The sequence below is a fragment of the Phodopus roborovskii genome, unplaced genomic scaffold (genome assembly GCF_943737965.1).
Source record: "Phodopus roborovskii unplaced genomic scaffold, PHOROB, whole genome shotgun sequence".
In the NCBI taxonomy this organism is placed as follows: domain Eukaryota; kingdom Metazoa; phylum Chordata; class Mammalia; order Rodentia; family Cricetidae; genus Phodopus; species Phodopus roborovskii.
The window spans coordinates 1,550,338-1,619,097 of record NW_026125538.1 but is presented as its reverse complement, the minus strand read 5'-3'; the positions used below and the strand labels follow the sequence as shown (position 1 = coordinate 1,619,097).

Here is a 68,760-nt window from a genome sequence, read left to right as displayed (position 1 = left end):
CATACAAGTATACCTGTACATTTATTATAAAATGTTAATAATTAGTAGCTGCAAAAGCTTATATTGGTATTTATAAAGTGATTATTAAATTTCTTCAATATTGTTAAAAAAAAAAAAACAGGAAAACTAGCTGACAGTAAGTGTAAGAAAGCTGAGCATAGTGGCATATGCCTTTAATCAAAGCATTCATGAAGCAAAATCAGGCAGATTTCTGAATTTGAAACCAGCCTGGTCTACACAGCTAGTTCCAGGACAGCCAGAGCTACATTGAGAAACCCTGTTTCGGGGTGGTGGGGAGGAGTATGAGGGTGGGAGAAGATAAGTATTAGGAAAAACTGTGTGAGCTAGGGAATCTTGGAAGAACTGCATATATTTGCAATTTAGTAAACATAAAGGTATGTTACAAATAACAGAAACCAAAAGAATATTAATTAAACCATATTGTAACTATGATTTAATTATATAATACTCAAATGAATTGGTTGCTGTATTAACAATCCTCACATAAATAAAACCACCCTTAAAGACACTCTCTTGGAAGGTTCTAGAAAGAATGAGGTGTAACTTTATGACACAGAGATGTACACACAAATCTTGAGTCCACAGTTTCTACACAGTAAACATGTTCAGATGACGAGAGAACCTCTCCCACCCTCTCAGGAAGTACCCCAGCTCCTTCTCACTCCAGCTCCTCACTCTTCCCCAAGGCCTCTGTCAACACAAACTTGTTGAAAACTGTGTTGTTTGTGTTTTGAGATAGGGTCTCATTTTGTAGACCAAGCTCTTCATTGTGAGACTCGCTGTGTAGCCCAGGCTAGCCTAGACCTCTCAGCTGCTTGTGAGTTCTTTCTGTCTTTGACTCTGAGTCCTGGCATGAAAGGATGAGCTACTCCACACACTTACTTTATTTTAGGAATGCCTCCCTTCTTTCCCCTACCTGTACCTGTTCTCTTCCTCATCCAGCACCCCATCAAACCCACAGCTTCCTTCTGTGTAGCCAAGGACTCTGCCACTGAGCCATTGAGGCAAGGCTCTGTGTAGCCCTGGCTGTCCTGAAGCTCACTCTGTAGACCAGGCTGGTGTTGAACTCAGAGATCTTCCTACCTCTGCCTCCCAGTTGTTGGGGTTAAAGGTGTGTGCCGCCAGTGTCTGGCAGAACTTCTTTGTTTTTATACTGCTTATGGAGCCGATCTTTTCAGAAAACAAAACCAACTAGAAATTGGTTTCATTTGGGAAGAAGCACTAAAGGTGTAATTTTAGCTACTTCAAATTTTTTTTTGTTGGGAAGATGTTTGTCTCCAAAGCACTAACAGATGTCAGAGCTCACTAGCAGTGGGGCTGAAATGGCTCAGTCTTCAGGACACACACTGTGGAAGGGGAGAACCTACCGCAACTTGTCTTCTGATCTCCAAGTGTGCACATGGTAGCAACCCCCTCCTCCCAAGAAGTTTTAAAACACTTCACAAATAAAAATACAAAGACTTGTGGGAAAAAATAATTCAGGTGCCTCTAAGTGTTTGCCTTCATATACATCTCAGTTGAAAAATCATATATATAATAAGTATATAATGGAATATATGTAGCTCAGTGGCAGAATGCTTGTCTAGCATATTCAAGTCTCTAGGTTCAATTCTTGGTAGCATTCACACACATATATACATACACATAAATAAATACATGCATAATGTCGAGTGTGGTGACCATAGGAGTACTAACTTATTAATTATGATTTTGAGTAAAAGTTATACACTTTTTGAGTGTTCTGCAAGTCACAATATGATGGCAGTGTTGTGTCTTCGGGAAGTGGTGATTTACTGGGTTGTTTAGTCTTTGGTTACAGTGTATATTTACTGTGTCTCTCTTTTCCAGCCACATAAAGGCCAACTGTCTACTCACTGGCCTCACATCCTGTTTGAATTGTCACTTTCCCAGCTGTAGCTCCTCTCCTTTTGCTCCTTCTCTCTCTCTCTCTCTCTCTCTCTCTCTCTCTCTCTCTCTCTCTCTCTCTCTCTCTCTCTCTTTTTCTCTTCAGACAGTCACTGGGGATTGAACCCAGGTTCTCACACAGGTAGTGAGCTACATCCCCAGATCCCCCTTCCCCAATTTTCTCCTATGCCCTCTCAAACCCTGCTTCACTCTGTAGGACTGTGCCTGAGCGTGTGCCCCTAGGGTACTCAGTGAGAGCCATGGGAGCTGAACAAAGCCCCTGGCAGGCTTGGCAGGGCACTTACTTTGAACTGTTGTTTGCCAAAGGGGGGCACAGCTACTACTACCATTTGCCAATATCTGGTGCCTCCTGGTACCTGGGGTTGCTGGAGCTTCTTAAATTTTATTTCTTCTTGTTTTGTGTTTGTTTGTTTGTTGTTTTTGATACAGGGTTTCCCTGTGTAGCCTTGGCTATCCTGGAACTCATTCTGTAGCCCAGGCTTGCCTTGAACTCACAGAGATCTGTCTGCCTCTTTCTCTTGAGTGCTGGGGTTAAAGCCATGTGCCATCGCTGCCTGACCATACATTTTATTTCTAAATCTTCCTACAATGCTGTTTGATTTTGTTTTTATTTTTTGTTTTTTGATAGGTAGGACCATTCCTGGTTTTGCTTTAAGGAAGAGACCTGCAGAAAAGTTCAGGAGTGTTCAAGGTCACTTAACAATTGAGCCAGGCGCCAGGATTATGAAATTCTGCCTGGCTCCAAAGCTCCTCTGACTCCAGCTACATGCACACTAGTAGGGGGAGTAGAGTAAAATCACTCAGCAAGTGAAGGACGGTCTCACAATGGGACTAGTTTGGCATAAAGTGGGCATGGAACACAGGATACTTAGGGACTGGGAAAGAGGAGGAGAGAAGGCATGACAATGGTCAGATAATTGTCCAGGACTTTCCACCTCTACTCTCCAGAGGGAGGAATATTGCCTACAGTCCAGGTGACAGGGAGATGACATGCCCTACCTCAACCCCTCAGCCCCAGGCAGACTGCCGGTGTGGAGCCAGGGGAGCACAGAGGCAAGGGAGAGCGATTGCAAGGAAGGAAGCGCTGTCAGCTTTGCCAGGCTGTTTCTGACAAGCAGGCTGTGGGCCACGGAAGTTTCTTAAGGTCAAGGGAAATGTGATCTGGAGAACTGTAATGAAACTGGGGCACTCCCCTTACCCCAGCCGTCAGGCCAAGTGGATCCAGCAGCAGCCAGCGTGGAGTCTAGGTTGGCAGCACAGTGGGCTAGGGACGAGGAACAGAGAAAGAATGAAGATCCCAGCAGACCTCATGAGCAGTTTCTTGGCTATGTTGGTACAGTGGCCAGCACAGTGAACCCAGCTCTACAGAACTCCCAGAATCCATTTCTTTATGCGTGAACTTTTACCCACTCCTCTTGTCTCTGTGATGTTTTCCTTTCTTGTCCAACTGGTATGGTAACACAGCAATTAAGGACACCTATAATGTCAAGGTTCTGGCAATAGCCAATCAGACAAGCCTCTTTTAAATAGTGCTTTTTGAAATCTGTTTCCTCATCCATGAAGGAGGCAAGTGATCCCATCAAGTCCGTCTTTAGCAGGGATTAGACAATTTGTACAAAAGGCACAAAGCACTGGATAAATATGGTGTGGAATTTCTTTGTCTTCTTTCCTTCAAGCCTTCTGTCTCCACAGAAGTCACCTCACCAGGTCAGCGCTGGAAAAGTTCTACTGTGGGATTGGAAACAGCACTGACTATGAATTGCACACACACTCCTTCTCCATTTATTTCTTCCATTTGTCATATTTTCACAAGATAGGGCAGGGAAGAGACAGTCAAAGGCATAAACCAGGAAACCCATCCCCCTTGAGCTTGTTCATCATCGCTTTCTGGGAGTCAAGCCCCTGGCTCTCCACACCGGCAGTCTGCCTGGGGCTGAGGGGTTGAGGTAGGGCATGTCATCTCCCTGTCACCTGGACTGTAGGCAATATTTCTTCCTCTGGAGAGTAGAGATGGAAAGTCCTGGGCAATTATCTGAACATGAACAAAAATATGAAGACAAACTCCTTGGAGCTTGGCCCACCGAAGTGTCAGCCCCAGCTCCTCTCTGAGGATCTCGAAGCAGAAAAGGCCTAAGAAACTGGGGAAGAGAAGGCCTTGGTGGAGAAGGAGCAGGGCAGAGTCCAGGAGTGGGTTTAGGACTCGGCTAGAGAATAAGAAGTCTGGGAAATTAACAAGACTTGGTCCAAGTACACAGCAACCAGCAGGGATTCCCAGGGTTTCTTCCTGGGGAAGGTTACAGGCTATTGTGTAAGAGGCATTCTGATGTTACCTGTAGCATGTGAGCATCCCTGAGGTCAGGGACCGATGCTCTCAACTTTGGTGGTAGTTCTTCTGACCTTTCTTTCTTTTCTTCTTCTTCTTCTTTTTTTTTTTTTAGGTTTATTTATTGTGTATACAGTGTTCTGCCTGCATTCCAGAAGAGGGCACCAGATCTTATTATAGATGGTTGTGAGACACCATGTAGTTGTTGAGAACCGAACTCAGGACCTCTGGAAGAAGAGACAGTGCCCTTAACCTCTGAGCCATCTCTTCAGTCCTCTTCTGGCCATTCTTGCAGGCTATCTTCAGGGTCTGGCAGGTTGTGGTCACACAAGGAAAGGATGGATGTGGGCAGATGCTGAGGATTTTGAAGATTTTTGTGTACTTGGTGTATGTGATCCATCCATGGTTGAGTTGTATGCTTGACTGCTGGGCTGAATGTTTTCAGTGTTAAATTCTGATATGAAGTCACATGACTAGGTTTGATGCTGACGGGGACTTTAATTACCCAGTTGTCTGAAGCAGGAGGCAGAATCTTGCTCTGGTTGGTAGCATATCCCTTAGAAGAGTCAGTATTGAAGCTGGGGCTGCTTGGGGCAGAGTAGAAACTACTGAGGAGACTACTTTCCTATACTTTGTTCTAGCTAATCAACCAATCTCCTTACCTTGTTGGCTACTTTTGTGGCTACTGTTTTAATTCAACACTACCCAGGTACTTACATCTATGGTGATACCATTCATTAACCAGTATGCTGACTTTGTATTCCTTGCATCATTCTGTTCCTGTTTCCTTTCACTCTTTGCCCTGTCTCTTTGGGTCCCCATTTGCTTGTGAAGGGAATGGAGAAAGCCCCGAGTGAGTGAAGTCCCAAGTGAATGTATACTGTGGGCATGGTCAATGACACCAGTGCCTCAGCCACAAATTTTGCTGGATGACACTGAGAGGCATGGCAATGCCTTCCTCAGGGGTTTGAGTGAGAATGGTTGACCAAGTGTGTACAAAAGCTATCAACTGTAGCTTCTCCCTCCTGAATGTTTACACTCTGAGACTACTAGCCTAAGGAGACCTACTACTGAAACTAGTTAACCCCTCTGTGGTGATTTAAGTGAGAATAGCCCTCCCCAGTTCATATGTTTGAATACTTGCTTGCAGGTCACTGGAACTATTTGGGAAGGATTAAAAGGAATGGCCTTGTTGGAGGAAGTATGTTACTGGGAGGAGACTTTGAAGCTTCAAAAAGCCTATCTCTCTGCCTCCTTTTTGCGAGATATGAGCTCTTAGCCATTTTTGCTTCTATCATGGACTCTAACCCTCTGAAACAGTAAGCCCAGTAAAATGCTTTCTTTTATTAGCTGCCTTGGTCTTGGAGTTTTGTCATATCAACATAAAAGTAACTAACACAGAAGTTGGTACCAAGAATGTTGCTCTGACAGGCCTGACCATGCGGTTTGGACAAATGTAGAAGACTCTTGGATTTATAACTAGAAAACAGTTAAATGTATAAGCAGAACTCAATGGGCTATCCTAGTAGGAGCTCAATGGGCCAGCCAAGTAGGAGCTCAATGGGCCAGCCTAACAGGATCTTAGAAGACAGAGACACTGAAAGTATGGTCTGAGGAGGAATACTTTAGGAACTGGGATAGAGACCATTCTTGTGATATTTTGGCAAAGAATGAGCTACTTTCTGTCTTTGTCCTAAGAACTGGCCTGAGGCTAAATTGAAAAGTGATGAATGGGGCTGGAAAAATGGCTCAAAGGTTAAGAGCACTGACTGCTCTTCCAGAGGACCTGTGTTCAATAATAAATAAATCCTAAAGAAAGAAAAGTAATGGTTGAATTTCTTTGGTGGAGGAGACTTCAAGACAGCCTAATATTGACTCCGTAGTGCTGTTATTAGTAACCACTCTTATGCAGATCTACAATGAAAATGATCATGGACTAACCCTCTAAAACTGTAACCAAGCAATCTCCCAGTAAAATGTTTCCTTTTTTAAGGGTTATCTTGGTCATGGTGCCTCTTTGTAGCAATAGAACAGTGACAAACACAGAAATTGGCATCAGGGACTTGGGTGTTGCTGTGACAGGCATAACCATGCTGTTGTTTGAAGAACTGTGGAAGACTTTGGGACTCTGGACTAGAAAAGTGGTTCAATACTTTAAGTGAGTATACTGACTGGTTTTGTGTATCAGCTTCAGAGAAGCTAGAGTCATCAGAGGAAGGAGCATCAGTTGAGGAAATGCCTCCAAGAGATCCAACTGTAAGGCATTGTCTCATTTAGTAATCAATGGGGAAGGGTCTAGCCCGTGGTGGGTGGTGCCTTCCCTGAGCTGGTGGTCCTGTGTTCTATAAGAATGCAGGTTGAACAAGCCATGTGAAGCAAGCCAGTAAGCAGCATCCCTCTATGGCTTATGTATGCATCAGCTCCTGCCCTCCAGGTTCCTGCCCTGTTTGAGTTGCTGTCCTGACTTTCTTTAGAGATAAACACCAATGTTGAAGTGTAAGCCAAATAAACCCTTTCCTTTCCAACTTGCTTTTTGGCCATGGTATTTTGTTGCAGCAATTGAAATCCTAACTAAGATAGTGGGACTTAATGAGTGTGGTGGCTTGAAAGAAAATGGATCCCATAGGAGTGGCACTATAAAGTGTGGATTTGTTGCAGTAGGTGTGACCTTGTTGAAGGAAGTGTGTCACTGTTGGGGGTGGGTTTTGAGGATTCCTATGCTCAAGCTATATCCAGGGTGGCACACAGTTCACTTCCTGTTGCATGCAGATCAAGATGTAAACCTCTCAGCTACTTTTCCAGTACCATGTCTACCTGCATGCTGCCATGTTTCCCACCATGATGATAATGGACTAAATGTCTTAATTGTAAGTCAGCCCCAATTAAATGTTTTCCTTTATAAGAGGTGCTGTGATCATGGTGTCTTTTCACAGCAATAAAAACCCTAAGACAATGAGCCAACTGAGTAGGAGCATAGAAAACAGTAGTGTGGAGTATGATTTGGACTATAGAGGTTTGACTCTAGAAGTTTCAGAGGGCAAGAATATTACTAAGTGGCCTGTAAACCACTCTTGTTATATTTTGGCAAAGAATGTGTCTGCTTTTTGCCCTTGTCCTGAGAATCTACCGGAGTCTAAATTGAAGAGTTTGGATTAATGCTCTCGGCAGAGGTGATTTTAAGACAGCCAACTATCGGCTATGTCACATGGCTATTAGTGATTACTCTTATGCAAATCCATAAGGAAAAATAACAGGTGGGGCAAAAAGAAATACAAACTGCAATTTGAGGAGAAAAGAGGCACCAGGAAATGTAAAGTTGGAGCCAAAGCTTGTGCTGAAATAGACAAAACACTACCCAGACCATCCTGCAGCTTGTGTAAGAAATAAACCAGCACGGTTTCCTCAGCCTAGAAACCATCAACAATTGAAAGCGTATGCAAATGCACTTGAAGGAGGGGTCTAAGTTTCAACCCCAACAGACACAAGTAATTGGCAGCTTGGCCATGTGGTTCTGGATTTAGAGTCAAGAAAGATAAAAAGGGGTTGTGGAAAGGTGCTGAGGTCAGGCAGGAGGCAGGGAGAGCTCTGACTGGAGGCCCAGAGAGGCCATTTTATGAAGCTGTGAAGGTGAATCCTGGATTACATTGGAGACCCCAAGATGTTGAGGATACCAGAGCCCTGGGATACCTATCAAGGAAAACTGCATTCAGGATGTGGTACCAGCTCAAGAGAGAGAAGTTTGTTGCAGTCAACAAAGTTGGGAGGAGTGGGAGATTGAACAAGTTTGATCCGTGGATTTCAGTCCCACTTTGGACCAGTATTTCTTCACTATGCCCTCTTTCTCTTCTTCCTTTTGGATCAGTCATGTAAATTCTGTGCCATTGTATGTTGGAAGAATGTGACCTGCGTTTTACAAGAGTTTGCGATCAAGAAATTGCCTTAAGACCCAAAAAAGACTTTGGACTTCTGAACAGCTTTGAAACTGTTTGAAGTTGGACTGAATGCATTTGCATTACGATATAGCTACAAGGCTATGGGACCAGGTTGTGGAATAAGAATGGCCAACACGGGCTCATGTGTTTGAATGCTTAGTCCCTAGTTAGAAGAACTGTTTGAGAAGGATTAGGAGGTGTGGTCTTGTTGGAGTAGGCCTGTTACTGGGAGTGGGCTTTGAGGTTTCATAAGTCCATGGCAGACTCAGTGTCTTTCTAGGTGTAAAATTCTTAGCTGCTGGGCCAGACATGGTGGCCCATGCCTTTTATCCCATCACTTTTGAAGGCAAAGGTAGGTGGATCTCTGTGAATTCAGGTCAGCCTTCTCTAAATAGTGAGTTCCAGGCCAATCAGAGCTATGTAGAGAGATCCCGTTTCTCAGGAAAAACAACAAACAAACAAACATACAAACAAAAAAACTTCAACTAGTGCTCCAAGCAGCCTGTCTGCTTCCCACCATGATGATGATCATGGACTAACTCTCTAAAACTATAACCAAGCAATTCCCCAATGAAATGCTTTCATAAGATTTATCTTGGTCATGGTGTCTCTTCACAGCAGTAGAAGAGTAAGACAGTGACCCTGTTGTAGGAGATAAGTCACTAGGCTTTGAGGTTTCAAAAAGCCCACCCTACTCACTGATAACTCAGACTCTCTCTGCCTCCTATTTTGGATCAAGATGTGAGCTCCTAACTATTCCTGCTGCTATGCCTCTACTCTATGTCGTGGACTTTAGTCCTCTGAAACAGTAAGCCCGATTAAATGCTTTTTATTTATTTTTTTCATAAGTTGTCTTAGTCATGGTGTTTTATCGTAGCAATAAAAGTAATTTAAGACATGCTCCCCCTGTGCTGTACATAAGAAATATGCTGGGGTTCCAGGTGGTTGCAGTAGTTGGTTTGACTCCATCAGAGTACACACAGCCCACATGACCCCAGCCTTTCTGTATGTTTGTCTGTCTTTTCTTCACTCTCTCATTGTCCCTTGTTAGGGTTTTAGACCCAAGCTAGACAGGATGAGACACCCTTGGACATTCTATATGTCCTAAGTCTGTGTTTCACCTCCCCTCCATTTTTGTCTCAATTTTTCCTATCCTCTACATCACTGCCCTCTCTTCCATACTCTCCCTCTCACATGAGCATCCTCATGCATTAACAGTGTCCCTCGTGTCTATTTTATTGCTGACCTGACTCATCTGGGCTGAGCCTATGCTTCTCTGTCCTCCCTTCTCACTCATCTCATTGCTGGCCCCCATCTCTTTTAGTCCTTGTGCTGTGGCTGGTTCAAGGGGCTGGGGATACATTTGCCTTAGCTGGACTGCAGTCCTCTGAGGACGTTTGCATGCTGTCTAATTCATTAAAGACAGGCATGAATGATGTTGCCTCTTACTGGTGCAGGCAGGGAAGCAACCTGAATATCAGGAAATGAACCAGCTTCAAGCCTCTCTACTTGTATGTATACCAAGTAAGAGGATGCCTATGGAGCCAGTGAGCCTGCCTAAACAGAGTCAGCAAAAATCCTCACATTCAAATTATACTGTATTTGGCCTCTAGCCACATGATTTTAGTGACTCCTGTTAAAACATCTGACACAGGTGTCAACTCAACTGAATTTCAGAGAGAGTTGACATTAATTTTCTTTTACATGTACCTCTGGTCCATTATCTAGTGAAGAGGCAAACCCTATGGCATCAAGAATTGCTTTTTTTCCTAAGTTGCAGTATAGACAGAGTAGTTCAGAAAGTTAGTTTGCACAACTTCTTGTCATCCAGGTATTCTGCTTCTCCTGGAGGAGTTGGATGAAACAAGATGTTGTGGGATAATCTTTTCATACACTGTGAAGATGTGTCTTTGCCAAGACACCTTCAGAATGGTTTAATAAGAACTGAATGAGCAATAGCTAGGCAGGAAGAGGTTAGGCAGGACTTCCAAGCAGAGAGAAAGGAAGAAATGGGGAATCCAGGTGCCAGAGGGATGCCAGAGAAGATGGAGATGAAATGGGAGCTGCAAGATGGAAGAGAGGTAAAAAGCCACAAGACAAAATGTCAATTAATATAAATGGGTTAATTTAAGTTATAAGAGTTAGTGGGACAAGCCAAGGCTATAGGCCAAGTTTTCATAATTAATAATAAGTCTCCATGTTGTGTTTTGTGGCAGCCTAGAGAAAAGTCCATCAACAGCAATAGACAGGAATGAATCTTCAGTCACTCTGGCCAGTGCCTTCCCCAACAGCTCAATCATTCCAATACTCATTTCTCCAAGCCTCTCCTGTCCCAGGTACTGATCAAGGCCACCTCCCTTTACCAAGAGATGGCACCTGGCCTCTCCCTGGCCTTGCCTATTTTATAGGAAGTTGCAGAGCTTAAACATTACCCTCGTGTTTTACATTTAAAATGCTACCAACATGCAGCCTCAGCCCTTCCTTCACTGTGTACCTCCTGCTCCCATAGTCGTTACAGCTAGTGTTTGTGCTGCTTTGGGAGTTCCGAGAGCCTGAAATATGATGCTCAGCGCTAGAAAGCTTCTCTATCAGGATAGGAACACACAGGAAAGGGGTGAATGACAGTCTTAGGATCAGGTCCTCCCCCGCCCCCACAGTGAACAGAGCATAAAGAGCCGCTGCTTTGTGCTGGTAGCATAGCCAACACATATCAGTGAACAAGACAAACATCCCAGTCTTTACAGAGCTTACATTACACTGGGGGAAGACTGAAAACATGTATAACTTCACTCAAAGGGATAACTGCTGAGAAAAATTAGACTAGGATGACATAGGCAGAGTCTACCCAACGAGGAGACCATTGAAGTGGGTGACTTTAGGACAGAGACACAAAGAAGAGAGGACAAATTTGTGCTTGTCTGGATGTTCCAAGCAGAGGGAATGAGGTTGCAAAGCCCTTAAACACATAGACTCCTGGGGTGCCGGAGGAACAGCAAGGTAAGCAGTGTGGCTCAGTACATGGGGCAGTCAGAGAAATGGGAAACTTACAACCACAAGAGAGGCTGTGGCTTCACCCTGAGGAGTAAAGGCCTTTTTGAAGGGACATCAAATGTATGTGGATTACAACTGTAGACAAATCACATGAGTTGTGTTGATTATGAAGTTTATGTTTTGGTCTAGAAATTAGGATTTTTAAAAAATGTACTTTGGTAAGTTCTTTGAGTATGCCAGGCATGCATACAGTGTATGTCAGTCTCCACCTACCTCCCCAAAGACGTTGGGATGCTGGGCAAGGAAGGTGAGTATGTTCAGAGACCAGGGAGAGGTCCGTTTTGGTAGACCACACAGCTGTGGTGGGTAAGGATGGATTTTTGTAAGAACAAGCGGTGCTGGAGAAGGACAAGGCCACTAGATGGCAAGACAGCATCAAGGACAAGTTCACACAGGCCTCCACTGTGCTTTCTCTGGGAAGGTTTGGCCCTGGAGAGAGAGCTGTTTGTTCACTTCTTTATTGAGGTGTCAGATGTTCTGGATAGACTGTTCTGCCATGCTGGTGTAGACACACCTGTACTGTACATGCTGTGTGTGCACTCCTGTACACACACACACACACACACACACACACAAATGAACAGAATTCACATTCTGACTTTATATACTTATTTATTGAGAAGGGAGGGGGAAAGAGGGAGGAGAAAGAGCTATGAGGTGATAAGGTCACAGGACAAGTCGCAGCAGTCAGTTTCTCTCATTGCCGTATGGGTGGGTAGCAGGAACTGAACTCAGGTTGTTCAGATTGCTGACAAATGCCTTCACACACAGAGCCATCTTTTTGGTCCCAGAACCCATGTTTTAAAATAGGCCATGGACCAAATTCATATCAGCTTAGTCCAGTTCTGCCCCTGGAAGTGAAGGCTGGGGGGGCTGTAAGCTCATTAAAATTCTTAGCTTAGAGCCCTTTGCAACTTCCATCCCTAATTGTGATGCTTCCAAACCATGATCTGAACCACACTGCTTTCCTGTCACTCTACTATTCTGGGCTTTCCAGAAGGCTGCTTTCCTACTGGGTACCAATGCGATAAACCCGGCTTACTGTCTCAGGGCAAAGGGGAAAGAAGCTTCAAGTTTGCTCACAGAAATGGAAGTAGGAAAGTAGAAACCTACAGCCTATACAATTCAGGTTGAACCTTTGCCTGTTATCTGGATTTGGTTTTATTAGCCTGCACTATCCAACTTGCAAGGTCGGCTTCATTTTGCACTTGGTGGGACAGTTTTGCCACTTTTTGCTCATTGCATTCATGGCAAAAGGAGGAAAATATGAGAGAAAGAGGACAACAGTAGGAAGGGAATAGGGCAGAGCATAAGACGATGGGAGGAAGAAAGTGGCCACCCTGGCCTTCTGTGTTATTAGTCACTGCTGTTGGCCCAACTTCTTCTTCCCCTGTCCCCCGCCCCCCCCCCACCTCTCTGCTCTTTCTCTGCCTCTCTCTCTTTGCCTCTCTCTCCTCTCTCTCTTTTCTCTCTGCCTCTCTCTCCCTCTCTGCCTCTCTCTTCTCTCCTCTTTCTCCTTTCTGCCTCTCCTCTCTCTTTTCTCTCTGCCTCTCTCATCTCTCTCTACCTCTCTCTCTTCTCTCCTCTTTTTCCTCTCCTCTCCTCTCCTCTCTGCTTCTCTCTCTCTGCCTCTCTCTCCTATCTGTCTTTCTCTCCTCTCTCTGCCTCTCTCTCTCTCTCTGTGTGTTGTTAAAGTTAGGGTGGATGTTATGAAAATTCCAGCAGTGCCAAGTGGATCGCTGCCTGTGTTCCCCACAGGACAACAGCTGCTGCTTCCTCTAGCCTGCAGTGGGGTGGGGGGGAGAGCAAGGGGGTGGAGAGAGGCTGGGCTTGGATTAGTGCCTACCTTCGGAGCCAAACCTTTCTTCCGGAGTTCCACACAGCTTCTAGATACCAATGGAAAGCCCATGGGAGAGTGTTTCCCTCCAGACAGGAGCTCATCCAAGTTCTGTCAGCCTGATGTAGACCTTGGATAAATAAGGGTAATAGGCTCATTTTTATATTTGGAGAAAGTGAAACATACTACAACATTAGGGTCAGCTGGGGGACTCTCTTCAGGTCTTTGGATTCCCATGACCTTTCCCGGAACAGCTGTGGAATTGGAGGTGGCAGCCCTGACCGAAGGTTAGAATCCTTGGCTCCCACACCTTTAGACAAGCTAGGCCATAGGGGAGAGGGACCTGGTCTTAGGGTAAGGTTATCAGCTTGATCTGTGCCCTCAGCCCTTTTTAGTGAGGCACTTAGTTATAGCCAGAACTAGTTCCTTTGTCCACACTCAGGCCTACCACTGTCTGGCAGGCCTGCCTTTCTAACTTTGTCTCTGACTTTTCTCCCACTTAGTGTCTTAGCATGGGCAGACATGGTTTTCATAATCTTTTTTTTCATGCTACTTAACTTCTAACTGCCCAGTGAGACTGAACCCAGGTTCCTAGGATAACTACCTTCCTCCTCAGGAAAACTTTTTCAGATTCTCCCAATTCAGAGATAATTTTTGTGGGGGGATGAGTGGGGAGACAGAATTTAATGTAACCCAGGCTGGCTTGGAACTGGCTGTGTAGCTGAGGATGGCCCTTGAACTCCTGATCTTCCTGCTCCCATCTCCCTAGTCCTGGGATTTTAGGTGTGTACCTCTGTAGCCAGTCCTCAGGATCAAGTCTCAGACTTGAACACTCTGCCAACTGATCTACATCTCTAGCTGGCAGACACGAGGTCTTTCATTCCTATAATATTTACTGTCTTCAAGAAATATGATTTTGGGGGCCTGGGGAGATGGCTTAGCAGTTAAGAGAACTTTTGGTGGTGGTGCACACCTTTATTCCCAGTGCTTGGGAGGCAGAGGCAGGTGGATCTCTGTGAGTTCAAGGCCAGCCTGGTCTACAGAGTAAGTTCCAGGACAGCCAGGACTGTTATACAGAGAAACTTTGTCTTAGAAAACCAAGAGAGAGAGAGAGAGAGAGAGAGAGAGAGAGAGAGAGAGAGAATGCACTTGCTACTCTTCCAAAGGACCTCAGTTTAGTTTCTAGCATACTCACCAGGAAGCTTACAAATGTCTGTAACTCCATCTCCAGGGGATTCTATGCCTCTGGCCTCCATGTGCACATACCTACATGCAGATACATATACACACACATAATTTATAAAATAATAAAAATAAACCCAGAAAAAGAGTTTATTGTTATGGAGTAATCTTTTTGTACACTGTGAAGATGTGTCACTTGGATTCATTTAATAAAGAGCTCAACGGCAGGATTTTCAGTGCAGAGAGGATGCTGGGGAAGAAAAAGGGTTGAATCCTGAGTAGACACTGAAGAAGCAGGAAAGCAGGATGGATATATGTAAATGAGGTAAATGAGCCTTGGGGCAGCGCATAGACAAGAGAGATGGGTTTGTTTAAGTTATAAGAGCTGGCTAAAAACAAGCCTAAGCTATTAGTTGAGCTTTCATAATAAGTCTCCATGTCATGATTTGGGAGCTGGCAGGACAAAGAAAAATCCGCTTACAAATTATACCTAATGTAGTAGCACAAGCCTTTAATCCCAGCACTTGGGAGGCAGAGGTAGGTGGATCTCTGTGAGTTTCAGGACAGCTTGATTTACATAATTAGTTCCAGGACAGTCAGGGCTACATAACAGAGAGACAATATCTTAAAGAATCAATAATAATCATAAATAAACACAATTTTCTGTCTGGACTCTTGTTATTTTTCCATACATATTTTATTGTTTTCCTCTTAGACTGTCAATCATTAGAAGACTAGATTCATCCATTAACTGTAGTTCTATTGTACCTAGAGCAAAATGTAGCAGGATGCCATGGACATAAGCACCGTGTGTGGTGCGTGTAATCCTAGCACTCAGGAGGCTGAGGTGATGGGGCAGACCCTCCAAACCATACAGGATAGTGCCATTGCTACTGGTTCCTCACTAGGACTTGATGGTAAAATCTTGTTGATGAAGCTACCACATACTTGCATCACAGGACATGGAGAAATCAAGCTAGTACTGTTCTGCAAGGTCCAAACCTACTGGCCAGCTTTTATAGTGCTGGAAAGTGCTATGAAGCTTGAGGGGTAGGGAGACAAACCGTCAATGGTCTTACCCAGCTGCGGCTTCCACATGCAACAATAATGAGTAGCCTGGTGAGATGTGCCCATTGGTGCAACAATAACATGAATATTATGGGGGTAACCAACAGCTTTCTGATTTTATTTAAGGCCTGCTCCAGAGGCTAGAACTCATGCCTGTACTGTAAACCTGGCCAGGAACTAATGGCTGGGAAGGTCATAGATCGTAGGGAAGAACCTGCTAATTTTACTAAATGGACATATCAAACTGCCATTACTATGGGTATAACAATACACATAAACACCCATGCATATAAAGATACATATGAACATGACATTAGTGCAGCTCTCAGATCTCATCAGAGAACCTCTCCTTTGCAATGAATGATGGTTAATTACAGAATCACAACTGATAAAAGTTCAGGGGGAAAGCTCAGCCCTAAATCCTCTATGTCACACCCTCGTCCCTGTAAGGCTAAGGGGCCATCAAGGAAGAGCAGTGGATGTAAGGGCCAGCAGTCACGGAGGACTTATGCGCAGTCAATGCTGTCTTCTGCACAGGACAGGGCTGTTGCACAGCAGCTGTGGCTGCCTACACACAATCAAGTCAGCAGCCCAACGACAGAGGCTTACCAGCCCCATCCCTTACTGAGGAGCTATTGGCAGTTGATGGTTGCTGGGGACAGTCAGTTTTCATCAAGGGTGTAGCTAGTCCCTGGTAGGGTGCCCATGCCCCTAGATGTCCCTACACCCGTGTATGAGTGGCACTGGTTGGACTTAGTAGACATGGTGTTGAGATGGGAGCAAGGCAAGGGCAGTCTGGGGGGAGTTGCGGAGGGTGTGGGTGGTCAGTATAGTCTAAGTTCATGTTTAAAATCTTCAAAGAGTAAAACGTTTTTAAGAATTGGAAACTTTGTGGAGATGAGTCCCAGAGGCTTAGTTTAGAGGGGAGTCTGGGTTGGTGGCACAGGGATGTAGATTTGTCATTAGGTCTGCTTAGAGAATGAACGGGGCTCTGAATATGACAAAAGTAAATTAATGGAGAACCTAGGAGCCGTGTTTCCTTTACCTCTCTACATATGGTTTCATAGAACGATTAAAAGGCCTTTCATATGTATTGTAACATTATTCTCACAGCCGTCTGAACTAAGGAAGGTGTTATCTTACAGAAGATGAGACCAGAGACAGTAAGTGAACCCCTTCCTCTATAATGTGCCCTTAGGTTTCGGAAACTTGTGTCTAGGTGAGTAGTGGGGGGGGGGGACGAGACAGTGGTGATGTGACTTATGGAAAGAGCAATGAAAAGCTCCGCTGCAGCCTGGAGGGAGTCAGGGTGAGATGGAATGACTGAAACTGGGCACAGACTTGGTGGCTGACGACCCTAAAGCACAGCTTCAGTCAGTCAGGCTTAGGCTCCGACCTGCAGCCTGAAGGGCAGCCACTCGCCTCTGCAGGCTTTATCCTCACTTGTCTGGATTGGGCACAGTCCTCAGGGGAGGTCTTCAATGCTGAGAAGTCTGTAAGGATACCTCTGCCGGTCCCCATATGAACTAGTTATAGAATTAATGAGGCCAGAGGGGAAGGGGAAACATTGGCAGCATTCTGGGTAGAGAAGACAATGTGGGGACATTGGTGTGTGATGCAGGACAAGGTGGGAAGCTGGCAGAGTTGTAAATGCAGGTGCAGACATGGACAAGAACAAGATCATGGCAGCCTTGTGTCCTCTGAGATGCTGACTGGGTTATATATTGTAAGAAACATGAAACTATTATGAAGGGATAAACAAATTTTGAGACTTATTTCTAATGTGTAGGAGTCCAGAGAGACCAGAAGAGTGTACCAGATTCCCTGGAACTGGAGTTACAGGTGGTTGTGAGGTTACAGGTTATGTGAGTGCTGAGAACTGACTTGGGTCCTCCGGGAGAGCAGCCAGCCAGTGCTCTTAACCACTGAGCCATCTCTCCAGCCCCAGGGGAATGAATTTCTTTTTCAGAAGTTGGATGAAAGATACTGAGACTTAGTGAAGTTCAGTGTGTGGCATTCAGGGAAAAGAAGAGGCTGAGCTGGGAAAGAAATATGCAAAGGAGGGACAGATTTGGGGAGTTTTAAGTCAGACTCTGAGGGCTGCATGGCTTACGGATTCATGTGCATACTGAGTAGTCACCATGAGCCAGGCACTGGGTCAAAGCTCGTGACTGACATCTTAGTGAGTGCTGATACCACTATGAGATATAGCATCCTATCCTTGAGAACAGATGAGGCAGAAGCTTGGTAAACACACTTTACTAAACTATGGAGCCAGGACTTAAGGCTTGATGATTTTACAATCATGCCTTGTGGTTAACAGTGGGACAGAGGAGACTAGCACAGAAAACTGAGAAGGTATATACACGAATATGAGCATTAGTGCTAATATCAACTGATTCTGGAATCTCCCAGGAGACGCGATTGTGCCTTTGGGGCACAGTCCTGATAGAATTAATTGAGCTGGGAAAACCCAGTCACTTCGGGCAGCACTGTTTTCTGCCTGGGATGCTGGGCTGTATGAATGGAGAAAGGGACATGTGCTCATTGGTATCTGCATCCTGACTGGATTCTATGTGACCAGCTGCTTTCACTTCCCCACCCCCATGGGGCTCTCCTTGATATATGAACCGGAATAAACCCTGCTCCCTGAGGCGGCTCTTGTCAAAGCTTCTTACCATAGCAACAAGAAAACAAAGACAAAGACACAGAGAACTAAGTTTGAGGCAAATAGATTTAATTTTGGACTCTAGTTTGTGCGGCCAGAAAGAGCAAGTCCAGAGGAGGCTGCAAATGAAGGACTACATAGAGAACATTAACATGTCTCTCTGAAACCAGCTCCTCCTTCCCCTAAGCTCCACAGTGAGCCCAGAGCACCCAATGCTCTGCCTTCTGACTCCCTTGTCTGCTGCTGAAGGATAAGTTCTCCTAAGAGCAAGGCCAAGGAGCTGGGCTGGGTGACACATGCTTGTGTTTCCAGCACTCAAGAGACCGAGACAGGAGGATAACAAATTTGGTGACCCCTGTCACCAAAGAAAGCCCCCAGATGTGCAAATGTGGAGAAGACCTACAGGGAGAAGAGACTAAAAGGCCTGTGAGCTAGCAGGTTCCTTGGAGCTAGCTTGTTGACTTTGATGAAGATCCAGACATTTGATAAAAAGCTGAGGAACTTGTTAGCCCTTTCCTCAGCAGGACAAGCTACCACAGACCAGCCAGTACTACGAATCTGATCCAACCTGGCGGTTCACATTCTCTCAAGTCCCAGGCAATGCTAACACAGCCAACCTGGCAACCTTGAGGCTCCAAAGGCAGCATGCAAAGACTTCTAGCAGGTCCCTGAACTGACTGAGTCACAGGTGCAGGGTGTTGGCACAGTCAGCTGGGCACTGTGGGGAGTCCTTGTGGAGGTTCTTTGTTCTCAGTCTGTCATTTTGGCGGGAGGTGTCCCTGCACATGGCCTCTGGGGCTGGGAAGTGGGATTAGACAGTGGTAAACCCTTGATCAAAGGTAAACACTTTGTTCCTCAGTGACAGGATGGTTTTTTTCCTTCCCACTTCACCAAAAGCAGGACCAGTGGGCCAGAGCAGACATCAAAGAAGGCAGGGACTCAGGGGTTTCTGGCCAGGCAGTTGGAACAAAGTGTTCTGAGGGCACCAGAGAGGAGACCAGACAGCAATGTATCTTTCCTCCTACCCATCTAGCCTACTTATCACAGGGCTTCTCAAACTCAGGAGACACTCCCTCCTTCCAGAAAACTTTTAAGCCTCATCTCACCTCTAGGCTGTAAGTGGCCTCAGGCAAGATGCATCCCTGCCTCCCACTCCCCTCCCTGACTTCAATTTCTTCCTGCAGAGCTGCCAGGGACTGGCCCAGCTGCCTGCTCTCCATTCCTTCTGTACTAACTACCATAAGGGGTGCCAGGAACAGGGAGCACCCAGAAGCATCTCTTACCCAGGGACCAGCTGGACCTTTGATTCCGTGCTGCAGCCCAGAGACTGGGTAAGACTGAGACTGGTGGTGAACCACAGCAGGGGAGGGTTGGCTGGAGATGGCTGGTCTGAGAGGTGGCCTTGAGCAAGGCCTCATCTCTCTGGAGTATCAGGATTTGTAAGTTACTGGACAGTTCTTAGAGGGTAAGGGAGGCACATAGGGAAAACTGGGGGATACTGGAGGCTCGGGGAAGGGTGGACAGTCTCTTTGGGCCTAATGCACCTCTGATTACTTTAACTCTGACAGCAGAAGGCATGCCTCGAGATGTGGCCTGGCTCCTGGTCCTCCAGATTATCTTACGGCCAACCCTGGTGATAGGCATCAAGATCAAGATTGCCATCAAGAACTTCCGCACCTTACACGTTGACTACCCCATGATTAACTACCCGAAGGGTTTCCACGGGTACTGTAATGGCCTCATGGCCTATGTGAGGGGCAGAATGAAGGATTGGTACTGCCCTAAGGTCCACTATGTGGTACATGCCCCGTGGGAAGGCATCCGAAAGTTCTGCAAATACAGCGAGAGCTTCTGCGAGAACTACAATGAGTATTGCACCCTCACTCAGAACTCCTTCCCCATCACAGTCTGCACCTTGGGCTCTAAACAACCACCAACCAGCTGCAGCTACAATAGCACGCTGACCAACCAGAGGCTGTACTTGCTCTGCTCCAGCAAGCATAATGCCGAGCCAATAGGTATCATTGGCCTCTCCTAGGGACTTAGCTCATAAACCAGTCCCACCTCATACAGGCCTCTACATGCCACCCCAAAGCCTGTTCCCAAAGTCAGAACCTGGTGGCATGTCTTCCTTCCTGACTTCTGAGGCAGTGCCCCACAGTCCTTCAGCTTCTTTTCACCTTCTCATCACCCCCACCATGAGCTTCCCTCTCCCAGCGACAGTAAAACCCACCCAAGAAGCTGACAGTGTCCAGCTGGCAGGGCTTGTCTATCTGCTGGGCCAGATCCCGACTTCTGGACGGAGGCCCAGGCCCCAACTCACACCATAACAACAGACATCCAGTTTCAGCATTTCTCCCTATCCCTGCTTTTAGTGTCGGTCTCTCCCATTTCCCTTATAATTCTTGCCACTCTTCAGCAAAAGGAACCTCACTAGCATCCTTAGGTCGATTTTGTCTCCCCCCCCCCAGCCTCCTCTGTCTCCCGCCTGCACTTGCCTGTGATTTCCCCTTCATATCTCTTCTTTCCCACCTCCCCCCACCATGGAGTTTAGTGCTGTTTTCTTCCCCTGCTCTCCTGACTAACCACTCACAGCACAGCCATACTGCCTACCTTTTCCCAATCTGCCTCCCACCCTTCTCTTACCTAGGACCACCAGTAGTTCAAGTTATCTTTTTTTTTTTTTTTTTTTTTGTTCCTTCCCAGGTCCCTCAGTCCCCCTTTCCTCCCTCCCCTCTACCCACCATTTCCCAGACTCCAAGGCCTGTGCCACTCAGGTGGCAGATGATGAGGCAGGCCCAATTTCCAGTTGTGGAAAGTGTAAAAATAACCATAGGGGGGAGCTACGCAAAAGGTTCCTGAGCTCCTTTCTGTATTGACTTGTGAATCGGCAATAATTTGCAAATAAAATGTTAAAAACCATCCAACTCAGTCGTGATTTAATTCCCTTCCCTGCTTTTGGTGTCCCCTGTCTCTGACCATCCTTCAGAACTACTGTTAGCAGTTGGAAATCAGTGTGCTTGACGATGGAAGGAGGGGCAGGTGGAGGCCTTCAATCCCAGCAGTTGTCTCTGTAAGTTCAAGGCCAGCCTGACCTAGGGTTCCAGGCCTTCAAGCCAGCCAGGCTTAGCACTGAGACTCCTGTCTCACAAATCAAACCCATCAACCAAACAAGCAGACAGAAAGATTCTCTTTCCTCAGCTGGAAAATAGATTTGTGATTTGTAACATTAGGCTTTCCTTCCTGGTTTTTAATCTCTCCCCCAACAAAACTTGGATTCTAACAGATGAGCAAGTTGGGAGACACATTAAACTAAGTGAACCTGGGGTCATGGTATGTCAAATCAGGAGCTATGACTTCCTTTGGGGTGACAGAAGGAATGGAGGCCACTGATGTCCGAACACAGTAAGCAAATGTTTTTTCTTCTGCATCTGATTTAACTCTTATCTCCATAATGTATTCCCCAGACCTGTCCTCAGGAGCGGTTGCCAAGGAGACTACTACATTATGGCTGGTGTGCACGAGGCTTAGGAGGGTAAAGGTCCATGGCTGAAAACCATGGATCCTTGGGCTTTCTCTCCTCCCTGTCTCTGTCTGTGCACCAATCTGGTCCTCATACTCACAAGATAGAACTCACTAGGTGCTGCACACACGAAGTTTATTAGTCCCTACATTTCCTGGTGTTAAAAACACAGGGTCAGGAAACCAGCAGGCGAAGAAGGCTCCTCTCTACTTGCTGTTTTTGTCATAGGTGCCAGCCCCCTTGTAGCCACTCACATAGCCTGAGTTGTCTGTGGTCTCTTCCCGTCCTTCGATGCCCTTCCCCTTGCCACTCTCATCAAAGCGCTCCTTGTGGGTTCCAGTGTACTTACTGGTGTCTGTCAACCGCTCTACTCCACCCACTGTTGTTGCTTTCTGCAAGCCAAGGGGGGACGGGTGTTTGAGCCTTCTTCCCTTCCCCACACTCTCACAGCCTTCCCCACGTATGGTGTTGGAGCCTTATGGCGCATGCTCGGAGTGCAAAGCTCTGCTCATCTGGCCTGGTGCCGCTTCCTGAGGCCCAGACACAGCTGTGGGCAGGAACTCTGTCACCACTCATGACACAGGAGGGTTCTGCCGTGGGAAAGGACAGTGGATTTCTCTGTATCCGGAGGAGTTATCTTGGTCAGGCTACTGCCAGAGGGCTTCAGGCCCAAGCCCTGCCCCAGTGTACGGTGTGTACAGAGGAAACAGTTTAGGAAGAAGAGGTGAGAGGCAGGAACTCTGAGATTAAAATATGTAGGCAGAGGACTGGGGGAGCAGGCATCCAATTCCTCCAGTGCGAATGTGCCTCCAAAGCCCCAGAAGACATGAGCCTTGAGAGCGAGTCTAACTTCACCTAGTGGGATAGCTATGCTGCGGTTTAACGGTGTAGCTGGTCGCACCAGTTGCACCTGGAGCAAGTCTCTTTCCACGCCACTACTCTCTCACCTCCCGCATGACCACAGGGTTCTAAAGTCTTCCAGGACAGGCTTTCTACCCTGTCTCCTTTGCAGGCACCATGCTGACAGGATTTGGGCGGGGCCTAGAGCAGTGGAATCTGAGGAAGTGGAGCTCCCAGCTGGAGACGAAGAAGGCTGTTATTAAGGCAGGTATGGCAGCACACACCTATAATTCTAGCGTTTGGGAGACTGAAGTATGAAGATTACACAGTCAGTTCCAGGCCACTCTAAGCTAACAGAGTAATGTCCTGCTAGCTAGAAAGACAGGCAGACAGGAAAGAAGAAAGGATGGAAGGGAGGAAAGAAGGAAGGGAAAAGAGAAAGAAAGGAAAAGGGCAGACAAAAATTAAGAACGTTACTCACAGTAACTCCTGTGGTGGCAGGGTCCTTGCCTTCCATGAGTTTATAAATATCCTCCAAAGCCTCATCTAGGCTCTTCCCTTTGAACCGCTTTTGGCCCAGCTCCTTCATCGCCTCTTGAAACTGTTGGAAGTTGATGGTTCTGGCATTCTTGGCCCTGGCCAGTCAGACAGAAATCCAGTAACTGGAGAGCAAAGTCATTGCCTCCCGACATCTCCCTTTTTCTTACTCAGACGTGGCCTCTTTTTTTCCTGGCAATGAATCCTGAGAATAGGGACTAGGACAGTGCCTGGCACCTGCCAGATGTTTCTTATAAATCTCCCGTCATAAGAACTGTGCCATCTGGCCTGGCGGTAGTGGCTCACACCTTTAATCCCAGCACTCAGGAGACAGAGGCAGGCAAATCTCTGAGCTCAAGGCCAGCCAGGTCTACAGAGTGAGTTCCAGGAGAGCCAGGACTGTTGCACAGAGACACCCTGTCTCAAAAACCAACAAGCCCAAAGCACAACAAATATGCTGTGACCTTTTCACCTCACTCCCCACCTTTGGCCCCTTACTTCACTTTGCTGAACACAATGTCCACATCTGTGGAGGTCACCGCCTTGCCGTCCATAATGCCACAGTCTTTACAGAGTTTAGAGAAGTTCTTGTTGTTAATCTCATTGCCACTGCTGGACGATTCCCCAAAGACAGCAAACCGATGGAATGTTCTTTCTGCTTCTGAGGCCATGGTCAGTGCTCGGGTAGAAAGTCAGGGAGAGGACTGGGGATGGAGGGATACGCATGGTAAACCACAGCAGCACCAGGGACAGTCATCCTCTTCCCTGTTGCTCTCCACTGTCCTCCTCACTTTCCATCCCAATGCTGTGGCTACAGCAAAAGCACTGGGCATTAGCAACCCTCCCTCCTACCGCCTTCATGTACCTGGGTGCCCAGATGGTGCCTGTGCTTTTGTATACAAGTGTGTGCAGCTATGTGGGAGCCAGATGACTGGGGAGATGAGGTGGTGACAGGGAGACAAAAATGGGTGAAGGCAGCAGAAAAGAAACACTGTGATGTCACAGTGTTGAATGACATCACTTCTGGCTCTGGCTTGGTTTCTCGGCTGTCTTCCCTTCTGGTGTCAGAAGCAGAAGTTGATGCATCAGTTTCCTGCCTTTAAACAGTTGTCCAGCCACAGCATGGAAATGAGCAAGAGCTTCAGGCTGTGTAATGACCGTGGAATCATGGATGGCAAGACATGATCTTTGAACTGACCAAGCTGCCAACCTGTTGGCATTTTCAGATGATCAAACCCCCCTGATCACTTCAGTTCACTTGTCTTATGGGTTCTGGCCTCACTATGCCCTCATGTGGGTGAACTCCCTTGGCCTATAAATCTAGTTCCTGAAACTTTATCATGAGCCCCCAAGCCCCACTTAATGTAGGATTTTAGCATGTACATTATGGGGAGACCCAACCACTGAAACATTTGGGATTGAGCAAAACAGGCTGGACTGAGTTAACACTGCCCTCCTGGCTGGTCTCCTAGGTATACTGACCAGCATGCAGAATCCCTTTGGCTGTGGAAAACCCCGCAGCAGGGATTTTAAAGGGCTTCTACTGTTGACTCAAGGGAAAAAGCAGAGGACCTGCAGTAAAATTGATCTATATAAAAGCAGTGTGCAGTGTGCCAGAGAGTAAATCTCAGACTCGGAAAATCCCCCAGATAAGTTTCTGAACAGTTCCAAATGTTCCTTGATGGTCTCTTTCTGGACAAAAACCCTGTAAAAGACATGAGCTTTAGGGATCCTGTTGTACTGATTGTTCACTTTCTTGTTTTAGATAACTGGGCCCTAGTTCCTATAAAGAGTTTGTAATCTTATAAGTTCATTACTGCCCAAGGGGTGGTGGGGGTGGGGTGGCAGCAGCACACACCTTTAACCCAGCACTTGGGAAGTAGAGGCAGGTTGATCTCTGAGTCTGGGCCAGCCTGGTCTACAAATAAGTAATAAACCCATTTCTTTCCATTCCTATTCCTGCATCCTAATTCTTAATTCTTAAGTCTTTTCAAATTCCTTTTAAATGTATGGGTGTACTGCCTACATGTATGTATGTCATTGTACCATGTGTGGGTCGTGCCCGTGGAGGTCAGAAGAGGGTATCAGGAAGGCATCAGATCCTCTGGAACTAAGGTTATAGGCAGTCAAAAGCTGCCATGTGGGTTCTGGGAATCGAACTCCCAAGGCCCCCGGGGCCTTTGGAAGAACAGTTAGCCTTTTGACCACTAAGTTCTCTCCAAGTCCAAGTCTTTACTTCACATCTTGAGCATTCTCCATGCCTTTTATCTGAGGGGCTTGTGAACCGCCCCTTTTCCAAATTCAATGCTTTGCTTCTTTCTACTCTACAAACTGGCACTATCATTCTTTTCCCATTAGTGTACTGTTCCCCAAACACGGTTTTCTATTCACTCTTCCTGCCTAAGAGCAGATTGTGACAGCTGAGTACAGTGACACATGCCTGCAACCACAGAACCCTGGAGGCCAAGGCAGGAAGATGAGTTCAAGACCAGTTTTAGACATATGGCTAGTTTGAGAAATACCCAATACCCTGTTTCACAGAAGGACTATGCTATAACACAAGAATAGTCAAGACTGCTGGGTGGTAGTGGTGGTGGCGCTGGCAGTGCACACCTTTAATCCCAGCATTGGAAGGCAGAGGCAGGCAGATCTCTGTGAGTTCAAGACCAGTCTGGACTACAGAGCTGTTACACAAAGAAACCCTGTCTCAACAACAACAACAACAACAGAATAGTCAGGACTGGAGAGGCGGCTCAGTGGTTAAGAACACATAGTGCTCTTGCAGAGGACTTGGGTTTAATTCCTAATACCTATATGAGGCAGCTAACAAATGCCAGTGATTCCAGCTCCAGAACGACCTGATGATGTCTCTGGCCTTCACGGACATTGCACTGACGTGTACACACCCACACTCACACACATAAATCAAAATAAAACATCTTTTTGAGAAAGCATAATCTCTGGTTCTTACTTCCAAGTCTTCTTGTCTAGCATCCAAGGACACAACTTGGCCCCAGTCTATCTTACCAGGAGTCACCACCTGTCACCAACACTGCTCTTAGCTGGGGCCCTAACAGCATAATAGTTAGACACTCAAGAGGCTACCTAGTGGAAAGAGAAGAGTTCCTGGAGGGGAGTGAGTCTGGCGGGGAATCAAATCCTAGGTGTGTTATCAGCTGGTGGCCATGGGCAGGTCATGAATATTTCTGGGCTTCAATTTAAAGACAATAATAAAGCTTTGGGATCACACATACTACCTGTTCTTACATTTTCAGGGTAGCTGGATGGTGGTGGCTCATGCCTTTAATACCAGCACTTCATAGGCAGAGGCAGGTGGATCTCTGTGAGTTTGAGGTCAGTCTGGTCTACAAAGCTACACAGAGAAATCCTGTCTCAGGGAAAAAAAAATCTTGAGGGTAGCTCTTGCATTTCTACCCATACTTTCTTTCTCCTTTGCTTTCTACCTGGATAAAACACCCCTTTTCTCCCACTCAAATACTCTATTTCTCATCTGGGCAGTCTACCCTAGCAACAAAACCCCTTTCCTCTGAATTAGAAGCATATGTCTCTTAGCCTGTGGTCGTTAGCCTTCTGGGGTAGGGGGTTTCAGAAGTACTGCTAGGGGCCCTGAAATGTTTCACTAGACACAAAAGTGTGAACATTAAATAATATGCCTTGCAAAACCATATATGGCAGGGCAGTGGTGGCACACGTCTTTAGTCCCAGCACTCAGGAGGCAGAGGCAGGCAGATCTCTGAGTTTGAGGTCAGCCTGCTCTATAGAGCTAGTTCTAGGACAGGCTCCAAAGTAATACAGAGAAACCCTGTCTCAAAAAACCAAAAACCAAAAGAAACAAAACACAAAAAACCAAACCAAACCAAAACAAATTACTTTCAAGTATTTTTTTAATTTCTAATTTTTCTTTCTTTGTCAAGGGTTACTAAAATCATCCTGGGGAAGTGAAAATCTCTCAGTAGAGAACAGTGGGAGCTTGCTATATGACTTGTTTCCCATACATTGATCTCATAGATTATTTTCCCTAGTTTTTTTCTTTATTTATTTGCTTCCTCAATCACTGGATAACAAAACTGACTGAAACATACCACTTCTTTGAATTTCACATATCCAGTGATTCCCATACTGCATGTGCTTGAAACTATCACTTAGCTGCAAGCATGGTTTCAAACTGCTTTTGGTCCAGAGAAAGGAGGTTAGGCGTTGTCCATGTTGGGACACTTGCTCTCAAGGCTGTCTTGAACCTGTTCTGACAGTAAAGAACAATGGGCAGAACAGAACCAGCCTTCTCTGTGTCATCGGGGCTGCTTAGAGACCTCTATCCCAGTGGAAATTTCCCACCTTCTGCCTCCCCACCCCAAGCCCCTGTGTCTGCCCCTTATCAGGTTCCCCCTGAGTCATCCTGACCCAGAGACGAATTTAGATACTGGAACCTTCCAGTCTATCCCTCCCCCTCTCCAAGTACAGCTACTTTGGACACATGAAAGAAGCCTTCAGGCTGAAGCGCTCACTCAGTTCCGGTTCTCTTGATCTCTACCTGCCACCAGGACTGTTGAGTTCTTTGTTATCTCACTCATCTGTAGCTGCGATCTTAATTCCAGCATCCCCTTGCCCAGGAGAGCATTAAACCTTCGTGAAGGGGCTAGTCAGAAAGCTAGGGTGCCAGATTTCTGTGCCAGATTCTAGGGCAATACTTATGAAGGGAGTAGGAGAAAAGAACAGATGACAGCTCCAGGTTCCATTTGGGGAATATAGGAAGCTCTTTAGGTCTAGGGTGTTTTTTTGAAGGCTGGGTTTGAGCCTATCCAGGTCTCCTCCTCCTCCCTCTTGGCCTTTCCTTCTTTCCAACAGACCTGCCAAGTGGGGATGAAAGGGGCATTGATGTTCCTTGGGGAGGGGGGCTGTGGGTGGTGAGGGTAGTTCCCAGGCAGGGGGAGGACAATTTGGGGGTCTTGGGGGGTGCAGTCTGTGCTGGTGTTGCAGTTGGCAGCTCCTGTTCCATTGGACATTGTTTTCAACTGGCCTGGCGCCCAGCCCCTGAAATGGCAAGTCTGGAACTAGGCTGAAGGGGGATGGGGTAGGGTTGATCCTGGAGCAGGGGTGCAAGAACGAGGGCATGTGGGGAAATTCAATCTGGTTGTCTAACAGAACTTTCAATCCCCATAGCCACATCAACTATTCCACTCCAGCAAGCCTTCCTTTAAAGAGCACAAGGGAGGGTGTGTCTCAGATGTGAAACTTGTGGAAGCCTAGGATAGGATGGTAAACCCACCTAGGCATGAGAGGCTCAGGAGACATCTGCAACCGGGCACTGCCATTCAGTCTTTCTAAGCAGATCTCGCCCTCCTTTTCGGGGTTGGACTGGGAGGGGTTAGCGCCTCAGCCACAGGGTCTCTTGGGTCTCAGCCCAGGACATCGAGTCCTCCTCAAATCCTTACTCCACCCCTGCAGGGTTAGCTCCGCCTCCGCGCCTGTTTACACCAGAGTCAGAGCCCTTGGGGGGTCCCCAGCCCCTCCCCTACGCCCACTCCCCCCCTCTCGCGTTAGGGCCTTGACCCGGGAGTCGCAGTTGGTCATCATCTTCCCCCTCCTTCGTTCACCCTCTATTTATAGCGGCCCCCAGCATTTCCATCCCCCCCTTGCTTGTTGTCCAACTTCTCACAGAGCGGCCGGAGAGCAGGCGGTGGGACTCGGCTGAGGAGGTACCAGCACCCCATGCGCTTGGAATTCCTGCGCCCTCGACGCCCTGTCCCCAGACACGCTGGCACCACTGCCCCTACCTGCCCGGAGACCGGGTCTGAGCTGTGGCCCTCGCCCACCTTCCCGTTCCTCGTCCTAGCTCTTAGCTTCCGGGCGGGCGGAGCTGAAATCGTGGGACATGGGTACCTTGGATTGGCCTCCCCGCTCTATCCGTCGCCGCCCCTCAATCTGGGGGGCTAGGAAGAGAGCCAAAAAGTGGCCCTGGCAGAGCCAGGTCACAGTAGGGGGCGCCGTTGAGGTGGATAGGGGGGTCATTTTAGGCTTAAGGGAACCCCACGCACACCCCACTTCACGCGGCTCGGGGTTGTGGGGAGCACCCGGAGGAGAGCCTACGAGCATCTCGGCAGAGTGCCCCCTAGCCTCCCTCCCCTTCTCGCCCATCCTCCAGCGGCCCGGGCGAGGTAGCGGGCGTGTTTATGGGGGTCGGGGCGGATCTACAGGGAGATAGTCCAGGGGCGGGTCCGGGGCGGGTCTGTGGGGAACCGAAGCTAGGGCGGACCTAAGTCAAAGGCAAGTGAAGGTGGCAGCGACCGCGGCGGCTGCAGCAGGTAGGGGGAGGGGCAAGTGCCTCGCTGGGCTGGGAAGGTGCGGGCCGGGAGGGTGGGCACTGTGGTCCCGGTCCCGGGGCTGGGCTCCGGGGAAGCGGCTGGCCAAGAGAGGTTCTCCGCTGCTGCGCACAAAGGCGAAGGCGCTACAAAGTGCAGGACCTTTTTGGGGCACGCTTGAGATGGTGTCCAGAGTCCTGGGCGCTACGTGTTAGTCGTGCGAGGGTCTTGGTCCAGATGAGGACCAGCCGCCAGGGACTCACAGGGACAGGTTTCGGATTCTGGGAGCGGCCAGTCACAAGTCCTACCCATCCTTTCCCGGATGGCACATGAAGTCGGGGGAAGTCTGGAGTTTGCAGGACCGCCCTGTTTCCCCTTGGCTTTCTCTACTAGACCTCCAGTTAGACTGGGTGAAGGAGAGATATGAAGGCATGAAGCTTGTTTGTTTTTAAATGGTGGAGGAAAACGTCACTCTGTACTACCTACATATCCATTGAGAGCTGTCAAATCTGAGTGGCAGCAGACCGGGCAAGGTCACATGCTAGTGGCAGTAGGGTAGGACCCAGAGGTTCTGACACAATCCTGTCATGTCACCACTCCCTTCGCTCCATACCCTGCTCATTTGGACCTGCTTGTGTTGCCCCGCAGGCCCCTCCAGCTCGATTGATGGAAGTTTAGAGAGAACGTGTTTTCTGGACTCTGGAGATTAGGGAGGGTTAGTGACCTTAGGAGTCTGGGTCTTGGCCGTGGCGGTTTGTCCCTATTTTCCATGTCGTTCACCTTGTTCGCGTGTTTCCTCAGACCCCAGAGTCAGGACTAAGAACCCTGACCTCTAGTCTCACCGCAGCCGACCAATCGGAGCTTAGCAAATTGACCCCACCTACCCCAAGCCGCAGGCTTCATTCTTTGCAGGGCAGGTCTGTACAGGGGCTCTGCTGCTGTCTAGACCTCAGTGTTGATGTACGCCCAGTTACTTGTACTTGGAAGAGTTTTGAGTCGCCAGAGGAAGGGAGCCATTGGTTGGATTTTAGATATCTATGTCCCTCTGTTGAGTACTTCCGGTCGGTCATGGCCTTAGTCATTTTTAGCCCCTCCAGATGCTGACATTGGAGCTATAGTTGAAGGTCATAGAGCATTGTGAACTCTTACTGCTCTATCCCTTGGTGCACTTAGAGTGTACCCAATCAGGTAGCTCCAACAGGGAGTGTGGGGTGTCCCCTAAATGTAGCTTAAGAAGCGGGAGCCACATTGCTTCCCCACCCTGGTGTTTCCCCCAGGATAGGAGAAGGTATTGTGGGATATCAAGAGGAAGGGCCATCTGGAAATGTGTTAGAGGTAGAGGCGCCGAAGGGGGCTGGCAGTCTGAAGAGAATGATTCTGTCATCTTTTGCAGTCTTCCTAGTTAGTTACCCTAAAGGGATAAGGGAGCCAGAAAAACCTTCTATATCTGAGTTTTCAGCTCTGGGGTCCCTCTGCACCCTGCATTGACCTGACCTGAGAGTATAGAGAAGGAGGCTTGAGGCTGAGCAGCCTCACAGACCTACTGTTTTCTTTCCTTTCTTTTTTTTTTTTTTTTTTTTTTTTTTTTTTTTTTTTTTGAGACAGGGTTTCTCTGTGTAGCCCTGGCTGTCCTGGAACTCACACTGTAGATCAGGCTGGCCTTGAACTCACAGAGATCTGCCTGCCTCTGCCTTCTGAGTGGTGGGATTAAAGACATGCACCACCACTGCCTGGCTAGTTTATTGTTTTCTTACCCTGCCAGGCCACCATGGCAGAACTGCAGGAGGTTCAGATCACTGAGGAAAAGCCACTGTTGCCAGGACAAACGTCTGAAACTGCCAAGGTTAATGGTGACTTTTTGACTTCCCTGCCTCAATCCCATCCTCTGAAAAGTCCCCCTTGCCTCCCAGCTTCCTCAGGCCCGTGGCTCTCATTCTAATGCCCATCGCACCATTATCCATCTCCTCCCATCTCCTGTCCTAGACAGTGTAAAAGGGAGCCCAGACCTTGTCTTGTCACCACTAACCTTCATCCTCTCCTGTCTTGTTCTTGTCAATCTTTCTGTATCTGATCTCTGTTGGTCTCTCTTTGCCTACCTCTTTATGTCTCTCTCCATTTGTTACTCTTCGTGGTTGTGTGTCTCTGTGTGTGTCTCTCCAGGAGGCCGAGTTAGCTGCCCGAATCCTCCTGGACCAGGGACAGGTAACTGTGGGACAGTGCCGAGGGGAGGGAGGGTGAGGACATGCTCTTCTCTCCCCCAATATTGAGAGGGCCCCAATCTGACTCTTTACACTTTCCCCCCCATTAATTTTGGGTCTTTCATTGTTTCCTACTTTCTAATTCAATTCCATTGTCATACTTTCCTAAAACCGATTGATCCTGTTTTTAACCAACTGTTCACTTCTTCCTTTTGCCTTTCCCCCTTTTGAAAATTTTCAGTATATTTTTCTCCCTGAAGGTGACCTTTTTTCTTATAGACTCACTCTGTGGAGACACCTTATGGCTCTGTCACCTTTACCGTGTATGGCACCCCCAAACCCAAACGCCCGGCGATATTCACCTACCATGATGTAGGACTCAACTGTAAGACCTTCATTGCTTCTCCTACTTCTTTCTGGAAGGAGGCAGGGGAGGAGAAACCCCAATGTGTATGGGGTGGTCGTCACTATGATAAGGCAGGGAGCCCAGTGACACACCAGAAAGAATTTCTCCTCTAGTTTAGGTGGTACCAAAGCTAGGATGGGCTCTGGCCCAAGGATGCTTTTTACTTCTGATTTTGTTATTGGGGGGATGTGGATTCTCTTTAGATAAATCTTGCTTCCAGCCACTGTTTCAGTTCGGGGATATGCAAGAAATCATCCAGAACTTCGTGCGGGTTCATGTGGATGCCCCTGGAATGGAAGACGGGGCTCCAGTGTTCCCTTTGGGGTAAGACTTAGTTCCTTACCCCATTTTCATAAGCAGGTGTGAGGGGATGGTGGTGAAAGTGAAGGGTGCAGAGAAGGCTCTGGCACGGGATATGGAGGCATATGGGGGCAGATTGGTAACTTCAACACCTCTCTTCTAGGTACCAGTACCCGTCTCTGGACCAGCTCGCAGACATGATTCCTTGCATCCTGCAGTACTTAAAGTGAGAGGCTCCGGAGGAAAGGCAATGGGTTCAGGCAGGAGGCATACAGCAGGCGGGAGTCGATATCTAGAATATTAGTTGCTACTTCTGTAGTAAGTGATAATGGCTCACAGCAGGGACGCTTTTCTGATCTAGAAGTTAGGCAAAAAGAGGTTCAGGTGCTCTCCATTCTTGTCTTCCTGGGTCACATTTGGGAGCCAGGTGTGGAAGACAGTGGGGGATGGAGGATCAGTCTTACATGCGCCTCTGGCCTGTGGAGGAAGATGCTGATTTCTGGGTGTTCTCTCTCTCTTAGACTTACTTATTTTTATTTCATGTGTTATGAACATTTGCCTACATGTATGCATGCATGCCATATATATACCAGGTGCCCATGGGGTCCAGAAGAGGACGTTGGAATCCCTCAAACTTGAATTACAGATTTTTGTGAGCCACCATTAGGTGCTGGAAATCCAATGTGTGTCTTCCGAAAGTGTTCTTGACTGCTGAGTCATCTTGCTAGCCTGATTCCTGAGATCTTTTCTTAGCTTATGGGCACCCTGGCTCTCAGCAACTGTGGTTTACTTCCTTCCTTGTCTCCTCCATTCTTCCGTTTCACTAATATCACATCTGTTTCATATTTTGCTGTAAGGTCCATAGTTTCCATTCCTCTGTGGAACCAGGACTCAGAACAAGTTTGAACTTGTTTCTGAGAGTTGAGAATGAATAAGCTATGTGGGAAGGAAGAGATGTGTGTTTCTTTTCAAGACACTAGTTCTCAGAGAGAAAGTACAGACAGGCCTTCCATTTACATGCCGGAAGGAAAGGTCTTTGCTGTCCCCTTTGGTGGCTGTGACCCCATGAAAGATGGTGAGGAGTTTGAAGAGATTAGGTTGTGACAGATTTTGATTGCCAGAGCCTGTGACACTTACATTTCCCTTTTACAGTTTCTCTACAATAATTGGAGTTGGTGTTGGAGCTGGAGCCTACATTCTGTCACGATATGCTGTAAGAAGCAAAAACAGATAGACTGGGGAATGGAGGTACCCCACATTAGGTAGACTATTGTAGGCATGATCCACAATTCCTGTAATCCCAGTATTTTGGAAGGAAATAGGGAGCAGGGTAGGAAGTATAGGTCATATAGGAGTCTGGGGGTAGGTGAGGCTCAGTGAGGCAGAGTGGCTACTTCTGATCTCCTTTCTGTCATCCCTTAGTTGACCCACCCAGACACAGTTGAAGGCCTTGTTCTCATCAACATTGATCCCAATGCCAAGGGCTGGATGGATTGGGCAGCCCACAAGGTTTGGAGAGGCTTGAGTTCTGACATCTAGGGTGGGGACTGCCCTTGGATGGGGGCACAGTGGGGCACAGGAATGAAGCTGTGTTGCTTCACCTGGGTCCCTTCCCCCACAATATCTTGAACTTGTTTGTCTGCCCTTGCAGTTAACAGGCCTTACCTCTTCCATTCCGGAGATGATTCTTGGGCATCTTTTCAGTCAGGTAAGTGGTTGTGGAAGGTGGAAGAAGATGAGGTAACCAGCAGAGATTTGAATTCTTTGGGGTGACTTTCTTAGCTGGGATAGAATCTAGGGTGTGAAAACAGTTTTAGCCATTGTTGGCCCCCTCTTCCAACCCTACTTTATTTCTTCTGCACTTCAGGAAGAGCTTTCTGGAAATTCAGAATTAATACAAAAGTATAGAAATATCATCACACATGCACCGAACCTGGAGAACATTGAACTGTATTGGAACAGTTACAACAAGTGAGTGGGTTGTATGCACATGGAGAGAGTGCTGTGTGCAGCGTGCACGTGTGCAGGGTTCTGAATGCAGCTTTAGGACAGGAGTAAGGAGATCTCTCATTCTTCTTAATTTTATTTTATGTGCATTGGTGTGAGGGTATCAGATTCCCTGGAACAGAGTTACAGACAGATGTGAACTGCCAGAATGGGTGCTGGGAATTGAAGCTAGGCCCTCTGGAAGGGCAGCCAAAGCTGTTAACCTCTGAGCCATCTCTCCAGCCCTGGATCTCTCGTTCTTGTACCCTTCCTCACCCTTAGGGCATAAGTGATTATCGGTGGTATTTTTGACATGAGCCTGCCATCTTCTGTCTCTCCCACCCCCCCACCCCCAGCCCCTTTAACCACAGGGGATCAAACCCAGTGCCATATAGATGCTAAGCAGGTATTCTACCACCAAGCTGCAACTCCAGCCCTTGGTATTTACTTTTCATCACCAATAGTTGACTATAAAAAAGGGAGATGGCTTCCTATGGAGAAGGTAGTGTATCTAGATAGACAGCATTGCCTGTTAAAAACAACTTCTCTTTGAACCCTCTCTAGCCGCCGAGACCTGAACTTTGAGCGAGGTGGTGAGATGACCCTCAAGTAAGATGTTGGTAGATACAGCTTTGCCCTGTTCCTGGACTGTCCCTTGGTACCAGCACCCTTTAGCCTTTGTAGTGAACTTACCTGTCTCTAACTCCATTCTGTGTATCAGGTTGCCCCCCTTTGGGCCTTCCCCTTTTGGTCCTCTTGCTGAGTCAGCAGGAGAGGGAGGCTGGTTCCTCCTTGGAGTCAGACATTTCTCTAACTGCTCTCCTGGGGAGTGGTGGAGGAGGGAGTGCAGGGCTCACTGCCTTCTCCCTGACCCTCTAGGTGCCCTGTGATGCTGGTGGTCGGAGACCAAGCGCCTCATGAAGATGCTGTGGTTAGTAGTGACGTTCGGGGTAGGGAGGGAATGTTGGTGTCATAAGTGGATCTTGCCAAGGGGCAAACTCTGGGACAGGTGGAACAACTTTAGGAATTTTTATTTCTATTAAGAAGTCATTGGGTAGCTGACAAGGAAGGGGGAAAGAACAGGCTCCCTTGGAGGGGAAGTGCTGTGGGGAGGGCGAGCTCATTCATTCAGCCTCCTATTTACTCCAGGTGGAATGTAACTCAAAACTGGACCCCACACAGACCTCCTTCCTCAAGGTCAGCTGTCCTCCTCCAAGCCTTGCTTGCTTCCGGGCCCCTTATTCAGGACCCCCTATCCAGGACCATGCATACTCTAAACTCCAGTGTTTAAGCCTTGTGGGTTCATTATGGGTCACCAAAGAAAAGAACCAAGTAAGGAAGGTGGTGGGAAAGAACCCTTTCCTCTGCCTGGGTCATCTGATGTGCCCATCTGTCCTTCTTTCTGGGTGCTTTTTCCGGAACAGATGGCTGACTCTGGAGGTCAGCCACAGCTGACTCAGGTGAGTGCCCTGCCGACCATGGGAGGGGGAAGTGGGATGAATTATTAGTGTCACTTATCTGTGCCCTTTGCCACTGCTGTGGCCTTGGGCTTTCACAGTGTCTAACCATATCTCTCCTGCCTCCCCTCTCTCCTTGTAACATGCCCACAGCCAGGCAAGCTGACTGAGGCTTTCAAGTACTTCCTGCAAGGCATGGGATACAGTGAGTATTGGGACAGAGGCCACTATGAAGGGAATGGACTGTCATTATGAGGGCCGGCCTATTTTAGGTGGACTCTTAGATTCATACTTCTTACAAGTCAAGCTCACTGGCTCTCTGGCCCCAGTTACCCCTTTTGTCTTCACCTAGGTACCCCTTGAAGTTACCAGCCCTCTTCCCCAAAATCTCTGACGGCTGGGCTGTCCTTCTGTTTCCACAGTGGCCTCATCCTGCATGACTCGCCTATCTCGGTCTCGTACGGCATCTCTGACCAGTGCAGCCTCCATTGATGGCGGTCGGTCCCGCTCCCGCACCCTGTCACAGAGTAGCGAGTCTGGGACTCTCCCATCTGGACCGCCGGGGCACACCATGGAAGTCTCCTGTTGAATGACTCACATTGCCCTGGTGTGGAACCCAGCCCCACCTCCCACAGCACTAACCTGAGAGGTGTGTCAGGGCATTGGGCCAGAGTAAACAAAGAAAAGGGGCAGATCGTGCAGGGAGATGACCTTGATCTTTAATTGCTACCCTAACCTTGACCTTTAACCTGTGATTTCCTCTAGCTCCTAGGAGAGATGTCCTAATATCTCTTAGAGATCCAGGCCCCCTGAATTATCTCCTCTCCCATTTTGTTGTTGAGAAGTCATTGTGTCTTCTCTCCCTGGCCTAGGTGTCTGTAGGTGAGGAATAAGAAGCTGTTACAGCTACCTTGGGGCCTCCATCACTCCCTCTCTTTATCCCATATTTGCAAGGGTAGGAGAGTCGGGTGTGTGTGTGTGTGTGTGTGTGTGTGTGTGTGTGTAGGGGTGGGAGATGGGGAGCTCCATTCCCCAAAGCTGATAGTGGCTTTGCCTTGACTTTTCAAGCCTCTAAAGGCATTGAGCCTAAATGAATGTCTATCAGGGAGGCTCGCTGGTAGGTCAGTGATCCTTAAAATGTGACACAAGTATCCAGCATGTAAACAGACAGTTAGAATGGGAAATGGTGGGCAGCGAATATAAGAATGGTAGAAGGGTTGGAGCTGGGGCAGTAGTGTGGGGCCTGGGCCATTTGGCTGCACTAACTTTGGTAGCTGTCAGTGTGCACCTAGAGTGGAACTAGGGGAGAGAGCTTAGGTCAGACTGCTTGGGACTTGGTGTAAGGGTGGGAAGGGCTACCTCGGGCTCTGACCATACTGTCATGTGTAGAGCGTGACCTCTTGTCTCCCATGTCTGCTGTGACAATAAACTATAGAGGAAACTGAGCACTGCTATTAATCGTGATCTGAATGCTCAAACCCTTCCCCTTTCCTGTCCTCTTCTTGCTCCTCTTAAAGTGCTGTGACCTGGGAGATGGCTTGTGGAGTACAAACACTTCATAGAATGTGATCGTTGGGTCCAAGAAAACAGTATTGTTCTTTCTATTAATCATATTTTTAAGCTTGGGAAAGAGCACTGTTGAAGATGGCTCAGTGGTTAAGAGCACTGGTTACTCTTCCAGAGGACCTGGGTTCACTTTCCAGCACCTACATGGCAGCTCACAACCACCTGCAATTCTAGTTTCAAGGCATCTAACTCTCTCTTAGCCTCCAAGGACACTAGGAGTCAAGAAAGTTCCAGCAAAAAGGAACTTCCTTTGAGAATTTTATTCACTGATGGACTCTAGGGGAGCTGGTAGCTAAATTGTGCATAATTCTCCAAGAACCTGTTAAAGAAATGTGAGTAACAAACAATGGAGATTGGGATGTCTTGAAGCTGTTGTAGATTGATTCTTGGGCTCTTGAGGCAAAAGGAGGAGGGGCTACGCAGACGGCTCAGTCCTTGTTCAATCATGAAGACCTGTGTTCAGATCCCTAGCACACTTGTTAAAAGCTGGGTTTGGCTGTGCACCTGTGATCCCGGTGCTGGAAGGTGGAGACAGGAGAACAGTAGTTGCTCACTACCTGGCCTGTCTAGCCAATCACTGGGCACCAGTGTCAGTTGGGACTAGTATTGTAAGAACTTTCTTCCTGAGGGTTTGGAACTAAGCAGTGTCTAGCCCCTCCTCATGAGGGCCTAATGACAAACCAGAGTTCATCCTGGGATGACCTGGGAAAGACAGGCACACTGGAAGATGCAGCCCACGTCAGTGATGACTCCCCATTGCTGTTCAGGTGGAGGTCACTCAGTCTTCCCCAGGCTGTACTGTAGCAACCTCATGGAATGAGTGCAGAAATGGTTGGGAGAAGTCGCTGGCTTCTCAGGTGGGGTCCAGCGACCCTGCGTCCTTCTTATAATCAACAGGATCTTTTGCAAACATGACAACGGCTACTATTTGATTTAGAGGGTTATACTGGACAACACTCAATCTCAAAAAATTAGGTATAGAGTGAAGGAGGGACACACTCAAAGTCCCCTCTGGCTTTCACATGTGGGTGTACATACACATACACTTAAACGCTTAGGAGCGCGCGCACACACACACACACACACACACACACACACACACACACACACGAGAAAGCTTTATAGAAGTGTCGGAACAATGTGGATAGAAAATTATGGGGTTATTAAAGTTTGCTTTATGGAAACCTCAATTGTACCATTTCCTCAATGACATTAAGTGGCAGACTGAAGCCACTTGGCATCAAAAGCTCACATTCAGACATGAAAGTGACAGATTTATGTCCTTGATGCTGATGGTTTTTCCATTTCTTTCTTGTGCTGGGGATTGAACCAAAACGTGTACATGCTCTGTTATTGAGCTACGGTCTTAGGCCTCATCCCATTTAGATGTTGTAGGCCATTGTTGGGAGAGGGTGTTAGCGGGTTAGAGTTAGCTGTTGGATGGGTATTGGGTCAGGAAACAAAGATTGCTGAAATGCCACAATGAAGAAAAACAAAGCATGGCTATAATCACTGGGATCATTTAGCAAAACATGAGGAAAAAGCGAAAAACTAAGGCCTCAACCAGCCATTACTGGTGCAGCTACTGTTGTGTATTATGGAAGGGAGGTTAGATCTTTCTTAGTACCCGCCTACAAAGGTCATTAGAAAAATTTTTACAACTGGAGACAAATTTTATTAAATGCACTGTATTTGGATACAAACTATTGGAGTTTTTGTTCCAGAAATCTAAGGTAGGAGAAAAGATGTTTTGCGGGAACTGGGGGGGGGGGGAGGTTGTGGTGGGGGGTGGGGTGGAGTAGCATCTGCTGTCCTAGATTGACCCTATTTTTTGGCTCTACATATCCTACTTCACCCATGGAGACACAGTGCCCCCCTGTGGTCAGCAGGATCCTTCATCCCTTTACCTGGACCCTGGGTTTCCTGGTCTTACAGGCCCATTGTTCTTCACTGTGGAACATAAGGCTGTCCTGAAATCAAGGCCCTGCTAAGAACTCAGAAGCTCCGTGTGTGCACAGAACAAAGCCATAATTCCCTGCTTACTCTCTCCTCTTTAGGTTTAGGATTTCTGTTTGAATGTCATTTTATTCCCAAGGAATGAGTGTACTCCAGACTTTAGGGGCCAGTTAAGTAAGAGACTACTCAATGGGAATGAGAGAAATCAGAACAGTGAAAAAGAGCCTCACAGTTCAATAAAAAAAAAAAAAAACAAAAAAAACAGGGCAGGGCAGTAGCACACACCTTTATTTAATCCCAGTGTTCAGGAGGCAGAGGCAGGTGGATCTCTGAGTTCAAGGCCAGCCTGGTCTACAGAATGAGCTCCAGGACAAAGAAACCAATCAATTAACCAAACAAACAAACAAAAACAAAACTCCACCAAACCCCCCCCCCCCCCCAAAAAAAAAAAAAAAAAAAAAAAACAAAACCAAAAAATACCCTGGATCTCATAGAAATTTTTCAAGTAACAATTGGGAACTTCATAAGGATATTTTGGCCTGCCCAATATATACATCTGTATATGTGGTGATGGTCTCATAGGTCCTTTTCCTTACAGACACCAGAGCTTTCTTGGTTTGTATAGCACACTCTCAAATGTTTTGCAACAATAAAACATACAAACAAAAATCACCTAATGTATGTTTTTCAGAACATATCCCCATCTTTAAGCAATATATCACTATACCAACAAAGCTGGGCCGTGGTGCACGCCTTTGATCCTAACACTCAGGAGGTAGAGGCAGGCGGATCTTTGTGAGTTCAAAGCCAGCCTGGTTTACAAAGCTGCACAAAGAAACCCTGCTCCAATAAATAAATAAATGGTTATACCAACAAAATAGTGACATTACAGCAGGCAAGGTAGAAGTAAAAATATGGTCTATTGAGGTTAATAAGGATCAGGAGAAACAAATAGGCTGAAAGGGGAAATATGGGAGTGGGAGACATCACTTTAAAAAAGAGATTTAGGAATAACTGGAAAAGACTTCTGACCTGAGGCTCAGGGTTTGGTGAGGAAATATGGTACCCAGAGCCATGTAGCTTATATTTACCAGATCTCTCTGCCAGCAGACTCTAATGATGAGTCCATGGGAAATGTAGGGCACACTCTGTGTTTGACATATGACAAGGGAGAGTCACTAAGAACACAAACCAAAAACCTATTCTCTAGCTAGGATTTTGTAAGCATCCCCACAGATTGCCCCTCTCAAGTGCTAATGGCAATGCACTCTCCTCAGGTCAGCTAGGGAACTAGAGGGTGTCCACACACACACATCCCATAAATTCTGGAAGGGAGTATTTTCTGTAGTGAGGGAGGCAAGATACTCCAAAACTTCTTCAGGGAAGGACCAAGCGGCACAGGCTACCCCAGCAGAGTGATTATGGGGTTTTAGCTCATCCCTCTCTCTCTGTGGCTTTGGGGATCAAACCCAGGCCCTTATGCACACCGGGTAAGCATCTGTCAAACATGTTGATTCCTGAGGACCTGCCCTGTCCCAGTAAATTCTCTGAACTACAGTTTCTCTTGTGTTCTTCACAAACTATCTTCTTGTGACTACAACATCTCAACCAAACCAAACCTATCTACACCCCCCCCCCCAGCCTCAAAGCAAAGGAGAGGCAGGAACACCCCCAGAAAGGTCCCTTCAGAAGACAGCTTATTGGTAGAAGAAATAGAAAGCTGATCCTTTACAGGAGGTCTGTTGGAAGTCTAATTCTTGAGTTTCCTTCCTAGGTATACACAAAATATATGAGGGAGTGACTGTGAGAGATGGGGAAGGTGACAGGTGTTAACTAAAGTTCCTAGAAAGAAGTTTACACACTGAACATTCTCTGAGGGTGATGGGCTGATTAAACTTAAATGGTTGTCAAGTTGGAATGTTGCAGGTCTGGTGCTTAATCGCAGTCTATCTTCAGCTATCTTTAGCCACTTAAATAGCCATTCATGACCTGCCTTTGTGTCTGACTTGACATCTTTCTGACTACTAGATAATATCTTTTAGGATGATTTAATAGATTAGCTTTTATTAACCCTGAAAACTAAGAATGTCATCAAACAGCATCTGATGCCTTTGAAGCTTTGATCTTTGACTTTGTCCTATTATTATTAAAAAAACAAAACAAAACAATGATGAATGCTAGGCTTGGTTTTTCACACCTTTAATTCCAGTATTTGGGAGGCAGAGGCAGATGGATGGATGTCTTTTGAGTTTGAGGCCAGCCTCGTCTATACAGTGAGTTCCAGTCTAGTAAAGGTTATGTAAAGAGTCTCTGACTCAAAAATGAACAAATAAAAAACAATCCAAACCAAAACCAAAACCCGCAAAACAAAACAAAAACCAACTGACCCAAACAAAAGCAACTATGAACTTCACAAAGCTGTCACCATGGTGGAACATGGAATGTGGAGCAACCTTGACCTTTTCTGGGTCACAGCCACTCCTATGTGGCCCCAGAGAAAACTTCCTGTGTTTTTACATCATCACAGGAAGATGTGATGTGAAAATTGTCACACATTCCTGATTATCCCACTAGCCTGGATCACCTTTCTTCATGTTTTCCAGTCTCATCGTTCTGGCCATCTGCTTACGGCTGCCCCAGCCGGTCCCAGCTGCCTCCCTTCTTTCCCACCATGGTTCTTAGGCCAGTTCCAGTTCCTATTCCATGTTGTTTTCATTTGTGTTTCTGAAAGCAGTCTGTCCTTCTTCTGGTTCAGACGCTCTCCCTGGTGTTCTCCAGATGTTGCCACCTTCTAGCTTTTTGTCTGCTCTTGACAATATTCTCCAAACTCAACACACATCTGGCCCCGGGTGGTAAGAATTTGGGGAAAAAGAAGGAAATAGATATGGGGAGCAAAGAAAGTGTTGGTGGCTTTGGGGAGGAAGTCAAAGGAGAGTCCAGAGTTCCTGGGATGGACAAGGACAGAGTTCACGACTCAACAGCGGCTTGAGGTACCAAACTCTACCTCGTCTGCCTCAAATGCTGATGGCACCAGTGATCCAGAAATATGGGGAGAGGCACAGCAGGCCAGGGTGCTCCTCCTTCAGTTCCTTTCATAGTTAGACACGCTTCTGTGATAGGGACAATTCCCTAGCTTCCATACAACCACAGCTCTTTCAATTCACCCTGCCAAAGTTCTGACAAGATCATATTAATGTAAGCATAGCAGGGCATGGATGACGTACAGGACAGCTCTGTGCCCAGGTGGCTTGACCAGTCCACAGAACCCGACAAGCCATTTGTAGCCTCCAGCTTCTGTTTGGTTTTGCTCAATAAGCATTAGCAAATCAGAGCAAGAAAATAAGATTATCTTAGCACCTTCCTTGTTGGGTCCCTGTAGATCAAGGACAGAGCTCTCTGGGCCGGTCCTTTCTAGTTTCTACTAACAGCAAGCTGATTACTCAGCCCCTGGGTATTGCACGTTCCTTGCTTTGTCTGCACCCTGCCCACACACACCTTCCTGAATACCCTCCCATTCATGTTTCCCCAGTTATGCTGTACACTCTCTGAGCTGATCTGAGATTCTAACATACAGGGTGAACAAGGGTGTTGGGAAGGGAAAACAAAGAAGGAAAGACTCTTTACGGAGCTTTTCATACAGTTATAGGAAAGTGACTTTAGAGGCCCTGTTGGATAACTGATCAAACTAACTTCTGAATGCCAGTTTTCTTAGGTTATTACAGGGATAACGTCACTGCCACAGTTGTGCAAGTGAGGTGTGTGTGTACAAACAGCAGCACAGCACCTGTCACACTGCAGGTGTCCCCGCCGGAGCCAGTGCTATCGGTAACCCCAGGTTCTCCGGCGCACCTTACTTCCTGCATCTAATGCTGAGAAGCGCAACACGACAGTGCTCCAGGGGAGGGCATTTCTCCTCCCCCACTCCTGTTTCTGCCCACTGCGGCTTTCTCACCATTCCCTGTTGTGAGACCTGACTTAGATTTCTTACTTTTCCAGGAAGGGAATATGGCGGGAAGGAGACAAAGACTGAGGCAAGAACCATTCAGGAGTTTGTTCATGTTAAAGCTGTTTGGGTTATCACACTGAAAATCACAAGAAGGGGCACACTGGTGAGGGCGAGTGAGCTCCAGGGCGCATCTTTCCTCTATTTTTTCACCAAGTGTGAGATGCTCCAACTAGGCAAGGGCAGGGGAGCAGTTACCCTGTCCCTCCTCAATTCCACCAGAGCTGTCCTTAGTAGCGGTTGGTCCGGCAGGCGGAAGGGAAGTCATTAGGTGGTTACACCTCAGAGTACTCACCGGAGGTATTTATCTGGCGCTGGCTCCCCTCTACAAACACTGGGTTTTAATCCTTCAGCCTGTGGTAGCCAGAAAGAGAAGCCCAAAGGGTAGCAATGGTGTCCCCGAGGCTGCACCAGACTTAGTGTGAAATGGCAGGTTCTGAGAGTGGGGTGAGGTAGTTAGTGAAGGAAAAAGATCTAGCCCTGGTTTCTGTTATTAAATGTCCTTCTCCTTCCAAATGGTGCTCTATTTCTCAGCTCCTGAGGGTCAGGCAACAAAGGGTTGTCTATGTCTGGCGGAATGGCCCGAACCTCTAAAATGACTACGATCCCAATTCCAGCCACACCCCCTTTTCCTCATCAGAGACATAAATTACAATGTGGTTGAAGGGAAAGGGTCAAATGGGTATTCTATTACACATACTAGCAATTCTGGAGTGATGGTCTTGATACCAATTTTCTAGTTAAACAGACACTTAAAACATCCTTTCTAAGTCTTGAACAAGAAAATCTGGGATAGTCTGTGCCCAGTAAATGCTTAGTCTCACTGAAAAAAAAAAAAAATGTCTGAGGGCCAAAGTCATTTAGGGGGTGTCCTCAGGAGCAGCCATCCTAGACAGGTCCATCAGTGCAGTGAGGAATCGCTCAGGCCCACAAGGCAATAAGAGCCATGAAGGCAAAACCAGCAGCCACACAGCCATACTTGGCCAGAGGGGCCTCAGGACAGGCCAGCTCCCGTGGCAAAATTTCTAGAAAGGTGACATACAGGAATGTGCCAGCTGATATTCCCTCTAATATAGCCTGGGCTAATCCCTGCCCTGGTCCTGAGGCACCTCCAGCCACAGTCAGCCCTAGGGCTAGGCCCACAGGAGACATGAGTGCTAATAACAGTATGCAGAGTGTGGCCCACCGTGACCCAGTGCTAATCTTCAGCAGCCGCAGGCCTACACTGAACACCATAAGCCCCTTGTGAGCCAGAACAGCAACACAGAGCTGTACAGTGGCTGCCACTGTTGACTGCAGTCCCACAGCTAGACCTTCGAACACGGAGTGAAAGGACAGTGACAGCAGAAGGATGAGGGTGCGTAGGGGACCCTGTGGGCGTGAGGGCACAGGGGGGTGCTTGTGGAATTCGAAGGCATGAGTCCCTCCCCATTCCTCTTCCTGCACTGTTGACTCTCCAGCATCCCCATGACAGTACTGCAATGCCAGCGACTCCAGAAGGAAGACAAAGAAAAAGCCCAGGGAGATGATGAGCTCTCCATAGGGATACTCCACCTAGGAACAGAAAAGGGCCAGAAGTCAGGAAGGGAAGGAGACAGCACACTGGATGGGCACGGGACCAGGAGACAAAAGAGGGGATGAGGCTGCGTAGGCATGCAGAAGTGAGAAACGAGAGGGGCTGAGGGTCAAAATGCCACTTGGGTTAGAAATAAAAAGGCTCGCTGGGCGGCAGTGGCACATGCCTTTAATCCCAGCACTTGGGAGGCAGACGCAGGTGGATCTCTGTGAGTTCAAGACCAACCTGGTCTACAAGAGCTAGTTCCAGGACAGGCTCCGAAGCCACAGAGAGACCCTGTCTCCTGTCTCGAAAAACCAAAGGAATAAATACATAAATAAATAGGCTCCAAGGTAGGAAGGACAGAATAAGGCAAGAAATTTTCTGAGGACCCACAAACAAAGGGTTAGGCTGGCACCTTCCGAGGAGAGATTCCCTGGTACTCCTCACATATCAGAGGGCATGGAGACCCTGCTTGTCTTCACTCTGCAGACAGGCAGGCGCTAATAGCAGATACTTACGTAGCTGGAAGCAGCATCCTGAGAAGAGTTTCCCTTACTTCCTGTACTATTCTAGGGAGACAGAAACAGAGATTAACCAAGTCTGGGGCAGCCCTACCTAGCTCCTGTCTTGGCCTTTCAGCAATCAAATTTTCCGTGGACGCCCAACCTGACCACCTTCCACAGCAGCTGTCCCACACACCCTGTGTTCAGCGGCTGTCCCACTATCTTCCCCAGCTTCTGGTTATCATTCGGACCCCAAAGCCCTGTCACTCGATTTCTCTGCTACCCACCTGCACCATGAATTTCTGAATTTCTGATTCAATTTCCCCCAGAGCTTCAGCAGTCATATGCATCAACCCTGCTCCCAGAAAGACACCGGCAGAGACGCAGCCCAGGAGGCTGAGAACTCTGTAGTGATGGCCTAAGAAGAAAGCAAAAGTTATTCTCCATTCAGCAATGAGATAAATGGGAATGAATGAAGAGCAACAGAAGGCACCCAATGTCTTTGGGGCACATGTGAACCCAAGCCAGATGTCAGGAAAGGTCTGAGATAAGCCTTGGTATAAAGGTATAAAGGACGGAGTCGTGCTGTACCTGTAGCTGCATCTATCTGGAACCATTTGAAGTAGATGGGAGCAAGGCCACAGCCCAGTGTGAGAACCAGAAGGGCAAGCAGGCAGCCAATTTTCACTCCTAGCAGTACCTCCATCTTTGGGGTGTAGGATGAGCGGCAGCCTCAGAATGACAAATGCAGCCTGTCGCAGTTGAGGTGTCCAAAGTGGAGTGTTTCTTTGGGTGAATTCCAGGAGACTGCTGATGTCCTCTTCGTTCTGGAAGGTCGGGGCTTACAAAGCCCTGCCTGCCGCATAGCTGACTAGGGCTCAACCCCAGCCACCAGCCCTCCCACTATCTGGAGGCCCCTCCCCTGCCACACGCCTTCCTGAGCTTCCAAACCAGAAACTCCAGACTCCCTGCCAGGGTATAGCTCAGTGAAGTTTTCTCTTCAATGCTGTGACTAATCCAAGAGCTCTGAGGAATCTTAGTTCATGTCTGGGGTTGATCTAACCTCAAATGGGACAATCTATGGTAGTTACGTCCTAGATAATTCATATGTGGGGTAATTTGGTCCTACCACAGTCAGGACATTTAATCTAACCCTTCCACACTCTACCCTATCCCAAGTCTTGCAGGTAGCTATGCTGATACTTGAACTGAGCCCTTTCAGAGAGGATTTGGGGCCACTTGAGGGTAGAGGGGGTGGGGCTGAGCAAAGGGCTGCTATTCTTCTGTGGGAATTAGCAAGTGAAGGGATTCCCCTTTCCTCTAATTCCAGGAAAATAGCTCCAGGCATGGAAATTTCCAGGCGGGAGTGGAGATTGCTAGTATTACAACATAGATACTGTCACTTTTCTGTTTTTTCTTTTTGAGACAGGGTCTCATTGTATAGCCCTGACTAGCCTGGAACTATATAGACCAGGAAGACATTGATAAACCCACAGAGATTCACCTGCCTGTTTCTCCAGTTCTGTGATTAAAAGCATGGGCCACTATGCCCCACCTGTCACTTCTGACTGTGCCATTTCTGCAATGAAGCCCCACCAGTGAAACTGTCACTTGTTTTTTCTCTTACACTTCTCTTTCCCTAAAGTTTAAAGAAACCCACAAAGTTCAAACAAACAAAAAAGCCCAGGCAGAGCAGCTTCTTCCCTTTGGTCAAGATAAGCTGTGCATGCCCCTTTTGCTGTTCCTATAATTAGCAACTGTTAACCTTGTCATTTTTGTCATACAGGACAATTTACAAACTTGATGTGCAGAACCTCACATTGCTCAATGGTCCACCAGATGTCCATCAGTGCCAAGAAATCTAAGAACTCTGGTTCTTATCAAAACCTGTGAAATCACCAGCTTGCCCCCTTCCTTTTATAGCTCATAATTATGGCAGAGAGAGTGGCCCTGCCTTCCTCACCCACCCTCCTGACTGTTTTGGGGTTTGTTAGCATTTCTGCTGAGGACTGGGGTTGTTCTGGAAAGGAAACAGGAAGATGGAAGCAATCTAAAGGAACAGAAGCATTCTGACCAGATCTAGATGAGGGTGGAGATAGAAGGCTTAGTTCTCAAGGGACTGACCTTGAGGAAAAGGAGGCAAACTCCAGGGAGGGCTACCTTGTAAAGAAGTCAGCTAACTACTAGTTCCCACTTATGAGGCCCACATAACCACGGGTTGAGACCTGCTGAGCCAGTTCTCACAGGGCCTGAGGTGTCTTACCCCACCACCTGAGCCATCTTTCAAGGAAGTGTCTCTGGCAGAAGCTGAGCTCTCAGCAGTCTCTTCATTATAGGTAGACCAGGACAACTGACTCCTGTATCTTTAAAGAGTCATAAAATTCACTTCTGTTCTTAAAATATTTATTATTAAAATTTCAAACAACTACATGCACAGGGGTACCAGCACTCTCTTCCTGGACACCAGGTAGCTTTGGCCTTGGCAGGTGTGATGGCAGGAAATACTGGTTACACATCCTTGTCAACTCTCGGTGGGTTCTTCAACAGGGGACAGAGGAACCGCAGATGGGTCAATCACAGGTAAAAGGTCTCCCCAGGAGCTGACTCGGGCACAGCGATACAAATCCCTAGGGCATGCATGGGAAAGAGCCATTAACATGGGCTGCAGGTTCTTGTTACATTTTCCCAACCAGTCACATTTCCTATACCTGCCATGCCGACGGGCTGTAACCACAGCGTGCTGCATGTTCCCATCTGGACAACAGAGGTGACAATGCACATGGCGAGGTCGTTTAAGGACAGGCTGAGTGATACGGGGCCAGCGATTAGTCTCCTTTGGTGACCCCCTGGCAAGGATTACTACAGAGAATGTTTCCTCTTTCGGCTTCTTATTCTAAAAGAATATGGGGACTGTTTAGAGGAAACAAATCTCTTAGCACCCTTCCCCTTACATGCATCCTTTCTCATATTCTAGAAATCACATAGAGCTCCAGGAATTTTCCAGTTCTTCCCACCTCTCTCTCTATACACACACACACACACACACACACACGCACGCACGCACGCACGCACGCACGCACGCACGCACGCACGCACGCACGCACGCACGCACGCACATACCCCATCCATCCATCCATCCATCCATCCATCCATCCATCCATCCATCCATCCATCCTGTTTTCCCAGGCTATTTCTCCTTGTTGCAATACTCTTGAGAATACATACCCAGCTGAAGGGGATAGGATGGTAAGCCTGGGAGAAGCTACAGGCCAAGGACTTGGAGGCTGTCAGCTGAGGACAAGGAAGCTCGTGGGGACACTGCAAATACACAGAAGGCCCATCAATGGTGCTGGGGCTGTGCAAAAGGCCCTTCTGGTAAAGGTGCTCGCTATACAACCTAATGGCCCGAATTAGATGCCCTAAATTCCACAGAGAAAGAGAGAGCAGACTCCTCAAAGCTGTCCTCTGATCTCTCCAAGCACGCTGAAGCATGTACACATGCACACACATATTCATCATACATACAGTGAAAAGTAAAATAAATTTAAGAGTACCTAGAAATAAAGACTTTAAAGGTAAAAGTTTAAGAGTCGACAGAAGCACAGCAGCATGGGGCTGGGAAAGCATGGCGGTCACTGGAAAGGAGTGAGGCCGAGTGTCACCCTCTTGCGCTTCTGACTACATGACAGAACAGAGGGAGTGGTACTTACTGGGGCAAAGACAAAGCCAGGCTGAAGGTCAGGGGACTTCTCTTTTTCCTGCAATCAAGGAAATACAGCTGACCCTGTGGGATCTATCTTCATAATCCAAACTCTGCACATGGGGAACTGAGAAGTCAGGATAATGCTAACACTGACAAACCACGTTCATGGAGCTGGCTACAGCTCTCATGTGCCAAACAACGGCAGAAAGGCAGGGACTTGGCACTTGGTACTGCATTCTCCCACCAGCAACCTCCACTCAAAAAACCCTTTCTCACATAATTAAATTTAGGATTCTATATTGTCTCACACGGTTTCATTGTGACAAAGTCCTTGGGTCAGCAACACCTTCCATCAGGTGTCAGCAAAGTAGCTTTTGAAAGGAGCGAGCAACACCCATGTCTGAGGTGAGTGGCATCACAGACATGAATATGCATTGCTCCCAGGGCAACAGGTACTGTGCTGGGTTTGACCTAGAAACTCTCATTTGCCAACTACTTTCCTGTTTCATGAGTCACCATTACAACATGTGACAGTCACCAGCTCCAAGGCAGGAACAGTAACTTATGACAGAAAGATGGAGGACTGAGGACAAGGAGCCTCACCTGGAGGACCAGGTTCCTGGCATCCATAAGAAGACGGTGCCCAGCTTTTGTTCCGTTCTCCACCAACACCTGTTTACAAACAGAGGAAGTAAGCAGGTGCTCTGATGCCCTGTCAGGGCACCGGCAGGGAGGTGGGCATTGTGTGAAGGAGATGGACACCCCAAGGAAGTGCAGAGAGCTATAAAAGAGAAGAACGCTGCGTGATAAGGAGAGGACAAGACAATGAACCACAACGATGCTTTAAAACTTGAGGGGGAAAGGATTTCGACTCACCAGAAAATGGCTTGTCTTCCGCCACAAGTTCTGAACTACCTCAACTCGATCAGCCTTGCTGGGTAGTTCACTGAGGGCGAAGGCTGACACAACCACATCAAACTGGACCTGAGGACCAAGACAAGGGACACAACAGACCTGACAACAAATTCCTAGCCTCTAAATCCTCCTGACCCCAAGACATCTCATTATGTAACCTAGGTTGGACCTGAACAAATGGTAATCCTCCTGCCTCAGCTCCTGAGTCCTGAGATTAAGGGTGTGTGCCACGATGCCTAGGTTTTAAATGTCTTCTATTGCTTCTTTTGGCTTCTAATACACAATGGTGGGTCTCAAGGCTGAAACCACAGCTGCCCATCTGCCACACTATATCTGAGAACAGCTTACTTGCTACTTGCCTTGGGTGATACAGGTAGATACTGTCTGAAAAAGACACCTGGGATACAGGGCTCCCCTGATTCTGAACCACCTATGGAAGAAAGATGCGACAGCTGAGAGTGAACATGCGCTTTATAGCTAGACGTTTACACTCAACTAAGAGACATGCCTCAGATAACACCAGCTGAGAGGTGCAGGACTGTAAGGGAATATTAAAGAGGTGGCCTACTAACCCCATCCAACCAGAGTCCCACAAAAGCCTCCAACACTGTTTCACTGTAATACTGGAAAAAACCCAGATTACCTTAATTTATAACTTTCTCCTCTACGTCCCAATAAAATGCTTTCCCAACTCCTTCAACTTTTGGAAATCCCTGGATTAGAGCTTGGTCTCACCTTTCAGTAGCTTTTCAGCCAAACCCAACATGGCAGCTGAACTGTCCACACACACATATTCACGGAGGCTCTGGCCCCAAGTACTGTGAGCAGCCCTGAGATGGCAAGATGAAAACCACCAATTTTTATGACACATGATCATTCCTTTTATTTACTTATTTATTTATTATGTGTACCTACATGCTAGAAGAGGGTACCAAATGTTACCATAGATGGTTATGAGCTAACTTATGGTTGCTGGGAATCGAACTCAGAACCCCTGGAAGAGCAGCCAGTGCTCTTAACCTCTGAGTACCCAAGGTTGTTCTGTCAAGACCCACCTGCTCTCAATCCCACCCCTGGGGAATCAGGGCATTAAAACAGATAAGTTAACAGTGTTATTTTATGTTCTTAGTGCATTTACAACTTCTGAAATAAAAGGCAGATGACTCAAAAAACTGATTATCTATTCCTACACTAAACTGCTTTCTCTTTTAACCCAAGTACTGAGCCTTTTTCATGTGGGCTGCTTTGAATCTGACCCTAACACAAATACATTCTTCTGCCTTGCCTAATCCAAGGGCAACAACATTTTAGGTCTAATTTTCTTGTTCTCCGGTATCCCAGTTTCTTGATACTGCAGTGGTATAGGAAATCTGACTCTCTAGAATTAGAACTGACATGATTAATGGTTAATTAAGAAAGTTACTTACCAGGCAACAGAGCCAGTGCCAGATCCAAAGTCCATCAACGTTTGTGGCTGGAACTCTGGAACTCGAGCCTGGATCTGAAGAAAATACAGGACACCCAGAGAGCTAAGTTAGCACTGAGAGCCTTAGTGAAGGTTAGGGACCGTGACAGAGGTGGGGCATGAATGCATTGTAAGATTCAATAAAGATACTTTGAGACAGGAGACATCTCAGTGATGCTAAACCTTTTTCAGGTTACAGAATTTTTGCAAAGGAGAAATAGGATAATTAATGTGTTCATAACATTCCAAGAACTCCTATCACAAAAGACTAATTTACAGATAATAAAACCAATGATAAAAAGATCAGGTGGGAACATGAGAGACTCACCTCATGGAACACCCTGAAAACTGCTGCAAAACCACCATCCAATCTTGCCGCCATATATATCAGACTCAGTTCTTCATTATAACTGCGAACAAACAAACAAATATATAAATCATAAAAATCAATCATCCCCACTAGGAAATAAAGTCAGTCCCACAGTGATCTTGAATGTTTAGGAAATGAAAATTTTGGAGAGGACTCTACTGGGTTTCCCTTTCCAATATAAAACAGTTCAGGGAGCATCCTCAAACATAGAGGTGGCTAATTCTCTCAGGTCTCCTCAAATTTAAAGTTTCTTCTCTATAACTGTCTGTCAAGCCCTTACCTGAGCTTCTGCCAATGGTAGGTAGTCCTGCGCAGGGCATGCAGTACCGCCCCACGAAGTTTTTCCTCTGTCTGAGTTGAGTCTAGGGTGAGAAGGGCTGGAGGTGAGGACCAGGGAGAACTGGTCAGATCCAATGTGGTACACTGCCCACCTGAGAAAATGCTCCAGGTTCAAGAGACGACAAACCCACAGAAGCCTCATGAGACAGTAAATGACCACTGTTCCAGAGTGGACTGAATAGTATCCTGCCTTTAATAGTACCTTTGTCAACTTAACCTATACAAGTTTTGCTTCAGAGTAAACAGAAGTCTGACAAAAATTAATTTCTTTTAACATTTTTTTTTATTGCGTGTGTATAGGTCTGAGTCAATTTTCACCTTCAACCATTTGGTAGAAGGTCATCAGGTTGGGTGGCTAGTGCTTTTACTCTGTGCCATCTCTCCTGCCCATGTGATAAAAATTTAAAAGCTAGAATAAAGGCATTTTTTATGCAGACATTTTCTCTTCCCTTACACTTAGGAGTGAGACATCTTTAATATTCCAATACACAGGGGCTTGGAATCTAAGTCTCATGAGTGTGTTGAGCTCAGCACCACGTAGTGAAATTCTACACTCACTGCAGTGGCTTGACTGAGAACAGCCATCCCCCACCTCATGGATTTAAGCTTGGTCATCAGAGAATGGCACTGTTTGATAGGATTAGGAGAGGCAGCCTTTTTGGAGGTAGTGTATCACTGCAGGTAGGCTTCCTGTTGCCCATAGATCCAGATGCTGGAATCTGAGTTACTTCTCCAGCACCACGTCCACATGTTGTCATGCTCCTCGACTTGCTGGCCATAAACTAAACGTCTGAAACTGTAAGCTAGTCCCAGTTAAAATGCTTTCTTTTGTAAGAGTCCCCATTGTTATGGTGTCTTTTCATAGCAATAGAACACTACTCTGAACCAGGTATGGTGGCACATGCAGGGAATACAAAAATAAGGAATAAATTTGCAATATGAAGGTTACAAATTTCAAAATAATCTAAAATTAATCATTTTCTACTCTTGAAGTGGATTTCAGTACTTACTAGCCAGCCACCCACACAGGCAACATACAGTCATAATCTACCAGACTTGAAGAAGTAGGAAAAAAAAAATCAAGAAAACAAAACCCCCAAATATTTGAATTTCTGACCTTTATCCAATCTCCAAAGGCAACCTCTGGCACAATCTACCTTCTAGTAGAGCATCAGGTAACAACTGCTGTTACTACAACATCAAATAAGAAACCGCAGCATTTATCTGAGAGATTTGTTAATCCTTGCTCCTAACTTCTCACTGCCATTTCAATGTGGTTTACTTTCAGTCTTAAATCCTACCTTGGCTTTCCAGGAACTTTTTCTCAAGATCCGCAGCCCGTCTTTGCAACTCCTCCGGCTCTACGGGCAAATGTCGGCTCCAGAGATAGTTGGTGAGTGCCTGCACTTGCTTCTCTACACTGCGGAAGGGTCTCTCTGTAGCCACAGATAGAAAGTCACATCACTATGTGCTGGCCTCGTTTGTTTCCTTGGTTTTCACATCCCGCAGTTTCTCACCAAGAAGCAATAACTGCGCTGCATTAGCCAGTGCTTGCGGTAGGCGCACGTGTGGAAGACGCAGGATTCCGGGATGCTTACGGTGGGGCTTCTTCCCCAGAAAATCGGAATTGTTGTCTACCTGGGATACACCGGGCACAAGGGCGGCGAATGCCTGCAGACCGCGAAAGAAACGGAAAGGTTGCAGGTGCATGCCGCGGGAGGCATCACCGAGAGACGTCCCTGGAAACCCAGCTCTTTGCCAGCAGAGGAAGGATGCACTTACTCGGCACTGGGGTCCTCGAAGGCTGCGGCACGGTCTGCACCATGTCAGCAGACGTTTCACCTCCTTGGCGGTAGCCATGGCGCCGGGAAAAACCGGAAACGGAAGTGCAAGTGTCTGTGACCTTTCAGCCCAAGTAGCTAAAAGCATCTTCCGTGGAACTTCGACCCGGACGGTGTCAACTAATGAGAAGAGGGGGTATTTGCTAGTAGCCAATAAGCGATCTCTATGTACATCTTTTTGCGACGGAAGCCGTACGTGGGAGGGGCTTAGTTACTAGAAGGGGCGTGGTCTCAAACCTGCGGGCCTGGGGGCGGAGACCAGCGGGGCAGGGGAGGGTTTGGGGGCGGGGAGCAACGGGGCAGAGGCCTGGGCAGGGGCAGGGCGGGGCTGAGAGTTGGGTGGGCAGGTGAAGGCAGAACGTGTGACGGCTTCTTTTGTCTTCTTTGGCGCTAGAGAATTGGGGGCCTTCCCTAGTTTCCCCGTATAAAACGGGAGAATCCCGTAACAAAAATCAGATTTAGGTGACCAATGAAATTTACGTGTAATGAAAGCTAATAATTATTATACTAAGCAGTTTAATAAATATAAAGCCTAGTTATTTACTTTTTCTTCCATTTGTTAGTTGTCTTTCTGAGTATGCTCCAGGTTTTCGGTTAAGAACTTCCACATAGACACCGAATTCCTACAAACCTGTTATTAACCTAGTTTTTCATGTGGTTAAATGCGTACAAATCGCGAACTTATTAGGTGACAGCTGAGTTAAACGCTAGGCGACTGAAAGTCCGAGGAATGTAAATGAGGAGTTTTATGCTAAATGTTCCAAAGTGCTAACGTGTGGCAACAAAAAGGCCTCAGGGTGCTTTAATTCCTGGCAGCCGCTTTTTATACAGTTGTGGTTTAACCTCGTGGCGGTAGAAGCGTATCCTGCATAACCATCAGTCTAGATAGAATAATTACAGGACCACATATAGGCAACTAACTGTATTACCTGGATACTGAGATGTCTGGTGTGTATTTGGGTAGTAGAGATTCGACTTTATCAAATGAATCTCCGGAGAGTGTGGGTGGCAGCTGTGGAAATGCGCGGCCACTTACTGCAAGTTTCCTTTTTTTTTTTTTTTTGTTTGATTTTGTTTGTATTTGTTTTTCTCTAAATAGCTCTGACTGGCCTGGAACTTATTATTTCGACCGAGCTGGCTTAGAAGGTTTAGAACGCTCAGAGATCTGCCAGCCTCTGCCTCCCAAGTGCTGGGTTTAAAGGCCTGTACCCCTATGTCCAGCCTGCCCTTTGCATTTCTTGTATTTTAGTTATATGTTAAATTACTGACTTGTGCTGAAACAACAAATATCACTGCCACTTACGGGTCTGTCATGATAGAAGATTGACTGGGTTGAGTTTTTGTTGTCGTTATAGGCAGGTTATAGGCAGGTAGCAGAACATAGGATATGAACCCTGAGGTCTGGTGGTGAGATCCTACAACAGTGAGAGTTGATGCCTTTAAAGAATTGTTGTAAATGATTAAATATGAAAATGTCTGGGTAAAAGTAAACCTTCAATAAATTTATGCTATTATTTTTAGAAGTACTTTTGGAATTTGAAGGGACGTGACTATACATTTAAATTGCTATTCTTCATCCATACCATTTTAAAACAGGTAAGACTGAGCACTGGGGAATGAGAAGAAATTGGAGAATTGGTTTGTTTGTGAATGACATTAAACTGCTAATAAATATTTACCTTCCCTTTTTTTTTTTTTTTGGCATTGTTTTTCATTAGAAATGCAACATCTCAAGAGCTGACTATGGTGGTTTGAATGAGAATGGTCCCCATGTGCTCATGTTTGAATTCTTTCTTTCCCTGCTTCGATTTCTGAGACAGGGGTCTCTCTGTGTAACAGCTCTGGCTGTTCTAGAACTCCCTTTGTAGACCAGGCTGGCCTTGAACTCACAGAGATCGTCCTGCCTCTGTCTCCCAAGTGCTGGGATTAAAGCCTGTGCCCCCGCCTGCCAGGTTGTGTTTGAATTCTTTGGTCCCAGGTGTGGAGTTGTTTGGGAAGGATTGGGAGGTGTGGCCTTGTTGGAGAAAGTATATCTATCACTGAGCTTTGAGGGTTCAGAAAGCTGGTGCCGTTCTCAGTGTGCTCTCTCCCTTCTGCTTGCAGTTTTGAGTGTGAGCTCCCAGCTGTTGCTGATACCATGTCTTTACTCCAGAAGTGTGGATGCTAATCCTCTGGAATCACTGATCTCAATTAAACACTTTTCTTTCTTTCTCTTTCGTTCGTTCGTTCTTTCTTTCTTTCTTCCTTTCTTTCTTTCTATCTTTTTTTAATTTATAAATTGCTCTAATCCTGGCATCTAATGACATCTCTTTTTACAAAGCTGTTATTTTTGTATGTGTATGTATGTGTGGATACAGTGTGTGTATATGAATGCGGTATGTGTATGATGAGTATGTGTGATGTGTGTATATGGTGTGTGGGTGGGTAGGTGTACAGGTGTGCTGTACCATAGTGTATGTTTGGGGCTCAGAGGACTTTTGGGAGCAGCTCCTACTTCTGATCATATTGAGCAAAGTCCCACTTGTTAGCTCTGCTCTGGCCTGTGTACTCTAGGCTAGCTGGCAGCAAGCTTCTGTGCAGTTTTTCTGTCTTTCCCCATTTCACTGTAGGAATGCTGGGATTACAGAAATGCACTACTGTGCTTTCCCTCAGGTCTGGGAGTCTGGAGTTTAGCTCCTGAGCCATTTCCCCAGTTCCTCTTTCTTTCCCTTCCTTCCTTCCTTCCTTCCTTCCTTCCTTCCTTCCTTCCTTCCTTCCTTCTAGGACAGGGTCCTGCTGTGTGGCTCTGGCACTGGCTTGGACTTTGCTATGTAATCAGGCCAGCCTCAAACTCATGGCAATCCTCCTGTCTCTGTTTCTCAAGTGCTGGGATGATAGGTGTGCACCACTAAAACCAGCTTCCTTTTCTCCTCCTCCCCCACCTTCTCATTACCCCCGCTATTTTTTCTTCTTCTCCCTCCCTGCTCCTCTTCATTGGATGGGCTCTTTCTATGTAACCCAGGCTGGCCTTGGCCTTGGGACTATTCTCTTTGCCTTTTGAGTGTTACAATTTACAGGAACATGCTATCTGTATACTGGGATGTTATAATTTGAAAAGAGAAGCCACATCATATAAACAATATATTTTCCAATAAATGTACTTTCTTGTTTTTATTTTGGAATAGCAGTTGCTTTTGAATTTTTTCCTGTAAAGCCATATTTCTTATGTAAAGCTCATCCCAGACTTTTTCTGCTGCACCCCCCATGTCACAAGACTGTACCTGGTGGGGGGTCTAGGCATGAGAAAGCAGTTCCATTTTTCAGAGGTGCGGAAACACTGGACTATGATTAGGATGTAAAAGCCAACTAAACTTACTTCTTTCCAAGTTGCTCTTGGTATGGGCTTTATCACAGCAACAGAGAAACGAAACTAAGGCACCACGTTCCCAGATTTATGGAGGTAGTATGCTGTGTGATTTCCATGTGATCTTCAGCCCATTTGCCACCAATTGCACCATCCCTGTTATGAACTCGTCCCATGATGACTGGGAGCCAAGCCAGAGAATAGTTTCCTTCAAGAGAAGTCAGGCCACTCATGTGCCTTCTCTTATAAGTAGAAGAGCCTCTACCCAGCCAGAGAAACTGCACACAAAGCCCAGCAGACAGTTATAGCCTCAGTCCTGGGGAGCTCAGTGACGTTTACAGTTGTATCGCCTTCCTCTGCTTCTTTTCTGTTTTTTTTTTTTTTTTTGTTTGTTTGTTTTTGTTTTGTTTGTGTGACAGGGTCTCTTTCTGTAGCTTGGATGTCCTGTAACTCACAGAGATCTGGATGCTTCTGCCTCCTGAGCTCCAGGTGTTGGAGTTAAAGAAAACAGTCTGCTGTGGAGAGTCTGGCTTCCTAGGTGCTGTAGCAGATATAGGTTATGTACTCCCTGAGATAGTGAGGTTTTGTTTTTTTTTTTTGTTAACTTGACACAAACCAGGGTCATTTCAGAAGAGAGAACTTCAGCAGAAAAAATGCTCCCTTTAGACTGCCAGGGATGGGGAGTCTCTCTCTCCCTCTCCTTCCTTCTTTTTAAGAAAGGGTTTTGGTTTTATTTTAGTTTTGGTTTTTTGAAACAGTGTTTTGTCTGTGTAGCCCTGGCTGTCCTGGAACTCGCTCTGTAGACCAGACTGGCTTTGAATTCACAGAGATCCACCTGCCTCTGCCTCCTGAGTGCTGGGATTAAAGGCGTAGGTGCGCCATCACTGCTTAGGGCTATATTTCTTGACTGATGTGGGTCAGCCCACAGCAGTTGATGCCACCGTTACACAGGTGGTTCATGGCCTCTGCTTCAGTCCCCACCGTTAGGCTCCTGCCTTGGCTTCCCTCCATGATGGCCTGACATCTTTGAGGTGAAATAAACCCTCTCCCCAAGTTGCCTTTGACTATAGTCTTTATTGTAGCAACAGAAAGCCAAGCTAAGATGTTGCTCTTCTGTAGAACATGATATGGCTCTACCAAGGTTGGGGGGAAGCCCTTCCTGCAACTACAGGTTTGAGCGTGAGATATTTTACTTAAGGGAAAAATGGCTCACAACTGCTTGTAGTTTCACATCCAGGGGTTCAATGTCCCTCACCTCTCTGGGCTTCTGCACCCGTATGCACATTGTCTCCTCCCACATAAAATAAGAAATCTTTTTTTTTTTTTTTTTTTAAAGAAAAGGAAATTTGGCTTTAGCTTTAGCAAGTTTTAGAAATAATTACTGTTATTTTGTACAGAGAAACTGTACAGAAATGAGCACTGGAGAAGCTACTCAACTTTACCGTGAAGAAATGCATGTTAATTGTTGGGTGGGCAGTATGGCTGCTCTTTGCTGTGAGTAGGTGTGCACTTTTTGGAAGGCTATTTGTGATGTATCCAGGGCCAAGGGGATGGTTGTGTCCTTTGATCCAATGATTCCAATTTTGTCTATAGGATTCTTTGTGGTAGATTGGCAAGTAGGAGTTGCATTCCTTTGCCCCCGTGGTATCATGGAGGACCTCTGCTTTCCCTGAGATCCCAAAGTGGAAATAGCTTCTTAAATAGAAAAGACAGGTAGGCACTTGGAGCCTAGGATACAAAACAAAAGTCCCTTTATTTTCTGTGGCCTGTCTACCTGGCAAGTGCCCCTGGTGGAGCAAGAATACCTTCTGGAAGGGCCATGACCATGACTAGACTAATAGTTTGAGAATTATAAATCCAACAGAACAGTTTTTGTGAAGGGCTTAGACAAAGAAGCATTGGAAAAGGGAGGGGAGTTTTGCTCCCCCCACACCCTCGCAAAGGGCAACATGAAGTTTCTAGTTTTGTATTTTTCTATCCCAATGTCCTCTGAAAATGGAAAAGTAAGAATGATTACAATTGTCCTATTGTCCCAAGGCTTTCAGGGTAAGAGGAGTGTGTAAACAACAACAACAACTCTTGCTGCTGGATGATGGCGGTGCATGCTTTAGACACAGCACTCCCAGAGGCAGAGGCAGGCAGATCTCTGAGTTCAAGGCCAGCTAGGTGTACAGAGTGAGTTCCAGGACAGCCAGGGCTACACAGAGAAACCCTGATAAAATGACTTAAAATAAAATAAACATAACACATGCTTGCTTGTCATAAAGAGCCAGGTGGACACTAAGCAGTGATCTGGGCATCTGGAGAGCTTTGCGGTAGAGCTGTGGTCACCCTGCTGTGTGACCACAGGCTAGAAGAAAGGGACATCTGTGTCAGGGACAAGGACAGCATCCATGAAACATCCCCATCTCTTCAAGAAAAGAAACACATAGCTTGTGTTATTTGTGGGTCATGTATCACAGGTAAATTTTTGCAGTAATTTTCCAGATGAGGAAAATAATGATTCCTTCCTGAGCTTTTGTCAGATCAAGGTGGGAGCTTTGGTACTCACAAGAGAAGCTCTGAACCCTGAGGAAGGGAGGCCAGGCAGGCAGGGATGAGCTGGCTGAAAGAGGCAAATGACACCGACAGAGCCTGGCCTGAGAGAGTAAGTGGGACGTAGTGCATGAGACCTGCAGCGTGATAAAGATTAGATGATGGCACGATTGGAGCCTGGGGCTTGCTTGCTTGCTTTTCTGAGACAGGTTTCTCTGTGTAACAGTCCTTAAATTCACTCTGTAGCCCAGGCTGGCCTTGAACTCACAGGGATCTGCCTGCCTTTCTCAAATGTGTGCTGGGAGTAAATGTGCACCATCACCTGCTGGTTCCTGGTGGCTTTTTAAGTTTGTTTGTTTGTTTATTTATTATTTATTTATTTATTTATTTATTTATTCAGGGTTTCTCTGTAGCTTTGGAGCCTGTCTGGTAATCACACTCTGTAGACCAGGATGGCCTTGAACTCATAGACATCCGCTTGCCTTTGCCTCCCAAGTGCTGGATTAAAGACTTGCGCCACCTGGTGGCTTAATAAGGAGAGGGACATATGCATGCCCTCTGTCTCTTGCCTTGTATCACCTCAGGAGTCTGCCAGCAAGAAGGCCACCCACAGGATCTGGCCCCTCTGCTTTGGACCCCCATAGACTGTGAGCCAAACTAAATTTACCTAGTTTGTGGTGTTGTGTTATTAGCAACAGAAAACAAACTATAAGCTAGGCATTTCCCCACATGACCGATGAGAAAAGCTGGGCTCAGGGAACAGAGCCAGTTCTATAGAGAACCCTAGAGTCAGGGATGCTTACATTTATTTCAGCTCACCTGCCAATCATGAGAGTCTGATTCACCCCTGGATTGTTAGGTCTCTGCAGTGCGATCTCCCACACACTGTGGGTGTGCTATTACGACTCAGTTTCGATTCCCTGAGAGATAACAAGTTAGGACTTAGCCTCACCATCCCTGCTTCCTCCTCACCACTGCCCGACACTCATCTTGGGAGGAGACAGGTGTAATGCCGCTCCAGTGACAGAACTGCTCCAGTGACAGAATCCCTGGCTCTTGAGTTGGGTAAAGAAGGGTGGGTATATGACATCAAGACTGTTGAGGGTAGAGGCAGCTGTGGGGACTCATCTATAGTCCTGGGGAGAAGGATGCACAGGCAGGAGTTTGTAAGGAGCTGAGTGAGCAGTCAGAAGGCAGAGGTAAGCAATTTATCTTTCTTCCCTCCTCTCCTCCCTACTCTTCTTCTTTCCTTCCTTCCTTCCTTCCTTCCTTCCTTCCTTCCTTTCTCCTTTCCCTCCTTTCTCCTTGCCTCTCTCCCTTTACTGGAGAAGTCAACTACTGAGCTATATCTCTAGCTTTTTTTTTTTTTTTTTTGGTATCTTTTTATTTTTTGTAAAGTATTTAGTTATTTTGTTTCCGAGTGACCTGTATTCATGCACACCAGAAGAGGGCGTCAGATCTCATTACAGATGGTTGTGAGCCACGATGCCACGATGTGGTTGCTGGGAATTGAACTCAGGACCTCTGGAAGAATAGCCAGTTCTTAAACGGTGATTCATTTCTCCAGGTCTGGTGTCTCTTTATTTTGAGACAGGATTTGACTAACCTGTCAAGGCAGGCCTTGAACTTGTGCTCCTCTTGCCTCAGGCTCCAGAGTGGTTGGGATTATAGGTTTGAGTCATAGCAGGTTAAACACAATGAAATAAGATTCTAATGCAAATGCCAGAGCACTTTATTTCATGGGCAATTTGAGAGGCTCACCATTGTCTGACTTTGGATAAGTCATTGACACATCCCCAGGCTCAGTTATCTCCTTATACAATGGGATTGTGAAATACTTGCTTTGATTTACAAGGACACGGGGGAGATGTGATGCAAATGCTAAGAAGCCAGCCAAACTGTCTATGGTGATTGAAACAGGAACCCAGGGCATTCAAGGCAAGGGAGCACACAGTGCAACTGTTAACACCAGGCTCAGTTTTATTATTACAGCTCTTTCGATAATAGAGTTACATTTCAGCAAGCAGCCCTAGTTAGCAGGCCAGCATGTTCAAGTTTATAGTATGCACAACATGGGGCCATCACTTGACCTAACCGATCTCTAGCAGGTGAGGAAGGCTGCAGGCATTCCTGTGTTCCATCATGCATTTGTTAGCATTCCAAATTCTCTTCTTGAGAAATAGGAACATGGGATGTTCCCCTGTAAGGAGTAGGGTTTTTCCGTCCGCCGCTGGTCTTGTCCCGCCACCGCGCCAGCCCCAAATAACACACTGAGACTCTGTATTTGATATAATGCTGTTGGCCAGGTACTAGTTTCTTATTGGCTTGCTCTGTCTTAAGCATTAACCTATTTTGTTAATCTATGTATTTTCATGTGCTTTTACCTTACTGGGGAGTGGGGCCGGCCGTCTGGTCTCCCCAGTCTCTCCATCTTGACTCTCCTTACTACTTCCTCTTTCCTCCTTGTCCTAGTCCCTCCTCTCTTCCTTTCCTATTGGCCAACAGTGCTTTATTCATTAACCAGTATGAGAAACATATACAGAATGACATCTCCCATCATCTCCTCTTTTCTGTCTACATAAAAAGAAGGGTTTTAACTTTAACATAGCAAAATATATCACACAACAATTATCAAGTTAACAATATTTAGTCCATTAACATTTAGCAAGATTTAAGGAAAATATTCCATCATCTATTCTATCTTTGTGAGTCTGAAGTCCTATATGTAACTTATCTTTAATCCTAACTAAGGAAAACTAAAACCATAACTATGTGTCTTCAACTCCTTCAAAGACCACAGAAGGATACTATATAAACTCTAGAAATGACAGAGATATCTTGCCTTGTCAGTCACATGAAGTTCTTCTGTAATCTTCCATCTTCAGCCCATAGGCCATAATGTGTCTAGCAGACTCTTCAGCAAAGCAGGAAACTTTAAACTGTCTTCTTGTATTGGCAGTTTGTCAGTCATTTTTCTCTGTGTCCTGTAGACTGTCTGGCAGACTCTTCCATGAAGCAGGAATTCTGTAGCAATGTCCATCTTGAATCTATGGGTCCTGCATGTCCAGTTTATACAGCATAAAGTCAAACAGTCCAGACAAGAGCAGTATCTTGTCCAAATGGCTAGCCTAGCCATATTGGAAGTAAACTTCATAACGCGTTTCTTTGATGTCCATTTTCCTTTCTGACGTAGGTGGTGTTGCCAGGAGCATTTATGTCTCACTGTCAAGAAAAACCCTAAACCATTTTAAATGCCATATTCTGTAGGTCTTTGAAAGGTTTGAAGGATGCCTATCCATCTCAAATGAAAACCTAAGTAACTTAACTCTAAGTTTTGACTATCGTAGGTAACTATCTATAATCTGTACTAAGTTATACATTATATTTAAATGAGCTATGTAAACACAATGCCTAAACAAGAGGAGAAATATACATATCACAAAATTGACCTTAAATTGTATCAATAAATGAAAATCCATTCCAAAACAAAGTAATCATATCTATACCATAATTCCCTTTTTACCTTTAAAAATATTGGTTGTAATCATTAACCATTTATAACCAACCTCATATAAATGAAAACAAACATTTATAAACAATATTTGGGAATTTGGGCGTCATTCTTTCCAAACTACTTCCTGCTGATAGGGGGCGCTGTCATGGGGGATCCTAAGAAGACGCAGAAATCCTGGCTGTAGTCTGCAAGGCTGCCTTGTTCAAGCTGTTTTGAATGTAGGATCACCTGATACTCTGTTTCAGGGGGTCTAGCTTGTTCGAACCACATTAGTCTGGAAGGAATCCACAGCTTTTCATTTTCTGTGGAAACAAAAATAGAAATCCTTTTTCCCAGTAACTTGTCTTTGAACTTAAATTTTGGAGTCAAAGCATTTTTAAAATATATAAATTGAATTAATCCAGCAGTATTTCCTTTAACATTCCCCTGTCCATGTCACAAATTCATTATGTCCTCATAGGTCCTCAATTCAAACCCCAACATAAAAGAGAAAGCTTTCTAATCCCCAAAGCAAATTGACAATTCATGTTTGGGATTAATTAATTCAGGTGGGATTCAAATGCCCTTCTGGACTGGGGGAAAAGTCTTCTCCTCTAAACAGAAGGATGTGGCCCTTTTCTTAGGTGATACTTCCATCCACTCTAGATTCTTTATCAATCTGGAAGCGAGGACCATGGTTAGGAGAGACAGGAGAGTGGCTCAGCACTAGAGAGTAGAGAGCACTTGCTCCTGTAGAGGACCGCAGTCCAGTTCCCAGGATCCAAAAGGAAGGGGTAAGTCACAATACCCCGCCATTCCAGCTCCAGGGGATCTGACACCCTGTTCTGGCTTGTGAGAACACTCACACTGACATGCACATAATCCCTCTTGTAGACACACTATTTATAAAGGAAATGTGATTAAGAATATTCTGGGCCATGGCAGGGGCATAGAAGTAAAGAAGGAGTACTGAAGAAGTAAAGGAAGAAGGTGACTAATCCAGTCCTGGGATGGTGGAGAAGAGAGGGTGGGAAACGTGAGGAGGAACAGTAGCGGAGACATTTCACACAAAGCATATCTTCATTTCCTTTAAAACAACCTTTAACATTCAGTGTGTGTGTGTGTGTGTGTGTGTGTGTGTGTGTGAGAGAGAGAGAGAGAGAGAGAGAGAGAGAGAAAGAGAGAGAGAGGTGCTGTACACACAGGCACACGTGTGGGAGTTCCTACTGTGTGGATCCTGGGGATAACACTCAGGTCACCAGCCTTGATAGCAAGCACCTTTACCCACTGAGGCATCTCACTGGCATTTCTCGTCAATGAGAGGAAGGGGACTGAGAAAGGGGCTGCTTGTCACTTCATGACTTTCACAGGAAATATCGTTTCCACAAAGACCCTCATCTAGCATCTGCTGTGAGATCAGATGTTCTTCTAACCCAATCTTTGTGCAGATATGGCATGCAGGATCTGGGACAGTTTCATCCAGTGCTGTGATCTGATGATGTGGAGAAGGAGAAGCGTCTCCAGGGTCTGCAAGCCCACCCACACCTTCAAACACAAGAGAATAAATGACATGCAACACCACTCCTATCAGATGTTGGAATCTTCAAAGAGCTGAAGAACTCAAGCTAACCACATGGGTTTCTGTCACCATTGGTCCAAATGTCCTCCTGGAGAAGTTGGAGTATTCTCAGGGCCTGTGTGTAGTGGAGTCACACTGAGAGCTGGTCTCCTGGCCTACCAGGTCATGGAAACTGTCTGAGGAAGCTCAGTACTGATTTCCATAGTGGCTGGACTAGTTTACATTCCTTCCAGCAGTGTAGAAGGGCTCTCTCCTGTGCACATCCTCACCAGCATTTGTTGTTATTTATTTCCTTGCATTGTGAGTGGGAATGACATGAAAAACAGTTCAACATCACTGGCTTCAGAAAACTGCAAACTAAAGCACAATTCTGTCCTGCAGTTCACAGGCCTCAGGTTAAATCTTCTCCTCCTCCTCCTCTTCTTTCTAAATCTACTTCTTGCTTCGGGACATTTATCCTCTGTTCTGGAATAATCTTTTTGTACACTGTGAAGTTGCACCGTCTGATTGGTTTAATAAAGAGCTGAATGGTCAATAGCTAGGCAGGAAGGTGTTAAGTGGGACTTCCAGCGACAGAGAAAACTTTGGGAAGAAGAAAGTGAGTTTGCCAGACTCAGAGGTAGCAGCATGGGAATTATGGAGAGATGAGTAATGAGCCACAAGACAGAGTATAGATTAAAGGATATGGGTTAATTTAAGATGCAAGTGCTAGTTAGGAACAAGCCTAAGCTATAGGCCCAAAGACAAGTCTGACTACAAGCCTCTTTTCCAAAAGACAGATAAGTCTAAAGGAAATCTCAATTGTGTAATGAGCCTCAGACCCCTCCGTGGAGCAGACGTGAAGAAGGAGAGAGAGGAGTGAGGGGTGTGAGCAGAAAGCCTTGCTCTCGAGTTTAAGGGCAAAGACTCTGAGGGTGTGGCTCTGTGGTCAGATCTGTGCTGCTTCATTTTGATAGTGTTAGCTTTCATACCACTTCAGGATTTGGGACTTCTGTTCCCACAGACCCTCTTCCTAGGCTCAGAGGGAGAATGCGGAACAGATGCTTGACCATTTTATACATATATTTATAAAGAGAGAGTGAATGCATATATTAAATTAAGGAAGTATATACAGTAAAAAGATATGTGATATGTTGATGGTTTGTGTTTATAAAATTACATGTAAGTTAAGTATGTACAATGAAAAGTATCACACACACACACACACACACACACACACACACTCCTATTTATTCAGTTTCTGGCTATTTATTCAATTTCCAGTGCAGGTGATAGAAACTAAAATTTCTCTTTTCTAAAGTGGGGCATTGGATCTTGAATTCCTTACATTTTCTCTCTTGGAGTTAACCATAAAAAAAAATAAATAAATAAAAAATTACTGGCCCAATGTGGTAGTGCATGCATTTAATCTCAGCTCTTGGGTAGCAGAGGGCAGGCAGATCTCTGAATTCCAGCCATCTGGTCTGCAGAGTTTCAGGATAATCAGGATAACATAGAGAAACTCTGTTTAAAAAACAAAACAAAATAAAAAAACCCAAACAAACCTAACAACAAACAAACCAAAAAAAAAAAAAAAAAAAAAAAAAAAACAAGAAAGAAAGAAGGAAAAGAAAAAAAGAGAAAAGTTTCTGAACAACCTGTGTAATAGGTGTTAAGACCCTTTTTTTCAGGAGAGACCTGGCTCTACTCCAAGGAGGAAGGAATGCTATACAGAAAAGCCAAGAATGTGGACAGACAGGTTTCTGTGGATTTCTCCACTGAGGCTTTCATCATCAGATAGTGATCTTTTTGTCTAGTCATATTCCTACATTGTTGTATGTGATTCCATTATGGCTGTACAATGAAGTCTCCATAAGAAAGCCAACACTTAGTTTGAATAAGGGTTTGTCTATCTTGTTGATTTTCTCTGAAAAACCAATTCTTTGTTACATTGATTCTTTGTATTGTTTTCCTAGTTTCTACTTTATTGATTTCAGCCCTCAAATTGATTATTTCCTGACCTCTACTCCTCCCCGGTGAGTTTGTTTCTTTTTGTTCTAAGGCTTTCAGTTGTGCTGTTAATTCTCTTATGTGACTATCCTCCATTTTCTTCATATGGGCACTTAGTGCAATGAACTTTCCTTGTAGCACTGCTTTCATAGTGTCCCACACGTTTGAGTTTGTTGTGTCTTCATTCTCGTTGAATTTCAGGAAATCTTTAATTTATTTCTTTATTTCTTCCTTGACCCAGGAATGGTGCAATTGCAAATTGTTCAGTTTCCATGAGTTTGTAGGGTTTCTGCGATTTGTGTTCTGGTTGAATTCCAACTTTAAAGCATGGCGGTCTGATAAGATATGGGGGACTATTCCAATTTTTTTTGTGTCTGCTGAGGTTTGTTATGTTGCCTAGTATGTGGAAGATTTTAGAGAAGGTTCCATGTGGAGCTGAGAAGAAGGTATATTCTTTTGTGTTTGGATGGAAATGTTCTATAGATGTCTGTTAAACCCAATTGACACATCTGTTAGTTCTTTTGTTTCTTTGTTAAGTTTCTGTCTGGTGGTCCTATCTAGTGGTGAGAGTGGGGTGTTGAAGTCTTCCACTATGAGTTTTGAGTTTTAGTAGCTTTTCTTTTACGAATGTGGGTGCCTTTGTATTTGGGGCATAGATGTTCAGAATTGAGACTTTGTACTGACGGATTTCTCCTATGATGAATATGAAGTGACCTTCTTCATTTCTTTTGATTGATTTTGAAGTCTAATTTGTTAGATATTAGGATAGACACACCTGCTTGCTTCTTGGGCCCATTTGATCGGAAGATCTTTTCCCAATCCTTTACCCGGAAGTTTAGATGTATTTCTTGTATGCAGCAGAAGGATGGATTCTGTCTTCGTATCCATTTTCTTTGTCTGTGTCTTTTTATAGTCAAGTTAAGATCATTAATGTTGAGGGAAAGTAAGGACCATTGATTGTTAATTTCTGTTTGTTTTAGATTTGTTGTTGGCGGTGGTATTGTGAGTATATTTGCCCCGCTTTTTCTTTTGGGTTCTGGTAAAATGGGATTATCTATTGCCTATGTCTTTGTGAGTGTAGTTAACTTCTTTGGGTTGGAGTTTTCCTTCCAGAACTTTCTGTAGGGCTGGATTTGTGGATATGTATTGTGAAAGTCTGATTTTTGTCATTGAATATCTTGTTTTCTCTGTCTATAGTGATTGAGAGTTTTGCTGGGTATAGTAGCCTGGGTTGGCATCAGTGGATTCAGTATTTGTAGAACATCTATCCAGGTCCTTCTGGCCTTGAGAGTTTTCATGGAGAAGTCAGGTGCAATTTTGATAGGTCTGCCTTTATATGTTACCTGGCATCCCAGCACAAGCCATAATAGCATGTGGCTGGGGTACAATTCAGCCATTTCCCTTCTACACTACCATTACTAACCAACCACACAATAGGAGACCAAATACACACAGGGGTAGGAGAAAAAGTCGTATTATACAAATCCCTAAAGGTACTCTTGGCACCTCGAAACACTGACAAAATTCCCCATCTCTGCTCCGCTATCCCCAGCTGTATCATCATAGGAAGGAGCAGGAGGGTCATCACATTGACAGTCATGACACTCTTCATGTTGGACTTTTCTAATCAGGCGTTCTGGCACCCACACCGGGTCTTGTTGGTCCTGTGGAAAAACACAAACAGAACCTCATGCCCATGTCAGCACGGGATCAGGCCCGCACCAGAAGCCTGTCAGAATATACTTCCACTTGACCATTCCTTTTGCAGGGCCATGATAATCTTGATTTCTATCAGTCGCAGAGCAGCCCTGAGCATCCAAATTTAAAAAATTAATAGTAAATAGAGCAAGGGAAAGTTTCTCCTTTGGGGTACGGCCGTGGCCTATTCCCCCCTTTTGTTTTTGTAGGCATTCTTTCAATGTGCGATGAGCACGCTCCACAATGCCTTGCCCTTGAGGATTGTACGGCATCCCTTGAAGGAGCTGCACTTCCATTTGTTGACAAAAGGAGGCAAAGGTTTGAGCTGT

At 46.2% G+C, this 68,760-nt stretch overlaps 5 protein-coding genes and 1 long non-coding RNA gene across 13 annotated transcripts in view; 2 read left to right on the top strand and 4 right to left on the bottom strand.

Annotated features, from left to right (window-relative positions):
• The first annotated feature begins 19,584 nt into the window (after positions 1–19,584).
• On the top strand, positions 19,585–20,116 carry Rnase13 (ribonuclease A family member 13 (inactive)). The gene has a single exon (XM_051176878.1). It carries the CDS (start codon positions 19,585–19,587, stop codon positions 20,044–20,046), a length of 462 nt encoding a protein of 153 aa, XP_051032835.1. The 3' UTR covers positions 20,047–20,116.
• A 1,533-nt stretch (positions 20,117–21,649) lies between these two features.
• Positions 21,650–23,581, bottom strand: Tppp2 (tubulin polymerization promoting protein family member 2). Its single transcript, XM_051176877.1, has 3 exons — positions 23,407–23,581; positions 22,853–23,006; positions 21,650–21,923 (listed from the first exon to the last, which is right to left on the bottom strand). The coding sequence occupies exons 1-3, from the start codon at positions 23,577–23,579 to the stop codon at positions 21,738–21,740; spliced, it is 513 nt and encodes a 170-aa protein (XP_051032834.1). The 5' UTR covers positions 23,580–23,581; the 3' UTR covers positions 21,650–21,737.
• A 4,889-nt stretch (positions 23,582–28,470) lies between these two features.
• Positions 28,471–37,020, top strand: Ndrg2 (NDRG family member 2). 8 transcript variants are annotated; one of them, XM_051176790.1, is made up of 16 exons: positions 28,471–28,625; positions 30,991–31,071; positions 31,389–31,430; positions 31,706–31,811; positions 32,036–32,156; positions 32,296–32,358; positions 33,285–33,345; positions 33,555–33,641; positions 33,784–33,840; positions 34,000–34,103; positions 34,683–34,727; positions 34,998–35,049; positions 35,268–35,315; positions 35,543–35,578; positions 35,729–35,780; positions 35,998–37,020. In XM_051176790.1, the coding sequence occupies exons 2-16, from the start codon at positions 30,997–30,999 to the stop codon at positions 36,162–36,164; spliced, it is 1,116 nt and encodes a 371-aa protein (XP_051032747.1). In that variant the 5' UTR covers positions 28,471–28,625; positions 30,991–30,996; the 3' UTR covers positions 36,165–37,020. The 8 variants fall into 8 exon arrangements, with proteins under 8 accessions (XP_051032747.1, XP_051032751.1, XP_051032754.1 ...); XM_051176791.1 differs by lacking the exon at positions 28,471–28,625 and adding an exon at positions 29,062–29,084; XM_051176792.1 differs by lacking the exon at positions 28,471–28,625 and adding an exon at positions 29,102–29,231.
• Positions 37,021–43,711: 6,691 nt separating this feature from the next.
• On the bottom strand, positions 43,712–46,563 carry Slc39a2 (solute carrier family 39 member 2). The gene is made up of 4 exons (XM_051176789.1): positions 45,753–46,563; positions 45,449–45,579; positions 45,177–45,227; positions 43,712–44,654 (listed from the first exon to the last, which is right to left on the bottom strand). The coding sequence occupies exons 1-4, from the start codon at positions 45,865–45,867 to the stop codon at positions 44,022–44,024; spliced, it is 930 nt and encodes a 309-aa protein (XP_051032746.1). The 5' UTR covers positions 45,868–46,563; the 3' UTR covers positions 43,712–44,021.
• A 984-nt stretch (positions 46,564–47,547) lies between these two features.
• Positions 47,548–53,923, bottom strand: Mettl17 (methyltransferase like 17). Its single transcript, XM_051176787.1, has 14 exons — positions 53,736–53,923; positions 53,471–53,624; positions 53,255–53,389; positions 51,895–51,976; positions 51,573–51,654; positions 51,207–51,280; positions 50,515–50,609; positions 50,139–50,209; positions 49,741–49,848; positions 49,468–49,536; positions 48,872–48,919; positions 48,387–48,479; positions 47,870–48,054; positions 47,548–47,788 (listed from the first exon to the last, which is right to left on the bottom strand). The coding sequence occupies exons 1-14, from the start codon at positions 53,880–53,882 to the stop codon at positions 47,683–47,685; spliced, it is 1,449 nt and encodes a 482-aa protein (XP_051032744.1). The 5' UTR covers positions 53,883–53,923; the 3' UTR covers positions 47,548–47,682.
• A 14,268-nt stretch (positions 53,924–68,191) lies between these two features.
• LOC127216196 (uncharacterized) overlaps positions 68,192–68,760 on the bottom strand; it is a 5,393-nt gene continuing 4,824 nt past the window's right edge. The window contains exon 2 of the long non-coding RNA XR_007834002.1: positions 68,192–68,397. This is a non-coding gene — a long non-coding RNA (uncharacterized LOC127216196). The remainder of the gene's footprint in view (positions 68,398–68,760) is intronic.

Bases quoted from the DNA above. Each gene is read 5' to 3' on its own strand.
- Rnase13 (XM_051176878.1), top strand. From the start codon at position 19,585: ATGCCTCGAGATGTGGCCTGGCTCCTGGTCCTCCAGATTATCTTACGG.
- Tppp2 (XM_051176877.1), bottom strand. From the start codon at position 23,579: ATGGCCTCAGAAGCAGAAAGAACATTCCATCGGTTTGCTGTCTTTGGG. The intron at 23,007-23,406 runs GTAAGGGGCCAA...CTGACTGGCCAG, and splicing joins ATTGTGTTCAGCAAAGTGAA to GGCCAAGAATGCCAGAACCA. The intron at 21,924-22,852 runs GTGAGTAACGTT...CTTGGCTTGCAG, and splicing joins CTGCCACCACAGGAGTTACT to AAAGCAACAACAGTGGGTGG.
- Ndrg2 (XM_051176790.1), top strand. From the start codon at position 30,997: ATGGCAGAACTGCAGGAGGTTCAGATCACTGAGGAAAAGCCACTGTTG. The intron at 31,812-32,035 runs GTAAGACCTTCA...GATTCTCTTTAG, and splicing joins CCATGATGTAGGACTCAACT to ATAAATCTTGCTTCCAGCCA. The intron at 32,157-32,295 runs GTAAGACTTAGT...CCTCTCTTCTAG, and splicing joins GCTCCAGTGTTCCCTTTGGG to GTACCAGTACCCGTCTCTGG.
- Slc39a2 (XM_051176789.1), bottom strand. From the start codon at position 45,867: ATGGAGGTACTGCTAGGAGTGAAAATTGGCTGCCTGCTTGCCCTTCTG. The intron at 45,228-45,448 runs GTGGGTAGCAGA...CTGTCTCCCTAG, and splicing joins TTCAGAAATTCATGGTGCAG to AATAGTACAGGAAGTAAGGG. The intron at 44,655-45,176 runs GTAAGTATCTGC...TTCTGTTCCTAG, and splicing joins AGGATGCTGCTTCCAGCTAC to GTGGAGTATCCCTATGGAGA.
- Mettl17 (XM_051176787.1), bottom strand. From the start codon at position 53,882: ATGCTTTTAGCTACTTGGGCTGAAAGGTCACAGACACTTGCACTTCCG. The intron at 51,655-51,894 runs GTAAGGGCTTGA...GTTTGTTCGCAG, and splicing joins TACCATTGGCAGAAGCTCAG to TTATAATGAAGAACTGAGTC. The intron at 48,055-48,386 runs GTATGTATTCTC...ATATTCTTTTAG, and splicing joins ATCCTATCCCCTTCAGCTGG to AATAAGAAGCCGAAAGAGGA.